This window comes from Alligator mississippiensis, chromosome 1, assembly GCF_030867095.1.
Source record: "Alligator mississippiensis isolate rAllMis1 chromosome 1, rAllMis1, whole genome shotgun sequence".
NCBI classification, from domain to species: domain Eukaryota; kingdom Metazoa; phylum Chordata; order Crocodylia; family Alligatoridae; genus Alligator; species Alligator mississippiensis.
This window is the reverse complement of record NC_081824.1, coordinates 385,956,769-386,028,857: the sequence shown is the minus strand read 5'-3', so window position 1 is coordinate 386,028,857 and position 72,089 is coordinate 385,956,769. Positions and strand designations below refer to the sequence as shown.

At 41.0% G+C, this 72,089-nt stretch overlaps 1 long non-coding RNA gene across 1 annotated transcript; it reads right to left on the bottom strand.

Moving 5' to 3' along the window:
• Positions 1-16,975: 16,975 nt before the first annotated feature.
• LOC132250213 (uncharacterized) lies at positions 16,976-66,807 on the bottom strand. Its single transcript, XR_009461856.1, has 3 exons — positions 66,718-66,807; positions 21,073-21,106; positions 16,976-18,494 (listed from the first exon to the last, which is right to left on the bottom strand). It is a non-coding gene; the product is annotated as an uncharacterized LOC132250213 (long non-coding RNA).
• Positions 66,808-72,089: the final 5,282 nt, after the last annotated feature.

Below are 72,089 nucleotides of genomic sequence, written 5' to 3'. Positions count from 1 at the left end.
TACATGGTGGGTGACCTAGCCACTTAGTTGTTAGGGGTCTTTTCCTCACTGCTTATACTTAGGTCCCTGTGCATGTGCCCAGTCAGTGTATAATCTATTTAATATGTTCAGAACATGCATGTGTGTATTCACTGTGCAAGATGTGGAACCAAAAAGTGCCAAGATATGCCCATAGAAAAATGCCGTTTAAGTACACAAAAACAAACAGAATTTCATCCATGGCATATCATACTAAGATGATACATTATGCTGAGCTGAAGTGTCAGCTAAGTAAAAATATTTTAGCATACAAGTCACACTGCTGGAAAAAATCAAGAAAATTAAATTCTCCAGACTACATGACTGCCTGATAGACATAAGTTGTGGGACAACCCAACTGTGATGTTTTGCTGTTGTAGCTATCCTTTTGGCAGCAAATTAGCTTAGTGCTTAAGTCTGCTGGAGATCATGAAGGCCCATCAAGCATTCTATGTAGCCTTTCATGGTGAGAGAATCCTTTCCCAGACTGATTAGTCCTCCTACCTGCCCATCACGGCCCCACGGCCAGAAGGAGTCTGTAGTAAACCAGATCCTGGATTCTAAAAAGGCAGGCAGCAAAATCCATTATTTGGTCAACTGGACTGGCTACAGGCCAGCTGACTGATCCTGGGAACCAGCTGACAATGTTCATACTCCTATTTTGGTATGAACTCACCACTGTACCTGCCCTGAGAAGCCTGGTGCAAGGACATCTGTAAGACAGGTTGGGTAATGGCAGGTGAAGTAATGTTATGAGTCAGTGCTTCAGCTGGGAACAGGTCCTCTTTCTGGCAGCCAATCACTGGCTGCTGTGCTGGCAGGAAGTTGCCCCAGTCCTCAGTGTAGCCTTAAAAAGGAGGATAGACAGTGATAAATTGTTTGTATATATCTGATCAGTGCAGCTGACAAGCTCATTTTAACACCTTGCTTTGACTCTGGTCCCTACTTCTGCTCCCTGTTCCCGAAATCTTTGTATTTGTGAATGGCTTCTGCCCCTAGGCTTTCTCTTGACTATGACACTGTTCCTGACCCAGCAGTAATCTATGCCTCCCTATGTCTGGCTTGACCTGCACCTGATTCTGGACCTTTGACCTTTGGTCCAGACCACCACTCCAGCTTCTTGAACCTGCCCTGTTCCTGACCATGTTTTGTCATCTGGACTCTGGCTTGACCACTGTCTCCTGGATTTGCACTCAGGTTTGTGACCCTGAGCCTCTTATGCCTGATCATTCATGCCCAGGTTGTGATACTGACAAGACCTGCCTGCGATGAAGCCATGCTGGCTGTCATTCAGAATTCTGCAAGTTTATCGCACATAGACTCCTTGATGAATTTTTCCAGGATTTTCCCTGGGATAGAAGTTAGGCTAATTGGCCTATAGTTGCCTGGGTCCTCTCTCCTCCCCTTCTTGAAGATGGGCACAACATTGACCCTCTTCCAGTCTTTAGGGACCTCCCCCAAGCACCACAAGTTTTGGAAAAGTTTCACCAGAGGTCCCATGATGAGTTTCACCAGCTCCTTCAGCACTCTTGGATGAAGTTCATCCAGTCCTCCTGACTTATAAATGTCTAACTTTTCTAACTGATCATGCACCAGCTCAACATCAACAGTAGGAAGGTGGTCATGCCCACCATGCCCATTCTGAACCTTATCTAGTATGATTTTCCCCTTAGTCTGGTGAAATACTGAAGCAAAGTAGTCATTCAGGAATTCAGTTTTCTCCTGAGTGTTGGTAACCAGCTGTCCTGAGTTGTTAAGAAATGGCCCCACGCTTCTAATATACATTTCCTTCTATTTTGGCTTTAAAGTATCCTGCTGAACTGTCTTAAAAAACTCAGCTTTGGTTTTTTTAATTAAAAAATAATACTGAAACCAACCAGACAAATATATTTATACCTTGAGACCTTTTAAGAGAACCTAACACTGACATTTCAACACTTTTCTCAAGTTTTTGTCAAATGTAGTCATGACTCAAGTAACTATTAAAAGTCCAAGGCAGTAGATAGCCAACCCATTGTATCACTAATAGGAAAACAATCTTTGGCCAGAAGAAGACAGGTAGCTTATTGCAGGATAAATAGTCAATTTCAGGATAAATATTAGCATGATCAATTTTGTCAAATTATCTTGACTATTTTAGGGAGGGTTTTTTATAGAGGATTCAACAGCAATGAACATGTGGTAAAATATCATCACAATTAATGTTCTTAGTGAACAGGAACAGTTCTATAACAAAGTTTCCCTATTCTGTTTCTGGATCCACTGCCTCACAGGCAATGCAAGAAAACTTGAATGTTGACGTAGGGAATGGAATTCAAGGCCTTTGTCTACCTCGGGTGCTCATGGCACAAAGATGTGATTCATGACATTACCCCTTGGTGCAAATTCTATATAATAACATGTTTATTTCTTGATAGAGAAGCTACATATAAAATTGAAATACAACAACTACAACATCTAATATTAAATGGAAATTGAATTTAATAAACACTGACCTGTTTTTTTCCAATTCTTCCAGTTTGGTAGGTTTTCTTTTATAGTTCAGTGCTTGACTACTTGTACATCAGCTATTGCTGAAAATCATTATGATAATATACTATGGCATAGTATAATATAGAATTTTTTAATTGCTCTCCTGATCTACTATAATTGTTATTTTTAGAAACAGGATCCTATATATTGTTTTACAGAGAAAAAAGAAAGGAGGAATACATTAAGCTACTGCATTGGTGAAATAAATCCTGTAACATAAGAATGGCAATACAATTTTCTCCTTGCAAATTGTTATAGTCAACTTACAGTTTCAGATGTCTACATCATATTTTGTATTCTTTGTATGCCAGATAGGAATAATGAACCAAATCTAAAGGAATAAATGGAGTGATGCCAATATATACTAGCTGAGAATCTGGCCTAGTTTTTGTATTTTTTTTCCTAATCAGGCAATAAAATTGCACTTGTAGGGGAAATATGCACGTATGTTTCCTTCTAACCTATGGATTAGCATAACTATATGTTTGAAAACATAATTCCAATGCTGAAAAACATATACTCATTGCATTAATTTTCCTGTTTTCATATTATTGCTTAGAAATAACAGAGCAGTGAAAAATAAGTTTACCTTTCACTGATTGACAGCAATATAGAGTAAGATAATATTTGAAAGGAATACTTATGCATTATTAAGAAATATGAACCTTTAAATGGTATGTATTTTCTTCTGTTTTCTGTTGGCCATAAGCTGGCCTGTTTTTTCCTTCAGAGCTAGAACCAGAAAATAACTCAAACCATCACCTCTGTACTCTTAAAACATATTTAACTATCTTGTGAAACATAAGAAAATAATTGAATGCCCCCAATTTGGATTTTGGTTAGGTTTATAGTGCTTCCTTTTAATAAATAACTCCTTGGCAATTTATCTTGTGTGTGGCTTTAAATCCAGTAATGCTCATTTTTAAGCAAACTTTGGATAAGGGTGAAAGAAAACAAGACAAGCTCTATAGCCTTGTGGCCTGTACATTTGGGAGAGGCTGGAAAAGGCAAGACTTGAATTCTGGCTCTGATACATTTATGTATTTTACTTTATTGATTGGATTAAAAACAAAAACAACCCCTGACAGTGGGGACATGAACCAAGGGTTCACCCTTCCTGGCTAAGTGTGCTAAATATTAGGGTACAGAGGCTTTTTGCTTGGTTGCTCTCCTTGTGGCCTTTTGTCTTTTGCATTCCTGACTGCACAGTGGCTCACCTTCAAGACGAAAGGGTCAAGTTCCACTACTAGACTATTATATTGCCTGTTAGTTAGGGTACTCTCTGGGCAGGTGGGAATCTTTTTAGGTTAAGAAGGACTTGTAACCCAGGTCTCCCACCTTGGGTAAATGTTCTAATAACTAGGTCAGCTTTTCTCGATCAAGGTATTGCAGTGCACCAGGGTGCTGCTAGATTCTTTGAAGGGCACTGTGAGGAGTAAGGATATAAGCAGATAAACATAGGTTCAGGCTTGCCCCCACTTGGTTTATCCGCCACCCCCACTGCTTGTCCCCTCTGAAAGAACGTAAACACCATAATATGTAGATTAGTTTTAGAAATTAAGTGCCACTTAATCTACAGAAGTGATGGAAGTCTGAGCCAATGAGGGGTGTCTTGAGTCCAAAAGTATTGGGAACTACTGCACTAGACTAATGGGCAAGAGGTAGATAGCACCATGGCTGGTTGTTGTGGGAGCAGAGATTGCTGTGGCTGTTGTGCTTTGTACTGAGTTCAATGCTGTAGGAATATGTTAAGCATGCTCTGAGAGTTTCTATTAGATTTGGGCCCCTGTGGAGACACAGACTTTTGTTTAGGGCCTGTGTTGTATCTGCATTGCAACAGAGCTTAGGCATGAACTGAGTTCCCGTATACTCAGGCTGAGAGTACTTCTGTGCATGTGTGAAAGCCCAGGTTTGATATTTCAGAATCTTTGCAATCTGGAATGTAGGTGCTAATGAATTTAGTTGCCTAAAACTAATTTGTGGCTGTGAAGCAGACATTTTTAGATCACTTTTTGCCACATGATTACCAAGATTCCACTTCAGTCCTGTTTAGATGCATAGTTTACCAGTCTAGAACCCAAAAAGCGTTACGACACATCCATCACAGAAACCTGGAAAATCAGGTTAGTATCACTTAGTCTTCTTTTCCACCTTCCCCATTTTGCTTCCTTCAGATTGTCCTGGTTGCATATTCTGCCTATGGAAACTGTAGAATTTCCTTCATTAGAGGTTTTCAAATAGAAGCTGGTTATGCATCCATCTGGGATAGTTTAGGAATAGCGTACCCTATGTCTATGCAGGGGTTTGAACTAGGTGGCCCTGAACGTCTCTATGAGTCTATAATTTTCAGACAGCCAGATTGTGAACCCACCCTGTCTTAGCTCCACAAATTGCTTTATATCAAATTGGAGCTCTTCTCACCTATCTAATCAGAATGAGGTCCAATTTCATCATCGAAGTGACAGGTTGCTGGTCCATAATCAGATTTCTTATTCTTATCCCTGACCTTCCTGTAGCTTATCTTGTAGTCCCTTTATCATCTCACTGCTCTCCAGGCCAGTCCATTCCATATTTTTCCTTTGGCTACCTATGCCACTTTCTACAGCTGAAGTCATGGATTTTGTTCACTGTGCCCAAAACTGCACCTAGATTCTGGCATGCTGCTTATTCTGGGTGGCTGCACAATGTGGTTAGGAGTCTGTGTTCTGCTGTTCCAAACGTTAGAGATGGGAAAAGCTAGAGAAGTATAAGCTGGGCAGAGGAACATGAAAGAGGTCAGGGGTCAGAGCACAGGTAAACAGGGATGTAACGTAACAGACTGGGTACTTAGCAGACTTATGAAGAGAGATCTATAACATCTAGTTTGCCATGATTGCCTTTGCTGGACATATTGTACTATACCTCATTATAGCAATGCATGATAAAAGTGAACTTGTGCACAGAGAGTGTTGTCAACCTTACCATGTAATCTTGATGGCAAAATTTGGATGTGGGGCTGCATGTGTTGTGAGCACATATGAAGTGGGTAGTTCTGTCTGCATGTAGGACATAATGGTGTTTCTGGTTTCATTATTACCTACTCAGTTTAAACAGTTGTAACTTCCAAAAGCTAAAAAAAAAGTTTCAGATGTTAAATATAGGGACAGGCCTATAGCCCCTATATGCATAGTTAAGAACGTTTGTATCAGGTCTGATCATTTTACCTTCATCTTGTTTTATATAGCATGCTTGCACCTGCTTAAAACCTCAAATCTTGTGGTTACAGAGAAAACTAACCACTCTTAAGCAGCTACAGTTTTAATATATAGGCTAAGTACAGACATTTGGGGATGTTAGGGGGAGGTTAGATTGGGTTATAGGTCTATCTAGGGCCATGTGCATGGAACTTCTGTACCATAATGGGTTTAGATTTGATTTCCAATCGTTGAGAGGGGTTTGAGTGTAAGATCCACAGTAGTGTTGCCCAAACGGCTAGTTTCGTGCCCCTGGAGGCTTTTCCGATTGACCTCAAGGAAAGAGTCACACATTCAGGCTGGGTCCATTTCAAATTTATTGTTTGCGCAAACAAGATCAACAAGGGGGCTAGTAGCCCACAGCCGAGTCGACCCCCGGTCTTTGTCCGAGGGTCTTTTTATAGCTTATCTAAACAAAGAATTGTAGCGTCTTACAACTATTGGCAGTTTCACAATTTTACCGTTACGTCTAAGTTTCCACAGGATGTCAGGGTCTTTCAAGTTAGACTCAACTTATTATGGGATAGATGATAGCACATGCGTGTTGGGGAAGCTGTGGTAAACTTAATGTCCTTTAGTAACCCCTTATCTTCGTGTAACTCTAGGTCATTGAACAGGTGCGATTGTGAAATTCTACGTGCAAAGCTGCCCTTAACCTATATGCAGAAGCTATTTGCAAGTTATGTTGAATACAGAAGCATTTTGCAAAAAGGCATTATGTCTAAATTCAATCATTATGTCTAACTTTTAATCGTATTTGTACCACAGTAGGGTGAGCTAAGTTAGACTGGGTGACCATTTTGAACCTGATCTAACCTTCCCCTAGCCCCTGCAAATGTCTGTATGTGAAGAAATCCCCCTCTCTCTGCCACTCATTTGGGACAAACCAGGTGCCCCCTGTCTCCTGGGTTTTGTCTTGTAACTGGCTGGTCAGTCAGATGACCTGGCCAGATAAAATTCCTAAGGGAAGGGGGGAACTCTCTCTTCCTCTGGCGGGCATTTTGAAAGCAGAAAGCATAGTACCCCTAGAGGCTCTGGCTTGGATGTTTCATTGTGAGTAAAGACCTGTAAACTAGCTAGTGGGTTAGAACTAAGTATAGATAGTCGCGTCTTAAAAGGGTTTCCGTACCCAATAGCTGAGCAAACCAAAATAAGTTGAACCTTTACAAAGTGTATTCTGACTCCTTTGCTCAACCCCGCTCTCTCTCCCTGATCAATAAAGGTATTGGGTTACAACGTGCCCAGGTGTTTCACTGTAGGGGTGAGAAGCAAGCCTTTTATTTCTGGCTTGGCAGCAGAGCTGGCCTGTGTATGTTCCCTCAGTCATACCTGAGGTTATCTGGGGATGCTTTGGGCTGAAAGAGGCACCCAGAAATATTACTAGTGGGCAAAGCACCCCCAAGCCTTGTGGAGTCTTTGTGTCCCCGGCTGCACAGAGCCCTAACAGAGACCAGGGCCTGGGTGGTGGCAGGGTTACACCAGGCTTGCAGTAGTTCTCCAAGATGGGGGATAGCCAACCACAGGTTCCCCATGGGAGACTCTCAAAGAGTGGTTTTAGGCCTGGCATAGTGAGGTGGCGCTGCATAGTAGCACCCCCTACTGGGTCACCACAGCCTATATCTCTGTTTCAGTTTAATTTTTTTTTTAAAGCTGTTCTTTTGTATTATATATAGTCCATCTAAAAGGAATGTTCTATATACATATCTTTTAGTTGGTTAAATTTACCTCTGACAGCCTGTGGCTAGTATCTAATTATTGAACTGCCCAAAATAGACACTTATTAATGATTCCTTTGTGAAGAAATAGCTACATTCCTTGTGCCACATTTTCTTCCCCAAATGACTTGTGTAGTATAGGCATTCAGAAAGAGAAATTGTGATTAAAATTTTAGAAATAATCACTTTGGACCCTTCTTTTTTATCAAATCCTTGCTGTATCGATAACTAAGGCTAAGAAAACAACAAAGAGAACTTTTCATGAACAGATATATTTTTAAATATGTGTTATTAAAATAGCAGCTTTTAATGTTAGGATATATTTTTGGTGTTGGAATGCACTGAAATGACATAATGTTTTGCACACTGCTATGGGCCTTGAATAGTCCATAGAAAATTTCAGATTAACAATGTTTGAGTATGCCACCAGTTTTACAGATATAGGAGGGAGGAGATAAAAAGAATGGTTAAGACTAACACTTACACAGGGAATAATAAATTATGTGTTTCTTCTTTGCCCATATTTTGCTTAGATTCTAAGCTCTTTGGGGCAGAGGTCAACTTTTTTGTGTGTAATGCTTAGCCCAGTGGGGATCCTGATCTGTAACTGGAACTTCAAGGCACTGCTGCAATAAATCTTCACCACCAATGAGACCTGATGTCTTTAAATATTTTGAAAATCATCTTACACTCTGAATACTGGTTATTCCTTTGTATCTTCTCTTCTGTCTCACTATGGACCATTGCAAGCAAAAAAAAATAAAAGGATAATTTTTAAGAAACACTTCTAAATTCATGCTACTTATCCTACAGCAAACACAATCATCTCCTGATGCTGTCACTATCCCCTAATGAGCCTAAGACAACTGCCAAGAAAGAAATCCTGTCTTCTTGTTCTTATTCTGTATTTTCCCAATCACAGCAGTTAGAACAAATAGGGTAGAAAGATCCTAGCCACATGCCCCTGTCCCACTCAGGCTCTCCAGTGGCTGTTCTATTTTATGCTGGCTGGTTTGAGTCCCAAGGAACAGTATATTAGCACTTTAGTTTATCTCCTCCCTTCTCTGACATGGTCTTTCTCAACCCTGGTACTCTACTCCAGGGGTATCAAACTCACTCCAGACCTTGGGCTGTATCTAGACCATAAGGGTTCCTCCTGGACTGGATCTGTGGAGCCAGCAGGGTCCAGGTCTGGGGCCAGCAATGGAGGTCTGCATTCAGGTGGCAGTGCAGGTCTGGAGTTGGGTAGCAGTATAGGTCAGAAATCAGGTATCAGCATGGTTTGGAAATTGGGCAGCAGCGGTGTAGTCAGGAAGCAGGTGGCAGCATGGGTCTGGGGGGTGGACAGTGGCATGGTTGAGGTATAGGTGGCAGCGCGCATCAGTGAGCAGGTGACAGCAGGGTCAGCAAGGGTTGTATCTGCACAGCCCTTGCTTGCCCCCGCTGCTGCCAATGGCCATGTCTAGGGTGCAAGGACCCCAAATTCTGCGGCAGGCCATGCTCCACTGGACACCCCTCCCAAATTCCAGTAGCCTGTTGGACTACTGTTGAGCCAGCTAGAACAGGGCCGCATGTTTTATACCCCTGATATACTCTATACCAGCATGGTGATCACAGAACTCATGCCAAGATATGCAGGTTACAGCTAGGCAGCTAAGGTTAGAATCTGACAGCTTTGATCTGAATGGCGCAAAGAGACAAAGAAAATAAAGTTTGAATTTTGAAGTGCGGCGGAAAAAAATCCAGGAAAGGACAGTGTCACAAAAGGATGAAATGCTCAGTCAGAAATGAAGGAATTTTCAAGCTTGTGAAGAGAGAAGTAGATTCTATGTTTACAGTAATGTGCTGTGTGCAATAGGGTAAAGTGCCCATGAATACATTTCATCCTTACTCCTTATCATCTTCTTCCCAACTTGTTGGGGACATTAATGACTAAGTTCTTGAGAAATGAGCTTGGACCTTTCAATTAACATAGTTAATTATGCATCTAAATGATGATTTGCATCTGTAAATGCTGAGCTTGGTGTCAATTGTAAGCCTAAAGTTATTATATATATAATATATAATAGGCTTACTACAGGCTTACAATATATATATAATGTTATATATATATAAAGTTATATAAATGTATTATGCATAGAACAAAGACAATTTAATCTAGAGTATTATATATGGGGGGGGTGTATACCGATATATAATACTCTAGATTAAATTGTCATTGTTCTGTGCATAATACATTTACTGCAACTACTTGTTCATTTTTATGAACACCAGGACTTCCTTGTTGCTAAGGAAATTCAATAGTCATTTACCATAGACTTCTCTATATTGGAGATGTTCTGATCAGTTTAGAGCAGTAGTTTTCAACCACTTTGTGGACTCCTAAAATTTTTTGAATGGAGGTAAAAAATGCCTTTGGAAATTTTGAATGGGGGTGCAGACCCCTTTGAATTGTAAGTGCGGGTAGTCACATACTTTTGATTGGTCATAATCATCTTTTTTGGACCCTTAGACATAGTCTGCGGAACCCCATGGGTCTGCAAACCACAGGTTGAAAACCACTGATTTAGAGTCAACAGCCACTTATGCTAGTGCTGGCCACCATTACCAGCTTCCTTGCCAATATATTAGTGTTTTGGCTTTTGAAGACAAAGTACAGCTGTTTTGCAGATAAACTTCCATTGTCTAGGCAGTTCTACCTTTTGTATATTGTACTTCTAGTGGTGCTGAAAAACTGAAAAGAAGCTAATGTCTTCTAAAATACTTCATGGAAAGCATAGTAGTGTCAGGTCCAAAAGAACACAAATAGTAAAATTAAACATGTGACTCTGCTTAGCCCTCTAAAATGGTTCATGAGTTAGCCTGGGTGGATACAGATTAATTTAACAGGAATACTGAATTGACACTGGTGCCTTAGAAGGGAGAGTTAACTGGATTTAAAATCAGGAGGTATGGATTCCACTTGTTGCTCTGTCACTGATTTGCTGTGTGATCTGTGTGCATACGGTGCATTATTCCAAAGATAGCCCTGGAAAGCATTCTGCTGCAGGGACACACCTTTGAGTGTGTGTGTGTGTATAGTGTCACGCAGGGGTTCTTTAAACTGGTTTGGAACAAGCTAGTAGCTTGGTAGTGTGTCTGTTTGCCTTTGGATGAGCTAGTTCAGGCATCTCTGAGGGGCATAGCATTCTTCTGTGTAGACATTCCTTAGAACAAGTTCTCTCTTATTTTCCCCTGTAGAAAAATCAAGGGTATATTTGGCATATGTGATTTGTGGTATAACATTTCAGGGACACAGACAGTGGCTCAGGGTATCACAAGACACCTATAACAACGCCAGGATATTCAGTACTAATAATGGGAATAAACTGCAAGTCATTTAAATGGTGATACATTTCTTGAGAACTAATCCTGATCTATGGAGTGCAAGTTAAGTCAGTGTTTGAACTGATAAGGGCCTGAAGCAGCCTGCTTTTTGGGCTATGTAAAACTCCTGTAACTGCTTGAGTGCTGATTACACTAAACAATGCCCTCCAGTTCCTTACTGTCCTTATCTCTGTTGCAGCTTCACAGGAGGGGGGGTGATTTAGACAACCATTTCCTAGAACTGAATCCCCCATTGTAAGGTAAGTGGTTTTTACACAGTTTTGTATTTTAAACCTGGTGCCATGGCATTCCTCCATGTTCTACAATCCTTTGCTGGAGTTTTCTTGGCTTGAACACCTATTGCCAACCAGGATCCAAAACGTCACCTGATTTCTTTTGGTAAAAAAAATCACATAGCAATTTGTGCCTTATAAAAACTATGGCAGTTCAGGTAACTTCTGTTGATAGAATTTTTTAATTAAAAAGTGAGAAATAAAAAATAACAAAAAATATATAGTGTAATATTTTCTCTCCTTTTTGACCAGCTCTGATAAAGACCAAAATGGTTATGGCAAAAAAAAAAAAAAAAAAATTACTGTAAAATTAGTCCACAGGTTTTTTTTCTAGCTGATGTAATTTATGCTTTGTAATCTACAGAGCACACATTTTTTCACTTTATTTTGAGATAATAGAGAAGGAAAGTAGGTTTTAAAAGCTGTTTAAAGAAAGCTCAAATGACAGCTTAAAAAGACAGACATTTTTACCCAACTTCATGTCTTTCTCGTTCTTTCTTTTCACCATTAACATTGATTTAATGTTGCCAGCAGACCACTACTTCCTTCTTAGACCCATTTCATTAGAGTTATGTAAGTAATCTGTTTTACCTGTTGGTGTATTGAATTTGGATGTAATATTGTTTGGAAGTTTTATTCCATTTTAACTGTGCCTTGAAGGTTTCTTGACACCACTTTTTATTGAAATAATTTTGACTCTCTCTCAGTCCGGATAGATTAACATTAAATATCCAAAGCCTGATTCTGCAGTAATTATTCTAGATTTATGCTGGTGCAATATCACTGATTCTGGTGGAACTGGACTAATGAAACTGGAGTAACATAATGGAGATACCTAATAATGCCTTCATTTTCTCTGGTGGTTGACCTCTTGTCCAAGATGAATTGTCTTTCCTTTTCAATGTTTGCAGAAGGCAAAATATTTTCTATAACTATTTCCTTTTTTCTTTGTTTATTCCTTGGTCTCTAGCCATAGGGATAGTACACTGTTGGAGGGTAACTGTACTGAATTCAATATAGTAGCTGGCATGGGATAATGTAAACAGATCTTTTCCTTCTTCTTGAAAACAGTGAATCAAAATTATAATTCTCTGCTTATAAAGATAACACTTTCTAGGTAAATGTGTGTGCATATTTCTATATAAGACTATCAGATTTCTGAAAGGAAATAACTGACAGTAGAAATGTTCTTTGACTCATTGATTGTTGCCTAAACTTACTTTCATAGGAAACTACCTTTTGAATATGTCAAAAGCTACTTTTAATCCAACTGATGAGAATTCTGGAAATCCTAGGTAAAAAGGCATTTCTTACACATAAGCATATTCTATGGACTTTCCTCTGAAATTCAATAAACTTTTCTTTGGCAAAATCTGTTATAAACACATTGCAAATATGCAGTGCTTAGCAATGGCAATATTTATGCCAGCATGAAACTATGGGAGCAGAGATAGGCATTCCAGTTTAGACTATGTCGTTTCTGTAAATACATAAGATAAAGTAGGGTTGGAAGCATTCCAGGACAACCAGACTATCGCATTTGCAGTTGTTGTTTGTTATAAATAATTATTTCCTCCAATATATTGTTTAGTGTTTTTCATAAGAATTTAGGCCAGAAAATAAAAGGAGTTCCTTTACTAAATAAAAATAAGGATGGTTGGCTGGCATGGATGTTACTCAGTAGAAGTACAATAAATATCACTCTACTAGCCATAAAACAAAACAGGATAACTAACCAAATTAAGAGAAAAAAAAGGATGTTTGATACAGAAAAGGTTAAAAACACCAGGCTGTTCTGTCAGAGCTTAAATTATAATTATGGATTTTTATTAGATGGCTTGTGGTACGGTAAATGTTGACACTTGTGATCTGTGAATAGGTAATGCTTTAAATTTTCCTCTTTGCATTTGATTAACACAATAATGATGCACAGGTCTGGACTGGAACTTCAGAAATGCAAGATTTGTACAGTTGTAATAAGCCATCATTTCTATTTGGATAAAATTAGTGCATCTTTGTTGAAGCAACTGGTAGTAGGTCAATTTATAGTGCTACCATACATCTGGGTTTTCCCAGACGTGTCCTCTTTTATGGTCCCCTGTCCTCCATCCGGGTAGGGTTGTAAAATGTACGCAAATGTCTGGGTTTTTGCTCTGCCTCTGCTTTTCCCCTGGCACTTCCAGCTTGGCTGCTTCGGGCTAGGGGTGGGGGGAGGTGATTGGAGGCTGGGGGATCATGTGCTCTGCGTGGGGGCCCTGGCAATTGCTGGCAGCTGGGAGAGAGAGAGAGAGAGAGAGAGAGTGTGTGTGTGTGTGTGTGAGACAGAGAGCGAGCTGCGGGCACATCAGAGCTGGGGTGGGGGGGCAGGGATAGGGCATGGGCATAGCACTGCCCTCCCCACACAATCATATACTCCTTCCCCCTCCCTGCCTCCTTCCCTTTCCCCCCTTCTCCCATAGGTGTCCTCTTTTTTGATACTGGAAATATGGTAACCCTACAATTTATAATAGCTCTATGTGCTATTAAGGCAGAGGTATATATGCTGTATCACAGAGGGGTGAAAGATCTGGCTCACATTGCTGTATCATTTAACCCACAGTGCTGCCTGCCACATGCAGCACACGCTGGCTAGTCTGGTATGGGCGATGCATGCAGTGCCTATGCCAGATTGGCCATATGCCCTGGATCTGGGGCTGGTCCAGATTGGACCTATAGACTAGTCCTGCATGCTGGATCTGGTGTGCAGGGCTGGTCCAATGTGGTTGTCATATAAAGCATGTGCCCCAGACTGGCCTGTGGGGCTGGATGTGTTGACACCCTTGTGCCAGGTACAGACATTATATTTTTACCAGTAAAAGTGATCAGAAACTGGTCTATACATGTAACAGAAAAGAAGTTTGGAACAATTAGACTGGTTTTAAAATGGCAGAACCTGGTCTAAGATTTGCTCCCACAAGGCCCTCACCAAAAGAAGAATGTGCGCTCTGTTTGCTACAGATCTAACCTACACTGCTTATAGAACACTGCATAACTTAGATCTACAATTTTGCCTCTGGCCTTTTGAATGTCTGCACCTAGCCCTAATGTATATCATTCTGGTCATCCATGTTCAAGAAAGATTATTAAACAGCTTAAGTAGAAAGATGTTCAAACAAATTAATTCAATTTTGCAGGGTGCACAGAAGGACTGGTAAGATGGTCAGGTGAATCAGGAAGCTATTATAAAAACAGACTAAATGAAAGTTTGGTTTGTTTTTGGAGAGCAAAATGAAACAGAGAGGGTATATGGTTTCTATAAATGCACCAGGAAAGTAAACACCGGTGAGAGAAACGGACTATTTGAGCTAAGGGACAAAACAGCACAATGATATAAATTGTGTATGAATAAATTAAAAAGCAGAAGAATGTTTTTATTCAGCTGAAGACAAAGCTTCTGAATAGGAGTGATGGATGGGGATGGACCAGAGTCTTCTTGGTAAATTCTGTCACATTTGGTGACTCTCCATTGCGGCTTCCAGTTTTTACATGTATTGGAAAGAAAGGAAGCATAAGAAAAGTTTCTATTGGTTTTAAGGACACACTCTTGGCTCCAAAGAAATCAATGTCAAAATTCCCAGCTGGCTTCAGTGGGGCCAATAACTTACCCAACCTCCTTAAACTTGCACTGGAGAGACAGATGAAAAATCATTTTTTAAAACTAGAACCCATAACTGATTTCAAAGTTGTTCCCTTCTGTTTTACGCTTTGCTGCTGTTATACTGGAACTCACAAACTGTCTAATTTGTAAAAATAGTTCTTGTATTTGCCTCTTATGTAAATATACAGCTTTTCTGAGAGGCTGATAAGACACAGTTCCAACACATATCTCTTGCTTAGGGTGGAGGACCTTCCTCAAGGGCTTCTACCCCTACAAAAGAACTGTTTCTTCCTTTGAAAAATTTTCATATCACCAGGGGCCGTTGGCCCCTAGAGCTCTTTATGATTGAAGGGCTGTTTGTTTTTGGAAAATTGTGCTGCCAACCTCTGCTGTTCTGGTTTTATGTAATTCAGGTTCCTGTTTTTTTAGAATGTGGTGCCCCAAAGTCACACTGTGTCTTTGTTTTCTGATGAAATATTGTGAGAAGTAGAAGTTGTATAGCATTTCTAATAGGAATAGCGTGAGAAACAGGCTTCTTGAGACATTTCCAGTACACTTAATGAAAAAATGTTACTTTTTTTGGAATTCCAAATAGAAAATGTTCACAGGTCAGCTCTGGTATGATTGTGCAGAGAATGAATTTTAACAGAAAGTGGATTTTAACACGTGTCTTAACGTTGTTGACTGGTGAGAAAGGAAGTGTTTAAGGGAGAATTGCATATACACAATGTATTTGTCAGGCATACTGTTAAAAGACATAAGAATATAGCATTATGTGCGCACACATATACATGGGTGGACATGTTTGTGCATGTATAAACACAGAAAAAAAGAAGAGACCTGGTAAAAGAGGAGAAACATACCTTTATTGTATGTTTCAGGTGCTGAACTTAATGTTGCCACTGCAGGAGGAGAGCTTGCTAATAAACTGAAGGAAGTAGAAGTGTTAGATTCCCTACTAGACTAACCTGTCAGTCTATGACTTGCTATGATTCCAAGTATATCTAGCTATGGTATTTGTATACTCTACTTATGGGAGGAATACTACCAGGAAGGAGTATTGCATGCTCATAACAGAAGCATCTTTGATGACATTTAATAATGCGAGTAACATGGCATTCTAACAGTTGAAATATCCAACCCATTCCACCCTAAGTCTCTGTCAGGGCCTTGGTTTTATAAAATGTTTTTGTGAACCAGCACTGCCTGTGTCTGCCTGATTGCTGACTTGTCAGCCAGTCCTTGTGATTACTACAGACACTCTTTGGCTAAATACAATCAAAAAGCCAGAGGCTGAATTGATTCAATCTTTGCAGGTTCATCTAAGCTGCATAGATTGAACTGACAAGCAAATGAACAAAAATTCACTTGAATTTTTGGATTTATTCCAGAAATGCAGCCACATGCCTACAGTGGCCCAAGCCAGAATCTGGGGGGCGGTAGGGCATGCCTTCCTGTTCAGCTGGGGCAGACAGCTTGGGCCAAGGCTAGTCCATCCACACTGTGAGGGGGTATTTGTTAGGGAGGTGCAAAGCATCCTGGGATGCTGGGGGACTGTGAGTTAACTTGAATCTGGAGGGAATCTGGGACAGAAGTTCAATAAACTGATTTAACCTAAACCTGTTAAGTCTTATACTACATCTATCCAGGTTTATCTTAAACTAGTTTCAGCCAGTTTGAAAACTGTTTATGTGCACTGAACTTCTGTTGTTACAGATTTGAACCAGTTTCCAATCACTTATACCAGGTTATGTGTAATTTCTGTCCCTAGCCCAAGTGACCAAATAATGGCTGAACTCAACTATCTGCAGGATATTAACTTTATATATTAAGGTACATTCACTGGGCACCTATGCAGGATGTGCTGGATCCTGCTCTGACACATGGTAATTAGCATGTTCCAGTAGCCTTGCATTACACGTATTCAGTGTTACCACATTTCAAAATGGCGGCAGGGGTGCTTTGCCACCATTTTGAAGGGTGGGATGCTGAATATACGTGACGTTGTAGGTGCTTTAATTAAACCAGCTTCCAAGAGCTGCTCTAATTAAAGCGCCCCTTCCACCCCCCCCCACACATACACATGCCAGACCACATGTAAAGACGCACACTCAGATATTTAATATGGTGGGAACATGGTATTGTATTAGTCCCCTAAAAGTCATCATCCTCATCATTACCTGGAATACAGAACAGGACCTGCTGGGGAATTCTGAGGGCTCTGTGTTATTCCTAAAATTGAGCTTCAGTGTTATAGGCACCTACATATCCATTTGATATAGAAACAATCTTTATTCCCTTAAGAAGTGCTACGTTCAAATGAAGAAATGAAGTTTAAAAGAGTTATTAAAAATAACAGGTTATGTAGAAATGTGGGGGTACATTGTCAGCAGGGATCGTGGTTTTCTCTGCTAAAAAAATCCCCAATTTTCACATATAACCCCCCCCCCCCCAAATATATTAGTGGTGTTTTATTTTAATCATGGAAAAATATGGATTTGGGGTTACCTTTTTTAATCTGAAAATTGGGATTTTTTTTTTATTAGAGAAAACCAGATCCCTGATCCCCAGTGATGAAATGAAATGCTTCTGTCTATCACTGGAAATTGTTAGTTTTTAGCAACTGGACATCTACCTTCAGTGGTTAAATACTTTATTACAAAATACTTTTATCTACTGAAATGTACTTTAGACCATGCTGGTTTGTTACCACTTATTGCCTACCAATTATAACCTGAATATGGAACTATGATAAATTCCTTTCATGCCAAACTGAACTTGTAACGGATTTTTCATGTAATGAAAAAAACTCACAATTGCACTCTATCTAAATCCTCACAGGATGAACACCATCCCATCCCATATGTTATTAATATCATCCAGCAAATGACTCTGCCCAGCAAAGTTTGGTTTTCCTTGATCTGGCAATGATAAAACATGCGGTTCAAGTTTAAAATATTTTATCACATTGGAAAAATGATGAGTGGATAGAGGAAAGCAACACCTCTGTATTCTAGCCACCCACTTCTATTTTCCTGGCTTTCAGCCTTGTTAACTCAGCTGGGTCTTTTCTGCATTTTACTATGTTTAAATGTACAACAGGTTGCTGAAAGACAAAAACAACATTCAGTGACTACCTGTGTCAATCTGCACATAACAAAGGTCTTATAGTGTGTGTCTTATAGCTGGCTTTGAAAAATGAAATGATGCAATCAGTTAGGTCACCTTAACTTAGTGAGATACAAGAATTAGTACTAACACAGGGAGTGAGAGAAATAAGTATTGTTAGGAGACAGGTCATCTCTTTTGATCAACACTGACTCAAACAGCATGGAAAGACAAGGAGAGAAAAAATCAAATTGCAGATGCCAGTGAGGTCTCTAGAACCAGTTCCATTTTCTGTAGTTATTGTAGTTTCCAGCACTGCAGTGCAGACACTGAAGACCATGGCACACTTTGCATATGAGTAGATAGCTGCACACAGGAAGGGCAACAAATTGTCATGTTTGGTGCATCCAGTATATCAATAAAACTCAAGCTGGAATTCGTGCTTCTCTTCAGATACTGGAGTGCATCTGTTTGATGCAGTTTAAGAGTTTACAGCTCCCTTTGCTGGTAGCAAGCATGAAGTGCAATTTGTGTCTGTGGTTCTTGATTTTGTCAGAAAAACAGCTTTTACACCAAATACTTGCAGTTTAACCTGAGGGATCAAATAAACAGATAAAACCAAAAGCTGACATAACTCTTAATTCTGACTATTGTTCTTAGTGTAACATCTGCTTATTATAGATTTAGGTTGTTTAGTTGTACATAGTCTTTGCTTTTCTATCCCATACAGTCATTGCTAATTTTTATTGACTTGTGGTCCACAACCAGACCAGCTATTGGTATATGGTCATGTGCTGTATGATAGCTCAGGCTTAAATGCTGGATAGGGATTTTAGGGATGTTAATGAGAGCAGAAGTTGGTCCAATATATGGAGTAGTGGTAATTTTTATGTAAATGATATGACCAGCAGCAAAACAAAACTAAGTTTTTCTTTATACGGAAGGTAGCCAGGGATGCTTGATCAATGAAGAAAAATGCTACCCCTAACATACTTTAATCCTTTCTCTGATTGTATCATGAATTTAAGTTTTGCTTTTAAGATAATATGCAGTTCCCCTCCCCCTTTTTTGTCTCTGGTGCTCATTAGGCAAAGTTTCCTTTCTTAACCATTTTTTTAACTGTTTCATGTTGTTATTAGAGGTAAAAGTTACCCAGCTTTGTCTCTCAGCTTCAGATTCTGGTTTCCACAAAGTGCTAGGCCAAATACAATTATTTCACAGGAAAGTAATTGCTCCCTAGGATGCAGAGATGGGAGTAGACTGTTAGGCACCAGTTATCCCAAACACTAATAAAATATTCAGGTAAAATGAGCTCCACAAATTTTAAGGGGAAAATTAAGCTATCATATACCATTTCTTCTACTGTATTTTGAGAAATCATGTTGATCTAAGCCACCAAGTCACAATAGGACTTGCAAACACCAGAAGGACTCAAGTTATACTTGTCTAATTATACCAAGTCCTATGGTTTCAAATAATTTTTTGTTCTTTACCAAAGAATTGGGGTTGATTTGAATTTAGAATTCGTCAGTATAGGTCCTAACTGGGCATGTCTACACAAGATATTTACTGTGCAATAGACTAATTAACTGCACAGTAAATGTCACATGTCTACACATGAATCTCTATTAGGCTGGAGTAAATGAATTTACTCCACAGCAAGATAGTACTTGTAAATACAAGTACTATCCTACTGCAAAGTAAAAAGCTCCACAGCAGCACTCATGTTGATGCTGGAGGGGCTGGCTGGGGCATGAGGGTGTTTCACTTCAGGGGCTGCCTTCTAGCTAACCCCACGCTGAAGCATTTTTATGCCCTTGCCTGCTTCTCTAGAGCACGATGAACCCAAGGGAACAGCACCAGGCTGGAAGGCTGAACTCTTGGGCCCCTGCTAGCCAGGGCTGCTCTTACCAGACTCCACATGCTGTGGTCCTGGGCACATGTGAGGATGCGCACCTGGGAGCAATAAACTCTGGAGCGATATGCCTGGAGTTCATTCAAGTGCATTAATATGCATGTGTAGATGCACTCACTGTAACCTAACCCTGTCTTCTTTTTCTGTCCAAACTGATTCTCTTTACCTTCCAAAAAAATGTCAGTAACATTTTACCTGTTTCCCCTGGGTCTGATCAGCATAAAGCCCTTACATTAACAGAATCTGATCAATTCTAACTGACTCCAGTGAGATGTACTCCATTCTGCATCAGAATCTTTTAGGACCAAGCAATAAAGCACTACTATTTGTGGATCAGTTGAAGAAATTCCAGTGCCAGACTATGGAAACACAAGTGAGTGTTTGTAATCAATGAACAATTCATAGTTATTAATGATCATTTCTATTTATATATTAGAGTTGGGAACACAACCAATATCTGAATGTTAAAATCCAGAAATATCCAAACTCATCAGCGTTTCTGTATCTCCTTAATCCTAACCGTAATAGAATTACTGCTATATTGTTCCTTTCCCTTCTTACTGTTTTTTAGCTGGGGCTCCAAGCTTGCTTTTTTTCATTTCTTTTTTTCCCCCTCCCACACCCAAAGGCTGTTTTTCTTGCTTTGTTAAAATCCCCAGGTGCCACTCCCTTTATGCAGTTTTCCCAGTAACTAGATTCATACTAGTTTATATTTCTGTGCATCCTCCAAATCTTACCATCTAACCCTCTTCTCAGTCAGAACCCATCCTGTCTCCCTCTGGGCATACAACACTAGTATTCTTCATGGAGCATACCTAACATGCTCACCGCTCTCTCAATATCAGATACTTTATGACTATACCAAAGTTGCTGTGTTGGTTATTGTGTGTCTGCCTCAAGTTTAAGCTCCCCTATGCATGTAACATATGAAAAAAGCCATATTTTTCACACTCTCCTCCAGGATAAGATCTTGGGTCTTTACACAGAGTTAATAACAAGGGCTCCTTAATTTATATACCCAAACTGTAGCTAGATAAATTGATTCACTACTTTGGCTTAGATCCTTTGGAGGCAGATTGCAATTGAAGTTGCAGAGCAACACCTGAATTCTCTCAATATAAAACATGGCTCCAGAAGGTCCATCAAACTTAGGAGAACAGGCTTTATGTAATTTTGTTAGTTTGTTATCTATTGTACTCAGAAATGCTATAATAAGGTGTCGATCACTAAACAACGTAGATGCAAAATAACTTACATGGTTCAAAGCTGAAGACCAGTGAAGCACAACACTGTGTATACAATAGAAACTAGAGTTAATCAGAATGTATGCATCAAAAGTTTTAAGCCAGAAAATAAAAAACAAAATAATTTTGTAATCAATTTTGATTCAACTGATTTTCCTGAAATGAAAAACATTTTATTTCAAGAAATTTTCTCAGTACTCCAAATGCAGCCTGACCAGTGCCGCATAGAGGGGAAGCATCACTACAATGTATCTGCTAATGCATGATAATGTGTGATTAGCCTTGTTGATCACTTCATCACATTGATTACTCATGTTCATTTTGGACTCAACTGTGACTCCCAAGATCCCTTTCTGCTGCTGTGAGGGTTTTCCCCCTGGCCTGTAAGTGTGTTGGTGGTTCTTTTTGCCCGGGTGCAGCACTTTGCACTTGTCTTTGTTGAATTGCATCTTATTTCATTCTGCCCATTTTTCCAACCTGTCCAGATCTGCCTAGATCTGTTCTCTACCCTCTGGTGTGTTAACTTTGCCCCATAATTTGGTATCACCTGCAAACTTGGACAAGGTGCTCTCCATGCCATCGTCCAAGTCACTGATTAAGACATTGAATAGCACTGGTCCAAGGACCAAGCCCTGCAGGACTCCACTACCCACATCTTTCCAGGTTGATATCAACCCGTCCACCATCACTCTCTGGGTGCGATCCCTAACCCAATTTGCCACCCACCTGACCATGTAATCATCTGCATCGCAGCCTGTCAGTTTATTTATGAGAAAAGAATGAGCTACTGTATCGAAAGCTGTCTTAAAGTCCAGGTAGATGACATCTACCTCGACTCCTGCATTTAAGCATTTTGTGACCTTGTCATAAAAGAAACAACGTTAGTCAGGAAGGATCTATCCGAAATGAATCCATGCTGATTTCCTTTCAGCATTGTTTCCCCTGCTGTGCTCTCAACAAATGTGATCCTTAATGATTTTTTCCAGAGTTTTTCCAAGGATAGAGGTGAGACTAACTGGCCTATAGTTTCCCAGTTCCTCCCTCCTCCCCTTCCTGGAAATGGGGACCACATTGGCACTTTTCCAGTTCTCTGGGACCTGACTGAAGCACCATGAGTGCTTGAACAGCTATGTAAATGGCTCTGCTATGACACTGGTCAATTCCTTCAGCACCATTGGATGAAGTTGATTTGAACACATACAGCCCCTGCAAGTGCCCCTTCAATAAGTGTGCGCTAACAGCTGGTGGGCTGGTGTCCCTCCTGTGTCTATCTGTGATCCAGTTGCGGGATTTGTCTTGGTCTGTGTCTAGGAATACAAATACAAATAACTCATTGAAGAACCCAGCTTTGTTCCCCCTCTCTGTCACCAATTGTGCTAGTTTGTCCTGTAGGGGTCTATGCTACCCTGCACCTTCCTTTTGCTTTCTATATACCCAAAGAAGGACTTTTTGCTGTCCCCAGTTCCTGTCACCAGTTCAAGTTCTAATCCTGCCCTGGCCTTCCTAACTAATTCCCCACAAGTGATAGCCAGGGAGGTATACTCCTCCTTGGTAGCTATCCCGTTTCAATAGCCTGTATACCTCTTTCTTTGCCCTTAGGCTTTCCTGGACTTCCCTGTTCAGCCAAGAGAGCTTCTTGGCCCCTTTGCCCCCTTTTATGAGCAATGGGATTGTCCCCTTCTGCGCCTGTAGGATTGCTCCCTTGAGGAATAGCCACCCTTCCTGGACCCTCATTTTGCCAATGCTATTGAGCTTTAACACCTTACTAAGTAGGCTAACTTCAGTGTGCTCAGGAGATTTTCTGAAGTCCAGCACTTCAGCTCCACTGGTTAGTTTACCCACCTGTTGCTGGATAGTGACTTCAATCAATTGATGGTCACTATCCCCTATGTTACCTTGTACCTGCAGATTCCCCACCAGGCCATTCCCTATAGCTAGCACTAAGTCCAGCAAGGCATTTTCCCTAGTGGGATCATATACCTCCTGCATTAGATGGAGGTCCTGTATGCAGGTTAAGAACCAACATGAGTGGTTAGATTTGGCTGACTGCTCCTCCCAGCAGATGTCAGGGTAGTTTAGGTCACCCATGACAACCATATCTCTCGACCATATGGCCTCTGACAGCTGTCTGGAGAATTCCAGGTCTAGCTCATCCTCCTGGTGTGGCGGTCTATAGTAGACCCCCACTACCAAGTCCCTTTCCCCCCAACACCCTTGTATCTTGACCCACAGTACCTCAGCTTGGCCCTCCTCTGATCCCATCTTGATTATAGAAGATGTATATTGTTCCTCAACATAGAGAGCAACATCCCACCCCGCCTTGTTTCCCCACTCTATCCCATCTGTACAACCTGTAACCCTCAATGTCTACTGCCCAATCATGAGTAGGGTCCCACCAGGTTTCAGTTAGTCCAACCAGGTCGAAGTTGTTGCTTGCAAGCAGAAGTGCAAGTTTCTTCTGCTTGTTCTCCCTGCTCCTAGCATTAGTGTAGAGATATTTAAGCCCCCTGATGGGTGCCCTTGGTACCCCCCTGTCCTGATGTCTATCAGGCCCCTTAATGCTTAGCTTAGTGCTTACCTGGGCTGATAGTGTGCTACATCACCACATATCATAATATAGTTAAAAACAGTCTGCAGGGCTGTGAAATAGGAACTACAGTAGCAGCTATCAGGCAACAGAATTTCAGAAGAAAGGGAAACTTGATTATTGGAATATCAAGACCATTAAAAAGGAGAGTCAATCACATGTGGAATGAAGAGTTTAGAAGAAACCAGGAACCAGCAATTGGCCACTTGAGAATAAGCCATGATAATCTACTGACTCCCTTACTACTGCCTAAATAGAAATGCTGCTGCCACTCCCAGACAATTGGTTTTAAACTTAGGGTGGGCCCGGAAGTAAAGGTGGTGGGGGTGGGGTGTGACTGTACCCCTGCACCTCCCTGGATATGTCTCTGCTAGTGCATTATATGACATGTAATATCATCCAGTCATGTCATAATAATATTATTCTGTATCTATTCTTTTTTTTTTAATTTTGATAATTTTTTTAACTAATACTGAAAGAAGATGCAGCTTTGTTTAGATTGGTGAATCTTATTTCCTAGATCTGTCTCCTTTTTTCTTGAACCATTTTGCCTGTTTCTATATTGGGCTATGGCAGTTTCTGTCATGGCCTCCTTTCCCTGGTTTCTGTTCTGTTCTGTCTGTGGTATACTTGTTGATTTATGGCAATCTGTTTCATATGACTGTCTTTACTCATTATATTTTTTTGCCAGGTTATTTCTACCAGCCACTTTCTCTGAGGCTACTTTGACAATAGTTTTATCCTTGATCCATGACTTTAGGCAGCCCTGAGATAGCCTGCTTACCTTCTCCCTTTACTGGCTGAACACCCATCTGTATGTGAACATTTTGCTGAGATACTGTCCTGCCAATGGGCTCTATTTTTGAGTGCTGGAGTGAGTGTGGCATTAACAGAGGTAAACATACCTCTTTCTACTCAGAATGCCAAGTGGAGTCCAAGATTGCAACATTTGCATTTCAATCATAGCACCATACCTTGCTTTAAAGAAAATGGCTGTCAGAGGATGTCTTTACCACTAGATGGCAATATTGGGTAAAATTCCAATCTTGCTTCTAAAATTTCCTCTAACATCCATATATATCAAGGCAAAACAACATTTTTGCAATAGTTTTCCATATAAATTGTATTGCAGTAATAAAAGTCTATAATAATAAACTTGTTAAGAAAGAGTTTATCATACATTTTGTGCAACCTAACTACGGGTGGTTAAGCCCAATCTTTTCGAGTAGGTCGGGGACAAAAGGGTTTGAGCCTTTCCTCCTTCTTCTGTCTCTCCCTCCGTCAACAGAAACACACCGGGGAGGCAGTGAGATAAGAAAAAAATCGCTTTTACTCACTATTCAGGCAACAATCTCGTACAGCTGTGTTTGGAATCTAATTCGCCGATTCCTCGGGAGCTCTTGAGCATACTTGGGTGGTATACCAAACTGTGATGGGGCCGTCCAGGTTTTCACGGATGCAGTACCTCCGGCGAGGGTGATCAGTCCTCTCCGATAGTATGCGGGTCCCCCCCATTGTTTTGGCGCGCTCCCCTTTTAACCGGGCAGTGTCTGCCCGCTCCCTGCCAATTAGCCCGAGCGGGAATGCTGCTAACCATGCCCATCACTCCTCCTCCCCATGCTATGAGCACGGCTTGCTCTCATGTTGGTATTTGGTCATATCTTTTCTTATTTCTTTACCACATGCTCCCTTGACCAAATGCCAATCTCGAGCATGCTTGGGCTCAAGAACTCCCTTCAAATACAGACAGCTGATACAGGTATCAATAAAATACTAAACAATGACTAAATCTAATCAAGTCTATCTAGATGCAGCACAACGTTTCTGCCAGAAGGTCATCGCCAATGGGTTCACTCGCAGCGACGAACCTCACATCGTGTTATGCATCGACGGCTTCATGCCGCTTCGGGATGGAAAACAAAACTTGGGGTTCATAAATAACATGTACTAAACTGTACTGCGAACTCGGGGTCCATTAATAACATGTACTAAACTGTACTGCTGAAGGCACTGGCCGACATCATTGCAGAGCCACTAGCGGGAATATTCGAATGCTCGTGGCGCACGGGCCAAGTCCCGGAGGACTGGAAAAGGGCCAATGTGGTCCCCATTTTCAAGAAGGGGAGGAAGGAGGACCCGGGCAACTATAGGCCAGTCAGTCTCACCTCCATCCTTGGCAAAGTCTTTGAAAAAATTATCAAGGCTTACATTTGTGAGAGCCCGGCAGGACAAATTATGCTGAGGGGAAACCAGCACAGGTTCGTGGCAGGCAGATCGTGCCTGACCAATCTAGTCTCTTTTTATGAACAGGTTACGAAATGCCTGGACACAGGAGGAGGGGTGGATGTTGTATACTTAGACTTCAGGAAGGCCTTCGATACGGTATCCCACCCCTTACTGGTGAACAAGTTAAGAGGCTGTGACTTGGATGACTACACAGTCCAGTGGGTGGCGAATTGGCTAGAGGGTTGCACCCAGAGATTCGTGGTGGATGGGTCGGCTTCGACCTGGAAGGGTGTGGGCAGTGGGGTCCCGCATGGCTCGGTCCTTGGACCAATACTCTTTAATGTCTTCATCAGCGACTTGGACGAGGGAGTGAAATGTACTCTGTCCAAGTTTGCAGATGACACAAAGCTATGGGGAGAAGTGGACACGCTGGAGGGCAGGGAACAGCTGCAAGCAGACCTGGACAGGTTGGACAAGTGGGCAGAAAACAACAGAATGCAGTTCAACAAGGAGAAATGCAAAGTGCTGCACCTAGGGAGGAAAAATGTCCAGCACACCTACAGCCTAGGGAATGACCTGCTGGGTGGCACGGAAGTGGAAAGGGATCTTGGAGTCCTAGTGGACTCCAAGATGAACATGAGTCGGCAGTGTGACGAAGCCATCAGAAAAGCCAATGGCACTTTATCGTGCATCAGCAGATGCATGACGAATAGATCCAAGGAGGTGATACTTCCCCTCTATCAGGTGCTGGTCAGACCGCAGTTGGAGTATTGCGTGCAGTTCTGGGCGCCACAATTCAAGAGGGATGCGGATAACCTGGAGAGGGTCCAGAGAAGGGCCACGCAATGGTTAAGGGCCTGCAGACCAAGCCCTGCGATGAGAGACTAGAGAACCTGGACCTTTTCAGCCTCCGCAAGAGAAGGTTGAGAGGTGACCTTGTGGCTGCCTAGAAGTTCATCACGGGGGCACAGAAGGGAATTGGGGAGTATTTATTCACCAAGGTGCCCCCAGGGGTTACAAGAAATAATGGCCATAAGCTAGTGGAGAGCAGATTTAGATTGGACATTAGGAAGAACTTCTTCACAGTTAGAGTGGCCAAGGTTTGGAACGGGCTCCCAAGGGAGGTGGTGCTCTCCCCTACCCTGGGGGTCTTCAAGAGGAGGTTAGATAACCATCTAGCTGGGGTCATCTAGACGCAGCACTCTTTCCTGTCTATGCAGGGGGTCGGACTCGATGATCTATTGAGGTCCCTTCCAACCCTAACAGCTATGAAACTATGAATCTATGACTTAGCCAATTATGATGAGCTAAGACGGTGCGTGTGGGTGTGACTGCTTCAAGGGAAACAAGATAGGTGTTTGGGTACTCGCCGGGCTCAAGTACAACACTGGGAACTGGAGTCGGACGTTTACTGGTAGCCATGGGGATGTTCAGCCACACTGTTTCTTGGGATGAGTAACATGACTTCCAGGCCAGACGTGGCACTGGGGTACGTTCATCCCAGAAAACTTTAGTGGCGTTCATGGCAATTAGTACATCGTTATTGTACTTGGTCCAGTTCTTAAACGATCCATTTTCCCTCAGTCTTAGCTGTTCCTTGTACAGTCGTATCTGGCGCTCCACGACACCATTTGATTGCGGATGGTAAGGTAAATGATGATGCCACTGAATATTGTGCTCCATCACAAACCGCTCTACACTTCTGGAGTTAAAAGGTGGTCCTCCATTGGAATGTATGACATGGGGTACTTGCCAATGAGCAAAGGCAAGCTGTAGACATCCCTGAATTACGGGAGTGGTGGTCTTCCTCGTGGGGAGAATGAGGATTTGACGGGTTCCCAGGTCCACAATTACTAATCCCTTATTTGGTGTTTTGGCTCCTGGGAGTGGCCCAAGCAGGTCCACTTGCCACACCTTTCCTGGAGCAAAGTGTGCTGGATCATAGATGCCTCTTTGGTGCTTATGATGCACCGGTTTTTCTCGTGCACAAGCGGAGCAGGCCTGGACTATCTTTCTCCATCGTTTTACACTCGGTCCTTCACTGCCTTCTTTCCTCCAGCGTGCTTGTGCTCTTTTTGCTCCAAGGTGTCCCCAACGCTCATGGAGCCAAACAAGAAAGGGATCAATGTCTACAACGTTGGCGACATGTAACTGAGGCACTTCCTTCTCATCCGTGGATCCTTGGTGTGCCAGCAGCTGATCTATAATGGCATGCACAGGATCTGTATCGGGTTGGTGAGACCGTGTGTGTTTAATTAAGGGGCAAACAGAGAAGTGTGACAGAATGGTCTTGACATCGTCCCAGAGAGTCATGTGTTCTGTAGCTTGCACCGTTCCGGTGACAATCCTGTATATATATTCTTTATCTACGGCTATAACAGGTACCGGAAGCGTCCCGTCATGGTGACGGTAGGCATGTTCAAGAGCTAGTTGGAACCCTCGTAGTTCAGATGCTTGAACTGACTCCTCTGGATGGGACGTTTTGAGCTCGTAGTCATGACAAGGGTCATAATAATATCCATATCCTCCGCCATTATGGGATGTACTGTCTGAAGCTATCCATGCTGGGGATGTGGTCCCATACAATCGCGGGACACTAGAATCGTCCTCTTCAGTGACCGAGATCACCTCTCCATCAGCGACTTGCCACGCTGACCAGTGATACTGGTGACGAAGGACTAGGGTGCTCCAAGTCTTCTCCGTGCCCTGATGCTCTGGATGGATCCTGCTAGGATTAAGCAGTCCTAGTGTGGTGCCGCCAGGTGTGACAAACACACCTGGGCTCGCTGTGAGGTGTTCCCCCAGTTGGGCTGTGAGCATAATCTTCCCTAGACAACCATATCGATGTTGGTGGCTTTTTAGTGTGCGATGACCCGTATATGCGAGTTCTCCCGTTTCAGTGCCATTGGCTGTAAGCCAGATATGCTCCGTGGTGTAGCCTACATGGATCGTCAGGAGGCTACTGGCGGGGGGCGCGATCAGGCACATCGCTTTGACCTCTGCTATAACCTGTTCTAGTGCAGCTTGGTCATGCTCACTCCATGGGACTCTACATCGCGTCTTCTTACGGATTTGTTGTTGTAGATGCTGGATAACCTTTAGATGTGATGGTGCCATGAAGTTACGGAACCAATTTAGCAAGCCTTGAAAATCTGCCTGCTTAGTCGGCCAAGGTGAGGACAGTTCCGGGGTAGCATTGTGTGCTGTCCCCGATCGCCATGGTCCAGTGAATCATGTCCCTAAAAACTTGATGTCCGAGGACGGCTCACTCATGGAATTTGTCGGATTCACTGTCCATCCTTGATCGCTCAAGTGGTCTTTTAGGTCTGCAGTAGTGATGCGGACCGCGGCACGGTCATGCCCCATAATAACATCGTCGACATAGGTCCAGATGTAGACGTCTGCAGTCTTTGGGCGGGCACGGACAAAACTGTCAATTGTCCCATTCATCGCTGCAACTGCTAGGGCTGGTGCGTTGCGGTAACCTTGGGGACAAACCTTCCAGGAAAACATCTGTCCGCCTACACACATATTAAGAATCTCATACGGATCATGTATAGGAATCGAGTAGAACATGTCCTTTAAATCTAGCGTGGTGGCAAACCACTCTCCGCCTCTCTGTGTCTCGGCCATGCCATCGAGGATGTCTGAGACAGTCTGCATGGCGGGCATCTGGAGCGGCTTACAGCGACGATTCACTTGTCAGTAGTCCACCACTAGACGAGCCTCCATCGGCTTTCCCGGTTTGGGGATTCCCCACCCAGCTGAGAGTAGGTGGAGGACTTCACGGGCTGGATGCACTCTCGCTTGCACAAATCAGCCAGAAGATCTTGGATTTGGAGCTGCAAATCAGTGCGCGTCGGGATTGGCTGATACCGCCAGGGTATAGAGCTTGCTAATGCTGGCTGGTGTTGTTCCCCTGATGTCACAGTCAATGGGAGTGCTAGATATATGACGTTTTTTAAGGCCAACGTCTTTATCGCAGGGATACCCAAGATATTTATGCCCCCTAAGACTCCATGCAATACCCTTTTGTTGATCCAAAACTTGACCACGGGTGCAGATGTCATGGCATTCAGCCCTTGTATGAAATGACCTTGGATGTCTTAACATGGGGTGTCTCAGATCTCAACACATTTACTTGAGCTTCTGTATCTAGCAAAAAGCGCACAGGGGTAGGGGTAGAATCTGCGGTCGCGCTCACATCATAAGTTGCATGCGGGCATTCATCATCGGTAGGTCGGCTGTTGTTGCCCGTCTCAACGGCCGCTACTCGTTTTTTTCCCTGTCTAGCTCCTGCTCCCTAAGCTTGAAGCCTAGGTTCAGTGCCAGCATCCTTTGCCCCTCATCTCCTAACCCACGAAGCTGATTCTTCGTCAGACCGCTCTTGCTCGCAGGAAACTGAACGTAGAGCGTTCCTTAAGTGTGCGGTCTGGTGGTTGTCCACGTGGTGAACGATCAGTTCAGGGTTTTCTGGGCGTCGCTTTCCACGTTCCTATGGCCTGTACCTCCTGTACTATTGCTGGTGAGGTAGGCTTGTTTTCTGCTTTACGCGCTGTGGTGAGCTTTCCCAAACTGCTAAGAACATTCCCTATCAGCCCCCCTACCAGTGGGTGTAATAACAAGTGGAACATGGGTGTATTCGTACCTCCATAAATCTCAACACAGGCTTCCACTCCTGACGCTGATACAGGAACTTTACCAGGATCCCTGCACCAGCGATGCGGCCAGACATTGCTCGCCTGAAGTGAAGTCAGGGTTAGTGGGTCCTGTCCGGCATCCCAAGTCAAGTAACTGACCCCCGCTATTGCGTACAGTAGCTGTGCGGGTGATGGATCATCAGGCGGGTCCACATGCCAAGCATGAGTTCGGCTCAGCAGTGCTGGAACCGTGGCGGCACACAGAGGGATTGGCCAAGCCTGATTGCGCAGTACTTGAGTCATGTCGCTACACGCTCCTCTACTCCATGCGGGCTGGCGCATTAGGATAGCACACTCCTCCGGGTCTACTAGGTCTGCCCCGTGCTCTAGTATCAGTCGTCCTAACCATACTGCCAGTGTTTCACCCGGATTTAGTCAGGTATCCTTTGTTAATTCTTGGAGTTCCCCTCTAGTGCACGTGCAGAAGGTAGTGAAGGTGCGGATTCCCGCGCTATCTATGACAGTCTTCACTAGGGTTGCAGGGTTCGCATGCAGAACGGATGTGCCTGCGTCGGTGGGGAGGGCTGAGCGTGGCTCTGGCGATATGTTATATGGAGGCGGTTCCTCGGGCGGGGCCGACGGGGTCTCTCTAACGTTGGGGTTTCCCGCCTGGGGCTCTTTGGCCACGCCTTCTTCTTCGCCCGCTACACCATCTTTAAGTGGCGGCTCAGGCTGTGCGGCGTTCTGCTGCTCAGCCATTCTAGTCAGCGTATCTATTATGCTGGCTTGGTTTGCCGCATGCCGCAGCAAGGTAGTCTCTGAGCGAAACAGGATATTAATCATTTTTCCCTTGTTCCACCTCTGTCCCGTCCACCCCGCGGCATCCCGTCCATCGACCTCAAGACTCTCATGGAGTGCCGTTAAGATTTCATTCTCGGTACCCCCGAGATCGAGATCGGGGCAGCTGAATTTATCGGGAGGGGTTTTGTAGCCGCTCCCTTCCTTTAGGTACTGTATACACTTGGCATACTCTTTTGCGGGAATACGGTCATCCGTGCCTGCGAGCCTGACATGGCTAAGCAACGCCTCGGGCTTTTTTTCAGGTGGATGATAAAGAACTGCGGGGCTGGAAAGGAGACATCCTAGGGCCGCAGGACTGAGGCCCGACACAACCCATTCTTTAGGTGGCTCCTCACTATCTTCGGTCGGGCGATGGAAACATAACCTCCCATCTTCCTGTCCTGCCTATATTGATGATACACCACATGAGCCCATAAATCATCGGCGTTCGTGGTTGGGGGCCGGTGATGGTTTCCCCACGGGCAATGCCTAATTAACTCGTCGGCATCTCCTTCGTTTCCCCTTTTCCCCAAGGATCCCATCCTCGTCGCCATGTGCAACCTAACTACGGGTGGTTGAGCCCAATCTTTTCGAGTAGTTCAGGGACAAAAGGGTTTGGGCCTTTCCTCCTTCTTCTGTCTCTCCCTCCGTCGACAAAAACACACCAGGGAGGCAGTGAGATAAGAAAAAATCACTTTTACTCACTATTCAGGCAACAATCTTGTACAGCTGTGTTTGGAATCTAATTTGCCGATTCCTCGGGAGCTCTTGAGCATACTTGGGTGGTATACCAAACTGTGATGGGGCCGTCCAGGTTTTCGTGGACGCAGGACCTCCGGCGAGGGTGATCAGTCCTCTCCGATAGTATGCGGGTCCCCCCCGTTGTTTTGGCGCACTCCCCTTTTAACTGGGCAGTGTCTGCCCGCCCCCTGCCAATCAGCCCAAGCGGGAACGCTGCTAACCGCGCCCATCACTCCTCCTCCCCATGCTATGAGCACGGCTTGCTCTCACGTTGGTATTTGGTCATATCTTTTCTTATTTCTTTACCACACATTTCTTCACAGATTATGTTTGCTTTGTGACAACATTTTTAGGCAGTCATGATCCCTATGCACCCTGTACATTCAATGGTGTAATGCTGAGCTCATCTACTCTACCGCATATTCAGGTATTTAAATATGAGTTTCTCAATTTCCATTTATTACATTTTTACTGCTGTTCCTATTTATAAGTAAACTCAAGCACTTAAGAGTGAAGCCATTACTGTGTTGGAAAGTAGACCTATATGAGTCAGACTGCTGTTATCCCAGGATAGTGGTCATGATGGTGGCAGAAGAAAATGCAAGAGCCATCCTTCGTCTGCTCCACTCTGAACCCCCATATAGGAGCCAACATTAATCACATTGTCTGCACTGGCACTGGCTAATTTCATACTATCAGTCTTTCCAAGTAAGAACTATTTGAACTAAGGAAATATTAGTTCCGTATTAGAACTAATTGATTATTTTTTCCAGAATCATTTTTCAGTGGAAAATGGTTTCTCAACCAAAACAAAACCTTTTATGGAAAAAATAAGTTGAACAGAAAGCCAAAAAATATTGTTGGTGTAAGTTCCTAGATTGCAAACAAAACAAAACAAAAAAAGAAAAAAAGAAAGAAAACCGCAGGTTTCCAGAATTTTTTTTCCTACTGCAAACAAGATTTTTTTTCTGAAGATATTTTAGAAAACTGATTTTTTTCTATCTATTGGTTTATAGTTTTTTGGTAAAAAAATGAAAGGTTTGTGAGAGATTTAAACAAACATTTAACTAAAAAATAATAGACATTTTCAGCCACCATAATAGACATATCTCCTGTCCAGGGCTGTCTCTTGGAGGGGGGGGGGGGTGAAAATTGGGGTGACTGCCCTGGGCCTCGCACTTGGGGAGCCCTGCAGTCAGTGCAGTATAGGCCCCACCACAGCCACCATGCATGGCTGCCACTGAGCGCTGCTGGCTTCAGCCGCTTGCCAATCCCCCTCCCGCCACTCCACTGGCTCTGGCTGAGCACCCCCCCTCCTTCCCCCCAAGCCCCACACAAGCTGATATGTCTCGGGCCCTGCATACCACTAGGGACATCTCTGCTCATGCCGCTCTGCATGTTCACCCCCAAATATCTCAGTAAGGATTTATGTGAACTTGAAGAATTCCTCTAGGAATTTCAGGTTCCTTAATCTATTATGCACCCATCTGGCTGTAGGTAAACGCTTGGAAATCTTCTTCAAACTGTGCCATAGCAAGGCGGGGGGGGAGGGGGCAGAGAGCAGGGCAACTGCCCCAGGAGCTAAGGGATGCCAACAGGCACTGCCCAGCTGGGGTGGGGCAGAGGATGGAGATGTGAAAAACTCTTCTGGGGGGGAGTGGGCACTGGGGGAGAGTGTCTCCCACTCCTATTTGCACTCTTGGGCAAGCATGGGGGGGGCATGTGGCCCCTGGATCTGTGCGCGGGGCCCGGGTGGGCTGCTGCTGCGGGCTTTGTTCTGGATGCCAAACTTCATTGCTATGGTACTGCCTTCAAATATACTACTTTGGGATCCAGTTTTAAATTTGTTTGGAAGGATAAGGCAGAGAGGAAAGTGTGATAAGACAAAGGCGAGAGACCAAGAGAGTATATACATTAGTTGGCAATAATTAGGAAGCATTAAAGCTGGTCAAAAGTCCATTAAAATATAATGATAAAGTTCAAATATGAATTACAGAATAACAGCAAGCCTCTAGGAGATATTAGAGAGGCCAAAAGAGACTGAGGGACCATCAAATAGGATCATAATGTCATGAAAAGAAACAGAAATATAGTGGAACAACAGAGGCACCCCACATTAGCTACATAAGCAGTGGCAAAGATTACCAACATCCCTAGACATCTAATGGGGAACAGCAAAAAGTTCATCCTGTATCTTAAGCAGCTCTACAGAGGACTTAAAAAAAGTAGTAGGACTGGTGTGAATTGCTGCCTGTGTTATGTATGCCGTGGTTGGCAGGGAGCAACAGAAAGAGATCAGCAGTTGGCCACTTGAGAATAGGAAAGAACTGGCTGAGAATTCAGCCTGTGTCCAAGCCAACTGATACCTGAAATAAAAGCTTGACTTGTATACAGGCTTATTGGAGTAAGGCTTAGAATAAAGATTTGAATCCTATTTCTGACTTTTTTATTTGACCTTGAATAAATTACTTTTCTGTGCCTCTGTTTCTGTTCCTGCCCTTTGTCTGTCTTGCCAGTGTGTTTTAGAATATGAAATGTAGATCTCATTATGATCATGTATGTGGTATAGCACTACGGGATCCCTACATACTTTGCGTCCTTTATGGACTCTCTATATGAAAAATAACAAGTACCAATAACAACAACAGTTTGGGCAAGGAGAAGGTACTTCAGGATTTATCTAGCTGAGAAATTCTGACAAAACTTGCTTTCTGTTGGAAAATGAAGCTTCATTTTAATCAGAACTTCTTACAGGAGCATGGGTGGATCCAGGATTTGAGAAAGGGGTGCAGTATGTGCCATTGGTGCTGCTACATGAACCATAGAGGGTAAGGATGAGGCATGCCTGCAGCCCCCAGGCTGACAGAGGACACTGGAGGGAGGAGTGGGAAGGGAGCAGATGCAGGAAGAGGTGCTAGGGCTCCACCAAGTCAGCAGGGTATAGTGGAGGGTGCTTCCCTCCTTCCTGCACCTGGCCCCTGCCCAAATTCATGATGCTCCCTGTCAGCCCCAGGAGCTCCAGCTACAGGGAGCAGCTGTGCAGGGTCCTGGGCTCAGCTGGAGGCCGCAGGTATTCCCTACTCATCTGGGAGCTCAAGCTGCTGGAAGCAGCTGCATAGCATGCTGGGCTTGGCAGGGAGCAGCAGCAGTGGGAGGCAGATTCTCTCTTTCTCCCTCTGCTTCCTACTGCCATCCCCATTCCCATGTCCCTTGCCAGCAGGAAGCAGGGGCAGGAAGAGAGAACCTGACTGCCTGCCCCTGCCATTGCCCTAGCCATTGCACTGGCCCAGCTGCTCCCCACAAACCCCAGATAGAGCAGGTTCTGGAACCCATCCTCCCCAAGCCTGGGTCAGTTTGGGACACTGGCAGCAACAGGTGGGTTCACCCTTCCTACACCTGCTCTCTGCCAGGCCCTCCTGGGTGTCCCATGTCAGCCCAGGGGCTCCAGAAGTACCTTAGTGGTTTGACTGTAGCTCCCTGCACTCCAATTGCTGCTGTGGAGTGGTTTGCATTCCCTGTATCTAGCTTACATTACTGTTCCCTAACCACCAAGCTCAGTGCAGGCTCTTCTGCTCAGAAAGCAAAATTTTAGCTCTCCAGAAAGAGCCTGGAGGAGTCATGCTGGCTCCCTCACAGCCCTCCCCCTTTGCCTTTCCAACTAGGACCTGGGACCCCGCTTCCTCCACTGGCAGCAGGAACCAAAGAGGTGCAGCCATGCCACTGCATCCATTCTGAATCCATCCCTACAAGTATATTGAACTATGTGACAAAGCAGGAAAAATTGCAGGAAATTATTTCAACCTTCTTGGTTTGTTTTAATCAAGTTGAAATGTTTAATTTTAATAATGTTTAAATGTTTAATGTTGATAAGTTAAATGTGTGTTTTAATTTTGTAGTTTGCATTTTGCCTTCTACAATATCAATTTTAATATTATGTTTAATATTTGGCTGTGGGGTAATGCTTCTTTAATTTGTTTTTGTTCTCTGTGCAACCCTATGGCTTGCCTTCTTGTCTGCTCAGTGGCCCAATTTCAACAGGTAGGATTCCTACCCAGCCTAGCCTATAGCTTAGTACTTAAGGTACTCCTCTGAAAGTTTGAACACTCTTTGTTTTAGAATCCAGGTCTCCCATTTTCTGGGCTAATGTTCTAACCACTTGGGTACTGGATAAAAAGTAGGCACATCATTCCTTGCTATGCTCAAGAGAAGCTATGGGGTACTGCGTTATAGTGTTAAGCTTGCTCTGTGAATAGCTTAGCAAATTTAGGCACCTCCCAGCACAGATCAAGATTGCACCATAGTTTAGATAGGATTTAGGTGCCAACACAGTTTGTAAACATACAAGCCTAAGCCAAGGCACAGGAAAAATTCTTCTTGTCAAAGTAGACATGCCTAAAGCAGTTTTAGGGTGGAAATGAGCTAGAGTGCTCTTTGTGACATAGTTACCTAGGGGTGCCTATACACATGCAGCAAGGCTGCTCTGACGCGCTGTAATTACCATGCATCAGAGCAGACTCAACGAGTTTGCTAGATCATGGCAATTACTGTGCTTCAGCAGACTCCAGTATCACTGTATCAGTGTCCCCACACTAAAAAATGGTAGTGGGGGTGCTTTAACTAAAGCTCATCAAACGAGCTTTAGTTAAAGCACCCCCACTACCATTTTTTAGCATGGGGTTGCTGATACACATGATACTCTGGGTGCTTTAATTACAGCAGTTCTTAAAGCTCTCTCCCCCACTCTTGAAGCATGTGTATAAATGCCCCTAAGGTACATACAATATTACATTTAAACTGGTGGAATCACAGTTCCATCAGTTGAAATGCTCTGTGAAAAAGCATTTCAGCCAGTTTAAAGAATGGTTAACCCAATGAAAATCTCCACTGGGTCACACAAGGTTGAAGTGCCAATTGATTGGGGTGCTTGTATACAACCATATACTCCACCTAAGCCTTGTTTAGGTGCTATGAGAACAATTTGGACTGGGGTCCAAAAGCAAGCTAAGCAACTGGCAGGTTTTTTGGCCAATGAATCTGCAAACTAGGAATCCACAAGCACTGGAGCACATCATCATCTGGGCACTAAAAGTGAGAGGGTGATCCACCTGCATGGAAGCTTGATGACCTGCTTCTAGGTTGGTGGGTAGGTGTTCCTCTTCCACAACCACTCTAGATGTTTCAGTTACTTAGGATTTTAAGTATGGAGGTTTGTTTCTAGAATAATTGGCTAAATCCTTAACTGGTGTAAACTAATGTAAATCAATGGAACTATGCCAGATTACACTAGTTTAGAAACTGAATTTATACCTGTGTACCTTTGGGTTGTCTTTTTTTACACTCTGATATCACATTAGGAGAGTTCTCTCTCTCAGATTCAATATTTCAATATGTGGTCATAACATCCTGGAACTAGTATTGCAAGTATATAAAGATTTGTCAACTGCTTTTAACATGTTGAATGGTGTGCATTATAGAGTTAATGAAAATTACATAAACCTAATGCAATGCACATATAAATAATGCATCTGGCAGGTGTTCTAAGGTGTGAAATAATTCAGAATATTTTTTCTTTTTTTTTTACTTGAAGCCCCTATTTTTGCATTTGTATGGCTGCTCCATAGTCCTTACTTCACAAATACAGGTAATGACTTTTTTTCTTCCCCATGGGGCATGTCTACACATGTCCTCCCATGGTGCAGTTGTTACTGTGCCATCATTTAGTACTTGCTTTAGGAAGTACTAAATTATGGTGCAGTAACAGCTGTTACTAGACCATCCCGGTAGCACATGGTTATTTTTAGCAGCTATGACACTGTAGTGACATGCTATAGCGAGTCTGTGCCTGCCATCACAGTCTGTGCCTGCCAATGCTACTATGTCACCATAGTGACAAGCTACAATGCCATAGCTTGTCGCTATGGTGACATAGTGTCTTGTGTAGATGCGCCCCATGAAGAATATTCACTTTATAGCTCGACTGTCTGAGTTTCTTGTAGTGGGGGAATACAAGTAGAAAAGACAGCAAAAGCTTTATGTCCCAGAAATACCTGGGAAACCTAGGTTTCCAACTGCCAAAGGCATAAGAACAGGGTTTGCATTCTGGACAAAACCTATGGGACAGCTGGTGGGGAAGTGCTAGAGAGGCTGAGCCAGGGGTTCAGGAATAAATATTGGAAGGATCCTTCCGCAGAACTTCACTGTGGGTGGGTACATGAGCATCTTGGCATTCCAGTCTCCACAAATGTAAGTAGAATCTAAAAACTGTCTAAGAGCTGAAAAATGCCACTTTGTGTAAAGATGACAAAAGATTTGGCCCTAAATGACTACAGCTTAAATGATGACACTGGATACATGCAGACATTTGCTATACCTGATCTCTGATAATGTGGCTTTAAAATGCAGATCAGGAGTGACTTGTACACACATTCACCATTGACAGGAGCTGCTCTGGGAAACTGATGTAAATAACTCAGGATTGGGGGATGAGGAGGCAAGATCAGGGGTTGAGGGGCTGGCAGGATCAGGGTGATGGGCTGGTGGGCCTGCAGGTAGGATTGGTGGGTCCACTGGGGGAATTGTCTGTGTGGGGCAGGGATTCAAATTCTGGTGACACTGGAGCTTACTGGAAGTGCTTTAAGGTTACTGTGGGTACAGTAGCTTTTGCTTTGAATGCTCTGGGCTTCATATCAAGACTAGATTGATAAGAATGATGAGGCTATGAAGAGCTGCCTTGATGAGAAATATCACACACATTTATCTTGGATGACTGATAAAACATCAACATCCTAGGAAACCTCTTTTTACCACATGCGTAGCTTCCTTCAATCTAAATTAAAGTCTTTGATACTTAGTAGTTCCATCCCTGTTTGTGTTCAGATGGATACAGCAATCCAGCTGAGAGGGTAAAAGCCTGGAAAGATGGGCTGGAGCCTGAGACAGGCTGAAACCAATGCAGGATTAGGTGTGGTCAAGTGAAGAATGACTAAGTAAAACCTGCAATGCATGGGCATGGCTATGGGGGCAGCTGGAGGCCATGATTAATGCCTCTAAGCTGATTTAGTGCCTTAAGGCTCAGATAGGGTCAGTAGGGCCACAAGTGGGATAGTTAGAGCAGGATAAGTTGCAGAAGGGCCCATAAGAATTATAGTAGAAAACAAAAGGTTTTGAGAAAAACTAATAGGACTGTAAGTCTGGCTAGGTCAGTCAGGTGCAAACAGGATTACTCCAGGACTCAGAGACAGTCTCCCAATGCATATGTTTCTTTAACATGTGGCAGGTGAAACAGCAAGGAGATACACTGAGGAGCTGGAGTAAGGTAGATTTAATATGGCCCCCGAGGGGCATCACAGAGTCCAGTCCTGCTACAGTATTACTCTCAAGTAGCAAAGTACCTGGCTTGGATGCTATCCCAGCTGTGATCTTCAGAGCTCTTTCAGTTGATGTGGCTTAAAAGAATGACCACCCAGGGATACACAAATGCTTCTATTTTTCCACGTAGAGAAGAAGGCAACTAATCATTTTATTTGTGATGATCCTCAGAAAATCTCCCTAACTGTCAGTGGTTGTTGGCAAGATTCTTGCATGAGTCATCCTTGACCACTTTTCTTGCTGTGTGATCTTTGTAGCATGGTAAAAACAAGATGCATGTAAATAGCAGAACATTGACCTTTACAGTGTCTTCATTGATTTTATAACACCATCAACATAGAATGTATGGGAGCTTCTAATGAAGATGGCTGTCCTAACAAATTCAGTATAATGGTTAGATATCTCCATGATAGGAGGTTGGAAAGAGTAATGGAGTATGATACTATACTATTTCCATTCCACTTCCAGTAATAAAAAGTGTCAAAGCTGTGTCCTTGCACCTATACTCAACTATACTAAAATCACAGTGATGCTGAGATAGTTTGGCTAGATCAGGCCGGGGGCAGGGAATCCATTGTGACCTAACGCGGGGGATGGGGAATCAGCTGGGCTTACTCCCTGTTCCCTGCCAAATCTTGCACTGGGGATGGGAAGTCAGCTCATCTAGACTGACTTCTCATCCCCAGCGCTATGGTTGAAATGTTTCAACTTTTGAAACGTTTTGACTAGCTTCCTTTTGTTTTGAGGCTATTTCAACACCCTTTGTTTCACTTTGATTTTGCTGTTTTGACCTCAAAATGAGTAGAAACAGAGTCGAAATAAAATGGCTGGTGAAATTTTGCACAGCCCTAATATCTACCTGCCTTCTGTCTTCTGACTAATGTGGCTAACTACCTCTCTCAATCTACAGCCATCACATCAATATTATGGGCCATATCCCATAAAGGTTGTTTAATAAACAGGGATCCTGGTTTTCGCTGATAAAAACAATCCCCAATTTTTGGATTTAAAAAAGTAACCCCAAATGACATTTTTCTCTGATTAAAATGAAACACCACTAATATATAGATATTAGTTATAGATATAGTTATAGATATAGATATTATTTGTGTTGTTCTACTGCCACATAATGTTATGACCACAGCTAACTCACTGGCAACAAAGATTGATGCAAATGAAATCTAAAATCTATAGATATATATCTATATAGTTGTGTTTCATTTTAATCATGGGAAAATGTGAATTTTGGGTTAGTATTTTTAAACAGAAAAAATGGGGATTTTTTTTATCAGAGAAAACCAGGATCCCTGATGATAAAGTATAAGATGACAACATAGAATCCCAAATACTGAGATTCTCTGAGGAAATATGCCAAGTATAGGTGTTATGATTATGAAGATGCAATTATTATCAGTCTGGCCATGTAGCTGGGATAACTGATAATTGGTTCCCTGATGAAGAATTGTGCTCTGCGTACAATCGAGTGGTTCTATTTAAAGACAACTTTGAATCAATACAATATTAAAGTTCAGAGATGGGAACAAAAAAACCTCATGGATACAACACACTATTCAAATTGGTTCATTATGGTATAACTATCTCTGGGAGAATGCAGAATGCAAGCATTTACAATGAAACTCTTGACATCAGTATTAATCCTCTGAATCTACAACATGCATTTAGTCCAGTTTATAATCATATAGTTCAGGCAAAAAATGGAATTAACCACCTAAGAACCAATCATTAAATGCCTTTACCTTGAGTTGAAAAGCAGCCCTCTTAGGGTGCATACAGACATTCAGGAGGTCAGGGGGAGGTTACTTCATATTAAAAATGGCTACCCAATTTAACTTAGTTCTTCCAGATATGGACCTTACACTAGATAGGTTGATCTAAGTGTGAACTGTACACTGTAGATCAGTCTAAAAACGGCCTAAGTTAACTCTTCCTCGAAGGTGCACCTAAACTTAGATCAGGTTGGCCATTTTTAGACTGATCTGTCCTAAACTTTTGTACAGTTCCCAGTGCAGCCCCAGGATTAGGAAAACCATCCAATGGCCTCAGCCTCAGAAATGCGCTTTTCTCCCACCCCCAGACAAACAACCCTCCCTGTGGACCAGCACCCTCTCCTGCCCCATTGCCCACCAAACCCCGATCCTGCAAGCTGCTCTTGGTGTTAGTTTTACTGGTGTTTGCCAGTGCTGGGAGCTGAGTGAGTAATTCAGGATGGGAGGAGGGGCAGGTGAGTTGGGGGGGTTGTTTCATGGGTGGGTTGTTCATCTGGGGGTGGGGGAGTTGGGAGGATACAAATAGCCCCTAGTCCAAGGGGGTAGGGAAGAGTCTCCTCTCCCCCTCTTCCCCTGCAGAACCTGTGAGACTCCTGGACCCTGCCAATCCCCCGTGGACCCCATCCTGACCCCCCCCCAATCTCTCCTGCAGACCCTGCTTGCCACCAATCCTCCTGCAGATGACCCTGCCTGTCCCCCCCCCAACTCCCTCAATCCCCCCCCACTAGCCTTACCTTAGATCAGGTGGCCTTAGATTGATCTAACCTCTCCAAATTTCTGCACACACCCTTAAGGAGGATGGCATCTTACAAAGGATGACAACACTGAGATCAGAAGGAACCCATAGGTGGCTTCTCTTTAGCCTAACATACTTTCTTTGGAACAGAACAAAGAAGAAAAAGCAAATCTTTCATACATGTGGTGCCATAGGCCCTTTAATATCCAGTGATAGCAGATGTCTCATTACTTAACTAGTATCTCTCTCAACATGTTATTTTAGCAGGTTTAGCTAAGTTGGGCCAAGACTGAGAAGGCTGAGGCAAAAGTAGTGGGGGCTGAAGCCTGGGAGAGACTGAAGCCACAACTTTACTGGTATCTATCTGGGCAGTTCAATACATTCCCTATATTCAGTAGCATGCTATTGTGAGTAAAGGCTTACTGAATAGAAATAAAGGTGCAGATTTAGCTCCTTAATTGATAACCTGCTCCTCCACAATGCTTATATCCTTGTTTTCAACTAGAGATAACTTTTCAGTCAGTATGTTCAAAACAAGATGGTAAATAATGCTGCACATTAATACCCACTTCACTTCAGCTAATAAAAAAAAATTGAAAATTTCCAGGAAAATATTTGCTTTTTCTTTTTTGGAAGCATCAAAATAGAATGATATTTTCCCTTGAAACTTCATTTTATTTCCATATTAGCATAAATGTGCTATACTAGCATAACCACTATCTAGTTTCATTATCAGGAAATGTCAGAAATGAAATCTAAAGGATCCCTCACCATCATCATTGTATGGCTTCTTATGTAAGGGGTCTCAGCAGTGATACTGTGTTTTGTTTCTGTTGTTCTACTGACACATAATGTTATAACCACAAGTAACTCATTGGCAGCAAAGATTAATGCAATTGAAATCAATGCACATTTTGACATGAAACAAATGTACATTTGAAATATGGAGTGTGGAGTCATTAGATGTATTACCTCTATGATTTCCATGGAGGTACAAATATGGTCATCTTTATATATTTGTGTGTGTGTGTACAAGCTGGAGACATAGTGGGATGCTGTTTCAGCTTTCTGGTGGTGAAGGGGGCAACATTAGCAAGGGTCTGCTTTCAAAGGTGTGTTACATCCAGAGGGAATCTCTTCACCGGGTTTTGGCATTGGAGGATCTTTGAAGATTTTTGGATTTTTACTTAACAGGTGGTCTTAACTCACACTATAGTCTCTATTGAGCTGAAGCTGCACAGCACTGCATGAAACTTCCCAGCTTAGCTTTCTGGAGGAGAGAAACCACAGGAACCTTCTTTTATAGGATGGTTATATCTCTTACGGGAGGTCTGTAATTCCCTACCTCAAACTGGTATAGAGTACAAATACCTGCCAGATAACAAAGACTGTATTAGTGTATAACTCAGAAAGGAAAGCTTATACCTTCTTTGAATGAGTTAGTCTTTAAGATTTCTCCATTCCCTTCCTCCTTCTTGCCTATTAATTAACTTCTCTAATTTAACCACTTTAACCTGGACCTCAAGTGCTAGAGGCTGCAAATGAGAGAGAAACAGTAGAAAAAACCCTGGTCATACTTTGTTCATTCTCTCTTTGAACATCCACTCTCTGCCCCTGTGTGACAGGATATTGGACAATATGGGCCTATAGTCTGACCCAGTAAATGGCAGTTCTTATGTTCTTAACCTCCCTGGATATTCCATTGCTGACCTCAGAGTAGCTGTTTTCAGACAATGAAACTAAAAAACAACTTGAACAAGAAACTGAGGAACAAAATATCATCCACAGACTGGATTGTGTTTAAGTATGGTATAAACTAAGACTCCAGATACTTATCCCATTACCTGAATTAGCTTGTATAACTTTTATGTCCCTCAGTGGGTCAACTACATTATTTTTCTGTCTTTTATCTGCCTGGTCTGTCCTAGCAATACCCCCCTGTTTTCCTCTCTCTTCCCTACCCTATGGACAAATCTCCATTTGCGCTTTATCACACAGTAGCTTATTTTACTGCACATTAAAGAGGTCCATAAAAAGCTATGCAATTATGCTAAAGCACAATAAAATAGGCTACTGTGCATTAAACGTCACTTTAAAAAATGCGCTTTTGGTGCTGCGCATTAGGACAGCCTAATGCGCATTTAGTACCTCACATTGGAGGTACTAAATTTTAGAGCTGTGCAAAGCTTTGGTCCCTGATTTGATTCAGTAGAGATTTGGCCTAATTCAGTGGCTAAATCTCTGAATCCAAATTGAATCAGAGGACCCTTAAATCTCTCTGAATCAAATTGGAACCCTCCGAATAGATTTGGTGAGATTCGGCGATTTGGACACAGACACAGCTTTAAATGTTTTTTCTACATACCTTGTGGTACCAGGTGGCTCATGAATCCTGAGATGGTGGGGCTGATGGAGCATCCCAAAGGAGCAAGGGGGGGGGGGGTCGGGGGGTCCCCGCACACTTGGCAGCTGACCTGGAAGTGGACCAGAAGCACTTCTAGTCCACTTCCAGGTTTGCTGGGGAGTGCACTGGGCCCCCCCACCTCATGCTCCCTGGCTCAGTGACTGGTGCCTCCTGGGTCTGGGGGGGAACCCAGGGTCCCCCCACAGCCAATTGCTGAGCGGGGGAGACATGTCCCCCCCTCCCCCCTCCCCGTGCACTGCCCAGCAGACTCGGAAATGGACTGGAAGTATTTCTGGTTCACTTCTGGGTTCACCACCGAGCATGCGGGGACCTCCCCCCCCCGTGCTCCTGTCAGATGCTCCCTCCACCCCAGCATCACAGTGTTCACAAAGCATACCTTGAGGTATGTAGAAAAAACATTTAAAGTTCTGTCTGTGGCTGAATCGCTGATTCTTCAAATCAGCATTAACTGTTCAGATTCAGATTTGGCTGAATCGAACTGGGGACAGTGATCTGAATCAACGAATGCAATCACTGCCCCTGATTTGGGCCAAATCTGAATAGATTATGGCCCACTTTGCACACCCCTACTAAATTTAATATGCATTAGGAGAAGTGCATTAATGCACATATACACAAGTCCTTTGTATTCTAATTATTGCTTCCTATTTAAAAGTTGTTTTTTGAAGTTCCTTCACAGCATCTGATGAAGTAAGCTGCTGCTTACAAAAACTTATGCACCTCTGATTTATTAGTCTATAATAGTGGTTCTCAACCTTTTTAGATTCAAGTCATCTCCTATTCAGCTTGAGGCACTCCTCAAAAATGCCAGCTCTTAATTTTCACTTGTTTTTTTACTATATAAAAATAATGGAGCAATTTGTCTATTGCAGAGAATTTGGAAAGACCACAAAAAGTCAGGATGTTTTTAACAATATGAATTCTGATTTGAAATCTCTGGGTTTATCTTGTGAATCATGTCTGCATACCTAACAGTGTTAAAATTGTATGGCAACCCATGGCTCTCTTGAAAGGATCTCAAGGTATCCCAGGGTACCATGGCACCCTGGTTGAGAATCACTGGCTTTTAAGGGTGTGTGTCTTCATGTAAGCCTTAATGCCTATTTTAATGTGCATTAAAATGTCAGAAAACATACTTTTTAGTTAATGCGCATTAAGAGGCTAATGTGCGTTTTCCTAATACCTCACAATGGAGGTACTAGATTTAATTCACATTAACTAAAATGTGTTAATGCGCCTGTAGATGTGCCTTAAGGTGTAAAATCTATGTCACCTTATGCCTGTAATTTAAAAGCAAGATAAGGTTCTATATAGATATAGCCACTAGATGGCAGAATTGATCAAGTTATTTTAGTACTGGATAGGACATGCACAAAAACAGATGGTTTAAAGAATAGATACCAAGGAGCAGCTGGTGCTTTCAGATATTCCTCAAATAATGTACCTGGGTTACTTGTAAGCACTCTAAACTGATAGAGACTATTATATTTGCATATCACTTAGAAAAGCAGCACTTTGGGGACTGGAAGCAGGGCATCAGTTAATGCCCATTGTGAGATTTTTTTCTAGGAGCGTGCCTTTGAAGGGCTTTACTTCTGGAATTATTGGCTTACATTTGATACTCAGATATAAGTTTTGGTGATAGATCAGGTATGTTCCACTTATATTCCCAAACCCTTTTGTTCTGAGAAGTATCTGTTCTGAACTTAACCCATCTTTATTTTGCAGATAAAGGTGACATACTGTTACAGCAAGAATTGGTTTTTACAATCTCTTACCAGCAACATCTCTCAAGGAACCTATTCCATACCATGTATTCCAGTGATACTTCCTGTAACAGCAACAGCCATGCAAATGCAACATACTACCCAATAGGGCTGTGCGAAGCATCGGTAGCTGATTCAATTTGGTGGAGAGTTGGCCCAATTCAGTGGCCAAATCTCCAAATCCAAATCAGGAGACCCTTTAAACTCTCTGAATTTAATTGGGACCCTCTGAATCGATTCAGAAAGATTTGACAATTCAGACATAGGCATAGCTTTAAAAGCTTTTTCTACATACCACAAGATACCAGGCAGCTTGTGAACACTGAGATAGTAGGGCAGATGGAGCTTCCCACAGGAGCGAGGTGGGGACCCCCCTACCACACTTGGCAGCAGACCCAGAAGTGGATCAGAAGCACTTCTGGTCCACTTCCAGGTCTGCTGGGGAGCACACTGGGAGACCCCCCCATATCCCCTGGCTTAGTGACTGGTGTCTTCTGGGTCGGGGGGCACCTGGGGTCCCCCTGCAGACAATCACCAAGCCAGGGGACATGGGGGGGGGGGGCATGCAGTCAGCAGTAGACCTGGAAGTGGAGTGGAACTATTTCTGGTCCACTTCCGGGTCCACTGCTGAGCACATGGGGGGACCCACCATGCTCTTGTGGGACGCTCCATCTTCCCCACCACTGCAGCATTCATGAGCTGTGCCTGGTACCTTGAGGTATGTCGAAAAAACATTTAAAGCTGTGTCTATGGCCGAATCACTGATTCTCTGAATCAGCATCGAATCTTCAGATTCAGATTTGGCTGAATCAAATCAGGATAGTTATCCGAACCAACAAATCAAATCACTGTCCCCGATTCTGGCTGAATCCAAACCTGAATTGAATAAGTCCCATTTTGCACATACCTACTACTCAAGCATCCACATATTATTACTAATAAATGCCAATTGTACTCTATTTCAAGAACTGTTTCCTAGGACATTAGACTATATCAAATTATCAACCACTTAAAGTAAGTGGCAGGTCACTGGCAGTTTAACATTTAATAGGTACATGATATCTCTCTTAAATTTTAGCTATCATCTCATCTAACCTTCAAATCCTGATACATGCCCCTTGAGACAGCAAATCTCAAACCATTTGGAAGTGAAATCTCAAAGTAGCAGGGTTTATTGATGATTTGGTTTCCTTTGAGAGAAAAAAAAATATAACATAGCTCATTACCCTAATCATAGGTTAATGTTCACCTTTCTGTTCTCTCGCTTCCTTACTAGACTTCTGTTAGTTTATTTTGTATACAGCCTGCATACAATTTTACTGCTTGTGCATGCATGTATTACATTAAGTTGCTGCACACATGCATTACATATGTAGTGAATTCATACACACAATACATTTTCAAAGCAGCTGAAGGGATTTGGATATCCCATTACTATTATTTGGTTGAGAAAGGTAGTTAACCATACTGGTGTGAAGTTAGGCAGAAGGCAGAGCAAGGTGGCACCTCAGGGTGCTAGTACATGTACAGTAAGTCTGCTCTGATTTGCTTTAATTACAGTGCTTCAGAACAGACTCAATTAACTGAGTCTGCTGGAGCATAGTAATTACTGTGCTCCAGCTGATGAGCTTTAGTTAAAGCACCCCCGCCGCCATTTTTCAGTCGGAGGACACTGATACATGAGATGATTCAGGCACTTTATTTAGAGTGGCTCTCAGAGCCTTTCTAATTAAAGCACCCCCTCTCCCACTCTTGGAGCATGTGTATAACCACCCTTAAAGACTAAGTCATTCAAAAAAGCAAAATCTTTCTTTTCTGAAGGAGTGCCGCCCTGCCTTGCGTTCTGCCCTGCCTTGCGTTCTGCTATTATTCAGTTTGGTATCAAAATCCCTTAGTAGGGCATGGCCAACCAATGGAATACATGCCACAAGTGGCCAGACATCTTCTATGTGTGGCACATGGTAGACTGGGGAAGGAACAGGCAGAATAGTGGTATATAAGCAGAAAGCAGAGGAGGATATCACGCAGGAAGCAAAAGGGAGGAAGCAGGAAGCAACACAGCAGATCATGTAGAGACAACAGCAGATTGGGCAGATGAGGGGTTTGGGGCTAATTTGTGGTACAGCTGCCAAAAAGATTGGTCCGCACTGCCCTGTGTAACCTTCAAAACCTCAGCCCAACACGTATCCATTCTTCCATGAACAAGGGCACACAGACTATTGAATAACTGACTGTTGTTCAAATGAACAAGGATAGGGTCCAAATGTACTGTCACCAGTGTCACTGTTTAAGTGATTCAGCATCTATCTGGAGTAAAGCAAGATGCCATTCATGTTAATTGTAATATATAAACATAGCTGAACTCAAGACAATCAGGAGGTGATTTATTTTTTAAGCTGAAGAAAAGGTCTGTGTAGATATACTGATCAAAATGCGAATATACATTTATGTAAATGTTTAGTGCCTGGAATTCCTAGCAACTAATCAAAAGAAACAAGTGAGTATATAGATTTTTAACAGAGGCATAGGGCATTGGTGTTTTGATTATTTTGTAATAAGCATACACATACCAGATAGTTACAATGATTGCTTTCAATTTATACACACACACACACACACACACAGACATATATATATATATATATATATATATATATAAAAGCTAACTTTTCCAAACAAAATTCCAGAAGAAGGGGTGGTTAAATGAACAACTAGATACACTGCTTTACGCTCAATTAATCCTTATTTTTTTAGCCACTGCTCCTCTTTCTACCTCTAGCTTCCTGTTTGCTTTCACATGGACTACATTAATGCCTGTGCTTTTAATGATAATCTCACAGGTGACAAGGCACCAGGACTTTAGTAGCACTGAACCAAGGATACTTCAAATTGTATTAGCTCCTTCATCTCTTTCTTTGCATTTCCTCTCTTTCACAGTGTTGTATAACTCAGGAAGACACCTATTAATCCTTTCTGTTTTTAAAAAAAATCTCCAAACAGCACTTTGCTATAGAAAAGATACAAATTGATTTTTAGTTTGACACTGTTCCATCCTCTTATTATTTAGTATACACAGTAAGTCAGCACCTCATTCACTGGGATAACTTCTAAAGATGTACGCTAAACTGTCAAGACTTTTTGTCTATAAAACTCAGCTCTTCTCTTCTTAATTACATTTCTTGCTAGTCCTCTGTATTTATCAATCACCTACTGTCAGCAATATGCACTCATGAGAAGCCTTACTTGTCATATGAAATAATTGTTGGCTTGCCTAGTACGACAGAAAAACTACAGTATGCACTTGTCTTACAGGCAATTTCCAAAGGATTATCTCAAGGAACTCTATCTGTTTTCATTCTAAGGCTGTAATAGTGAACCATAGCCTCCATTCTGAGAGTCAGGTCTGTGTATAACAAGTCACTAACAGTGTATAAGGAGGCCTATAAGATTTACCCTGCCTACATTTATAATGAAAGTTTGTATAAATGATTGGCTATAAACAAAATCTTTTAAAAATTTTTTGACAACTTTCTTGATAAATTTAGAACAGGTCTATGAGGTGGCTATAGGCTAAATCATCTTATAGCATTTTATTTTAATGAAAAAACACATCTTAAAAATAAATCACCATCTAAATTTCAAATAATTTCAGATGTAACATAGTAAGGAAGTGAAACCTTCAGGACAAAGCTGTCTCACAGACTATTCAATCTTTTTTGTTATTATACCTTGACTAAAAATAATAGACAACACAACTTTTTTTGGTAGAGTTGCTGCAGTGATGTTTTCAGGTGTTTTCTTTAAATTTGATATCTATTTATTGTTCTTTTATTCCTAAGGAATAATAAAATGGATAGGTCTGAATAGGACCTATATTAAGTCATCTGGCTCAATAAAGACCTGAACGGATCTTCTTGATTTGGGGCTACATATAGATATTTTTATATCATTGTCAGGAGGCACTCTTAAAGACTGCAAGTAGTTTTTTATTGTGCTATTAAAAATGATCCAAACATTCTTACAAATTGAATTTATCCTTTGTATCTGTTTTCAACTTATCCATGCAAGGTTGGAAGTTCCAGCATTTTGTTGCAAAGTAATCTGAAAAAGGTTTTCTGCTACACATATATTTCTATTTGAGTCTTGCATGGGCATTGTTTCAGTACATACTCCAAATAGTCAATAAATGAAATTTAAAATTTAAGCTGTATTAATTAGACCCACATAGAAATTCCTTTTTCCTTTCCTAGATGAATTGGCTAAACTCCTAGAATCATCTTTGTTTTGCATATTCATGCATAAAAATTCAAAATGATCTTTCCGAGAATATTTTTTACAATTATAATTATATTTTGTTTATATGAACATGCTTGACAAACAACAATAACCAATTCTTAAAGTAAATGAGGCAAATTTCTTAGAATGATTAACTGACATTTATAATGTGTGTACCACCCCTCTTCACAGGTGCTGTATTTATTTTCTGGCTTATTTTATCATGACAAGTTTTTATTTATTATTTGAACTGTTTCTTTTTGTCTTATAAGTACAAAGAAAGTCATTTTGGCATTCTTTTAAATCTAAATCTATTTATTAAAAAAAATAAAGAACTGCATGGGGAGGGGAAAGAGGCACAGAAAGAGAAAGAGCACTGTCTTGACCTTCAACAAGAAATGCATCCAGATAAGCACAGACAGTGTAAGAAAAAACCTTTAGCTAATCTTGGGTAGCTTAGTACTCCCATGTGTACTATAGTACATCTCAGTCTAAAGGGATTAAAACTATTCAGCCATACAGGTAGAAATTCATACTGGAGAGCTGCAGTAATTTCTTGCCCCCCACTCTTCCCAGATATCACACAATTATGGGTGTTTATCTGGTTAACAACATAAAGTCAAATGTTGCTGTGGTGCAAATTTACAATGACTCCACTAATACTAGTGGAATTACTCTGAATTATAATAACATGAAAGAGTGACATATTTATGCCTTTACTGTGTGTCTATTGTGAATAATTACAGATTCTGAATTGACACACCCAACTACGTGGGATTATTGGCCACAAATTGTGTAAATTATATTCAACCCAGACAATAAAATATAAGATTTTTTTTCAAAGATTCCTGTCACTGGGAATAAGGTGATGTGGAATTGTTTGCTCAGACTTCCGGCTCTAGGTAGGAAATGAGGAAGGATGCGGCCTTCCACAAAGATGGCATGGTCAAGGGCTACTCCCTTATGTTGTATGCTCCACTCCAAATACATTAAAAAGGGAGGGCAAATACGGAGCTTTGCCTAGTTTGAATCTTCACTAAGCATCTCTGACTACAGAAATCTGCATGGATTAGTGCTCTGATGGAGGTGATCACTCCCTAGAGCAGTAGTAGGCAACCCCTGGCACGGGTGCCAGAGCATGACATGTGAAGGCATTTTGCTTACCATACACATCTCATGGTGGATAGTGAGGAAAAGGCTGGGGTTGCACTGCCACAACAAGGATCAGTCCCCTCATTGCTCCTCTGCCCCTGCCACACCAACATCTTACAAGTCAAGGTTGTGAATGTTTTTGGAACTCTGCCTAAAAACACTGCCAACCCTTGCCCTAGAGGATGATCCATACCTATGAGGATGACTGGTGACAAATGTAGTGCATCTGACCCATTTGTGATATGGATGTCATTTTGTTATCACACTGACAAAATGTATATATTGGATCATATGGCTTGCTTTGGTATTCAGGTTAAGCACTTTGTCCAGAATGATTTGTTTCCAAAGGGATCAGATATCTATTATTGTAGTTTTATTGTGCTGCTTATTTTTGTAACTGCATTTTGAGCCAGTTCATACTAATATCATCAGCTGTCCCCATCATGGTACATTTTGTAATATAGCTCTTTTACATTTGAGCCAATTGTTACAGTTGCATGCAATCTGTTGTGTAATGGATCACTCTGCGGCCTAAATGGGGAGGGCAGGGGGTTATACAGCAGCTCTATAAACATTGCAACCTCCTTAAATTGAACATTCAACATCACTGACCACTGATGGCTGTTCACATGGCAAATTTGTCTGGAATTTATAGTTTGATCTAGATTTATTTTCTACTTTTATATTTAGAATATATCTTCAACAGCTTTTTTCTCTCTGACTTCTTAATTAAAAAAAATGTCACTTAAGGCATGGGCATCTTTTGAATGCCTGGAATGTGCTTAAACATTGGATTCATAAAAAAAATTATAATAATAAAGAGAAGACTAGGCCCACAGCATCCAGTAGCTCATTTGTGAAATAACAATGAAGGGACATAAAGGCTCTGAGGAACAGGGGAATGAACAGTAGTAGAAAGGCCTTCCTATAATAGAAAGTAGAGTTGTGTGAGGGTTTTCTGTTTTATCAGTATAACTGCTTAAGCACATATAGTTTAATTTTGATTATAACAAAAGATATTTCCTTCCGAGTTGCTGAGGTAAGATTTGGTACCTGTAGAATGATATCCAGGGACCCTGGTTTTCTCCGATAAAAAAAAATCCTCAATTTTTGGATTTAAAAAAAGTAACCCCAAATCCACATTTTTCTGTGATTAAAATGAAACACCACTAACATAGGTATATATATCTATAGATAGTGGCATTTGATTTTAATCATGGAAAAATGTCATTTTAGGTTACTTTTTTTAAACCGAAAATTGTGGATTTTTTTTTATCAGCGAAAACCAAGATCCCTGCTGATTTCAATAGGAGAAAAAGAAAGATTGCTGAAAGAATTCCAAATCATGAACATGTTGAGGTTTTGTCATTTGTTTTTGTCCCATGAAATGAAACTATTCAGAAGTTTTCATAAATATGAACATGCGCCAGATACATGTGACCCTCCTTATAACAGCTAATAGCCCTGTAGTTATGGCATTTTTAGGTGTGTGGAAGACCAAGTTCAAATTCCCTCTCTGCTTTGTTGAAAGCAGCAACTAGAGCAGGGTTGGGCAATTATTTTTGGTTAAAGGCCACTTACTGAGTTTTGGGAAGCCATCAAGGGCCGCAAGGCAGGCAGCCAGGGGCAGATAAATATTAATTTTCTAAATTTTTTAGGGGCCCTGTGGGCCAGATAGAATAGCCTGGCAGGTCACATCTGGCCCGTGGGCTGCATTTTGCCTGCCCCTAAACTAGAGTATGGGTCTTCTACATGCCAAAATAATTTCCTGCCCTTTGGGTTATGACATCTGTCTCTCTCCCTTTGGATTAATGAATTTTTAATTATTTATGCAAAATGAAACAGCTCCTGCAGGAGAGCTTGACTATAGCCAGGTGACTGCAAAATTAATGTGAGAGACAACGGTTCACCCTTTGATTATTAAGGAGGTACAGCAGACAGCTGATCATGGATCTTCCGCATCCTAAGAAGATGACCTAACCACCAAGCTAATGGTTAATCTAGCCAACATTTTTAACCTAGACCTGAAAAACCTTCCTGACAAAAGTTCCTTCAGAGTGATGTGTTCCCAAAGTGGAATAAAGTTTCACTTTCCACAAATCAACATTTCCTAACAACAAATTTGTTCCACTGAAAGACTCCCAGTCAGCCCTACTTTTTAATTCACACCATGTCCACAGATTCTATCTGCCTTGGAAAACTACAACAAAAGCAGCAACATATCCAAGCCCAGGTAATGAATTCCACCTGCAGGACTACAGCTTAACCATGCTTGGCTCCCTGCACCTTTAGCCAGCAGCAACTTCTCTGGCTCTTTTCTAGGCCTGCTGTTCCACTTCCAATTCAGAAATCTCACAGCCCAAAGCTACACCCCTCTGTAATTCTATGCTGATTGTGGTTTAGCCTTTTGGAAGAGCCTTAACCTGCCTAGGGAATTTAAGAAAAAAAGTCCCTTCATGCTAATATCGGTTCTGCGGTAGTTGTAGTAACATCAATGAGGGTTTTATTTTATTTTTTAATCTAAAATTCCCTAGTGTAGACACAGCCTGTGTTTGTTGATCATCACACCCTCAGCTTCATTCAGCTGTTCATCAACACAAAAGAAAATGTTTGAAATCTTGGAACCTCCTCCTCCTTTCACAAGAGCTGTGGGGCTTCTTTCAGTCTGAACAGCTCTCATCTATTCCTTGCTTAATTACCTTTAGGCTCTGGGCCATTAACCCCTTGGGAAAATTCTTGTAATGTTTGTCATGATTAACCTTTCTAGCGTGCACTGCTTGCCTGGGATACCAGAATAATTTATTAAAATGCATTTGTTCAATACCTTTGGTATAAGTAGAAATGAACCAAAAGTTTTGTTGTTTTTTTTGTTACAGAAAATACAGTAGTGATAGAAATTAAGTTTGTCACTACCAGGACAAAACAGGTTATCTCCAGGACCAGTCAATTTAACAAGCCACACATCAGGCCTGTGCTTACTTAATTAGAAACATACCAGTTGTTGAGGAAACACCACTAAAGCTTTCTCAGTGATGCAGGTATGATTCAACATCTGTTCTTCGCTGCACATTCAGTGCATACAACATTTAGTACTAGAGTTACCATCCTTTGCCTGTCATTAGGACTGTCAAACAGAAAACAGCTGCACAGTGTCAAAATGGTTGAAAGACAAAGTGGATGACAATCCCTTCCACCATAATGTGACTATTGATCTTGGTCCTGGATATTTTTCTGTATGAGTATTATAGCCAATTTGCCAAGAAATATATGCTTTCTTCTTTAAAAATAGGTAGGTTTTGAGCAGCATGAGAACTAATGAGAAAACCCAAGTTTTCCTTTTATAAATTAAAATAGCAATAATAAATAAATACAAGGGAGAGCAAACTTTAAAGCATTAGTGAAGGAAATGAATAAAGGAATTGTCATCTAAGAGACTTAAAAAAGAATTCAGTATTTTAATAGTCTCTTTCAGTGTTGTGGTCCAATTTCAAAATAAGAACCTCAGTGAAACTGGAAAAAATACATTATTAATTGTAAATGACTGCACCCACAAAGAGGCACTTACATTTGCAACCATGATTTGTACACATAAATATTGTGCTTGAAGTGACTGTACATTAACTGCTACAGCAGTTTAGATACATCTATGAATGCTCAGAATATGAGGAGCTGGTATCAGAAAGCCATTTGCAGAGTAACTGAAGCCAATTTTAACAAATGCATGGAAAACAACAATGCATATCCTATATCATAGCAAATATGATTTCAACATTTTCACACCTCTCAATACTGAGACACAGGAAAAGGATTCACATTTCAGAGCTTCTGAGCTGTTTTGAATTGAAGCTGCAAAGCTATTCTGAAAGTCAGGTCAGTTTGTAAGGTGTCTCAGTATGGATGTAGGTACTTAATGTAATGCACCCATGTTTGAAATGGGGCGTTTAATTGTGTAAGAAGACTCAGCTGCATCCCAAGACAGTTTAAACACTTTTGGTTTTCAATTGTAAGATTCTTAGATAGAATAACAGAATTTTCTCTTATTGCTTTTAAAACAGCCAGTCTTTAACCTGAATCTGAGGAGATTTTGCTGTATTATCTAACCCAAAGAATACATGCAACAATGAAGAGATAATTGAATATCAGATAAGATCCATGCAATACGAGAAATGAGGCTGAGGTGATAGAATTGGTCTTTTAAGTGTATTGGATACAGTTACTTAGTGTTAAATTCCCTTTTCGTAAAGGAAGGATAGTTTTATCCTACAACTGGATGTTGGAGCTGCTAGACAAAGTGAGACTCTACAGAAGGAGACCATAAAAAGAGGAAAAAAACATAACAAATGCAAAGAATTTTGCTGCACTCTATAAAGTCCTCACTCCTCCAGGAGAACTGCAAGATGAGAATACAAATCAAGAGTGTGGCCTGACTGTACCATGGTCTTCTGGGAGATGACAGGTTATCCTTATGTGTTGCTTCTTCATCAATAACAGATGAGCTACTATTTCTTTCTACATTTGATTTCTCCTTCCCCAAAACAAAAGAAGAGGGTGGGGTCCAGGAGAGGGCAACATAATTCAGACTCTACTGCATCTACAATGTGTACTGAATTTGTCTAGTTTGGTTTCTTATCTTTGTAGACTAGTGTTCTGAATATTTTTGTGCACTTTACTTGAACATGGCAAGAATTACTAAAATAGAAATGTTTACTATGAAGTAAGCCTGGCAACATCTCAGGGATAAAAATGAATCAGACAGCTCTTTAGGTGAATAAATTGATGATTCTCTTTCTACTTAAAGCGGGGCTGTCCAAATGCTGAGTGACGGGGTACAGGCCACACACTGTACTGTGAAGCCTAACCCCCTTCCAACTGAACCACACTGGTGCCCTAGGGCTGCCCTGTGTTATATCGTATTGGTATCCCCCTATATCATGTTGTGCCATGTTGGCCTCCCTGCCACACCATGTGGGGTTCCTATGGTTCCCCCTAAGTCTGCTGGCTGTCCCTCAGTCCTATGGGCCCTACTGCCCTGAGTTGAAACAGAGACAGAAGGAGGTACAGGGATGTTTGGACACTCTGGTAGCAGCAGCAGGAGCAATGGAGGGTGCAGTAGTTAGACTGGGAGCTGGCGGGGGGGGATGGACACCACAGTTTAACCCCATGGAGGCCAGATCTGATGTGCAGACCACCAACTGGACAGCCCTGATTTAAAGGGGTAATAGGAAATAAGACCACCAGTTCTATGTTACTGAATATTTCTGAGCCTCATTAAGTGTTATTTTTCTTTCCAAAAGCCCATCCAAGAGTTGGGGGGGGGGGGGAAGTGGAGGGGGAGGAGTGACAGGGAAAGGGAAGAGAGACAGGCAGAATAAATTTTGGCTAGGTGTTTAAGTCATTTGAAGTTTCAATAGCAATTACTATACTGGTAATAAAAATTATGTTTTCTGGGAAAAACAGACATTCTCTTTTAGTTTTGACAGTAGGATGAATATGCATGAAGCACTTGACCTGACAACTAAGAAAAGTTAATTTTGTGGACTGATTTTCCAGCAGACCTAATGCAAATCCCTTTAATGCTGTCTCTGCAAACGCTCTCTCATCTAATTAACTTTAAATTTATGGAGTAGAACAGATATTTAATTAGGATTCTTTAACTTCCACTTATTATGGCATTCAGATGGCAGAAGGATTTATATTTAAAGATAGAACTGGAGGGCCTACTAAAGTAGGAGCTGAGGACGTTGGGCCAAATTCTTTCCAACCTATTACACATCTAAGTGGACTTAGAATTGCATTTAGGCATCTATTTCATCATGTTCAAGTCCTGAAAATCCATTAACACATCTATACCTGTATTTACTAATTTTTTCCACGATTAAATCTGTCTGTCTATCTGTCTATCAATAGATATAGATATATCTATATTTAGTGGTGTTTCATTTTAATCTCAGAAAAAAGTGGATTTTGGATTACTTTTTTAAATCTGAAAATTGGGGATTTTTTTTATCAGAGAAAACCAGGATCCCTGATGATGAATTTCCTGCATTTGAAAACTTGTCTGACTATCCCAACTATACAATCAGTCTAATAAAAAGTATCACCCTAAGAAATCCTTGATTCTCACATAATTCCTGGACCATCTGGGCTACAACATCACTGTAACACTATCATAATCCATAAAGGCATATAGGCACATAATGACTGGGAGGTTAGATGGGATGACTGGATTGGAATGAATAGGACATTAGACAGGGATTCTGGATTGAATGCTAGAGGGAATTAGAGAGATAAATACTTTTGATTATCTGGGCTTTTGGTCTCTAACTCTTCTATGGAGACTAACAGTCATACAACAGAATTAGTCTTTGTCTTTATTTATTTATTTTTTTCATTTCTACTGCTTCCTTTAATCTGGGAAGTCACATTGACTGAAAAAGTGCCATATTTTCAAAATACCTAGAACTAAAGTGGCTCTTTATTGAGTACCAAAATTCTACACCTCTGCCAAAATAGGTGATACTGATAAAAGTAAAACAATGTCTAAAATGGATCATTATATTGATGTGAATATATTGGTTTTTGAATAATTCCATTGGAACACATTTTTACTCAGCACTGTGTCACGGGATGGGGTCCCCAGGGAAGACCATGACACCCCTAGGGCTCTGTGACCATGCCAATCTTGCCCAATATGCACCCTTTTTCTTTCCTGCCATGTCTTGATGTAATTATAATAAATAGGGAGGCTGCCCTCGAGTTTACACTGGACATGGTCCTGATGGACCCTGGTGAACCCTGTGGGTTCTTGGACTCCTTTTGGGAAAAAGGTTGCCTCTCGGGACACCCTCAGCCTTATGGGCTAGATTCATGGCTCTAAACCACCCCTTTACCACACCCCAAGCCTCACAGGTGGCATTCACACCTTGTCTCTCTCTGTGCCCCCTGGTGCTGGGCTCTCTGCAGCCCTTTTGTCACTGCGCCCCCTGGCACTGGGGTCTGCTCATCCCCTGTCACAGCACCCTTTCTGGCGCTGGGGTCTGCTCACCCCCTTTTCACTGTGCCCTCTCTGGTGCTGGGGTCCCCACCCTATAGTGGGCCCCCAATGAGGCCCCCTCCTTCCCCAATAGCCTCAGCTCAATCCACTGGTTTTACAGCAACTAAAATATGAGCCACCAGGCTATAACATATTATAAACAGTTCAGGGTGTGCTCTGTCCCTTTCAAAAGTCAAGCTACCCTCCAGGACTAAGTGCCTTGTAGGCCAGGGTACCTGTTGAGGTCCTGGATCCCCATTAGCCCTACATGCCACATATCAGGTAGCCAATGCATCCCTGGGCAATTCTTCCCTGGAGGTTCCTTCCCTTGGATGCTGCCAGAGAACTAACCCCTGCTGATCTCAGCCCTGGGGTTTATATGTGCTCAGGGCCCTGCGTTCTTCCAGTCAGCTGACCAGGTGCAGCTGCAGGCCAATTTACTCATTATCCTGTTGCCATAGTAACCTGCACCTGTGGGGCTTCTGTCTGGCTCTTAGGGCCCTCTTCCTAGGCAGTTTCTGCTCTTAAAGGAGCAGGCACTTTAGTGCCCTGTGACACACTGTACCTGAGTGTGTCTGTTTTTAGTGGAGGCTCCTGGGTTCTCAGCATTTTTCAAGTGACAAATAATTAAAGCTACTATGCTTTCCCCACAGTAATGACTAAACTACATGACAAACAGGTGAAATTCTTCTGGAGAAAAAGATTTTGCTACTGTACAAGAGATGAGATTACAAAAGATGAACCATTTTTTATTCAAAATTGAAAATTTATGAAAATTGTAAGTGTGAGTTTGTGTGTTTCAAGAGAGCAGGAGAGAGAGGAGAGAGAATAAGAATGGGGCCCTCTGGTGATATAAAAGAGGATTTCAGTTATAACAGAGCAGAAATAGAGTTTATAAATATGTTTTGATATGGAGCATATCTTTTCTTTTCAGAGAAGATGACTGATTTGCCATGAAAGTTCCTTGGACATTTTAAGTCCTATGGTGCTCCCACAGTACTCACTTGTCACTGTTCCTTTAGTTAAAAGGACAGGACCTGGTTGAAAGTCCACTGGATTCATTGGCAAAGCTTCTTTTGACTTCCATGTGTTCTGAATCAGACTTTTAATCAACATAATCATAACTGAGAACATTTCAGGTTCATCCATGTAGAAAATTCTTGCCATGCCTTTGGATGTACTATGTGTATTTTAATATAACACTGAATTCTGCAGATCTGATGGATGTTGATATATGGATATATTAATATTTTACATGCTGAAATATATATCAAATACCATATTTTTATTTATTGGGGAACATAGAATACTTTTTTTTACTCAGAAATGGTCTGAGAAAATTATTACTAAAAACCTCTTACAGTTCTGTGAATGGTAATCTTTGAGAAAAAGAATAGAATGGGGAAAATTTTAGTCTGCTTTACAAAGCTTTTATTTTTGAAGAACCATATTTGACAACTTATTTCTTGACAATCTCCTTATCAACACAGTATAGCAGTACAAATATTTGAAATGTGACTGTACATCTTTTCATGTGTGGTGTAGCAGTGACTGCATCAGCAGAAATACTTCAACAAAACCCTTGTGTGATAGCTTATTGAGCTGAAGTACTTTTCTTTATATTACTGAACTGAGACCTGGGTTCAGTTGTCATGATCTCCAGGTTGAATCACATAAATTGAAATTGGATAATACTGTAGCAAGTTATGAAATTGTTGCAATGTTATTAAAAGTATTCTCTGTTTGCTACAGGTGGTGATTTTATTCAAGGATGAGTAGAAGAAAAAAAGAAACAGGTGACTTCAAGAGGAAATTAGACATGGTGATTGGATGGAATGTGCTGAAGAAAAGTGAGAAAATTTGTACCTGGCAAAACTAATATCTAGCCATCTGCATATCTTTTAACTGTGCAATAGTAGCATCTAGAAAGTGAGGAGAAGAAACATGAAGTAGATTTAATTCCATAGAGAATTAAATCTGAGAAAGCTTTTGAGATAACTGTTTTTATTTGCTTCTAACTCACCATGATGTTTACTCTTTTCATGGGCTAAGCTATAGTTTCTGAATGATATTGTGTAAAACGTATTTATTTGTACCACATCAAGAGCTATTGCACTTCAAAGGCACTCAGAAACTATAGGCAGGGGAGGAAGTAGTCAGATAAATGAAAAAACCCAGTAACGATAGTAAACAAGGGGCTAGGCATCAAGTGATTGACTCACCAGTCTTCCCTATCTCTCAGACCTTGCCTTGACGCTTCTGTTCAAAGAACAGAATCAAGAGCTCTTGGTCTGTCAGTTCCTTCTCTTGGTGGACAGGCCAATGAAGAAGGCTCCTCAAGTATTGAACCAGAGTATAAGGAAAGAGGGCCCTTTCTGCATAAGGAGGAAAGGTAAAACAACCTATTTTCATGGGAGAGGGAGGGTTATCTGCCTTCTTCCTACAGAAAGTCATCACTGGGGATGTCTACACATCTATATTAGTGTGTATGAATAAACTTTGGACCTTATTGCTCTGGAGTTTATTGCTCCCAGGTGTGCATCTTCATGTGCATTCAGGACTGCAGCACATGGAGCCAAGGTGGAGCAGCCCCATCTGGCAGGGGGCTCAGGGGATCAGCTCACCCAGGCTCAATGTGCTATTGAAGGGCTGGGGAACAAGGTGCTTCAGCATGGGGCTAGCCAGCAGGCAATCCCTGCACTGAGGCACCCTCATGCCTCAATCAACTGGGGCAGCATCACCACATGCACTGCTAGTTTTTTACTCCACAGCAGGATAGTACTTTTATTTACAAGTACTATCCTGCTGCAGAGTAAATTAATTTACTCCAGCCTAAAAGGGGTGCATGTGTAGATGTGAGATGTTTACTGCACAGCTAATTAGTCTACTTCTCAGTAAATGTCTGGTGTAAATGCACCCACTGAAAACCAACGGAGAGATTTAATCCACCAGTGTTCTGTCCTTACCCTATGAAGGCAAGGTGAAAACTAGGGAATTTCTCTCTGTTTTTCCTGTATATTCCTAGTTGGAGAATGAATATTTTAAGCCAGATCCTATACTACCTATTTGGTGGTTAGGTACAGACATTCAAAAAAATCCAAGCCAATTGATTTAAGTTACATGGTTTTCTGTAAGTGACATGATCAGTAGTGAACAGAACACACATTCGCTCTTTCTTGTGGGGAGCAAATCTTAGACCAGGTTCCAGCATTTTTAAACCAGTCTATGTGTGCTGAACTTCTGTTCTATTATGGGTATAGACCAGTTTCCAATGACTTATACCAGCAGAAGTGTAATATCTGTACCTGGCCAGCATCTAAGCAGACTTCTGTAACTAAGGGGGATTCTATTCCATCCTGTTCAAGTCCTGAAAACCTATGTACCACCATTTTACCCTTAAGATTGTGTTAAAAAACTGCTGTAAGGAGGATTAAGAGCCACCTAATTGTTGTAATAGTTTTTCAGGGACTTGAGCAGGGTGGAATAGGCTTGCATTTAGTTCTAAGCATCTAAGTTCACTTATCTACTTAATAGTGGAATAGAATCTGGCCCTTTATCTCTGTAAAGACCTGAAGTGTCAAGGTAGCTGGGAATATGGGTGATCTGCAGGGATCCTGCTTTTCTCTGATAAAAAACTCCTCAATTTTCAGATTTAAAAATGTAACCCAAAATCCACATTTTTTCATGATTAAAATAAAACACCTCTCTCTCTCTCTACACACACACACACACACACACACACACACACACACACACATATATACATACATGAGAAAACACTCTATAGAGTGATTCATTTTCATCATGGAAAAATGTGGATTTGGGGTTACTTTTTTAATCTGAAAATTGGAGATTTTTTTTATCAGAGAAATCCAGGATCCCTGGTGATCTGTATGCAAGTAATTTAGGCAAAAATAATGAAGAGCAGATCATATATTCATTTTAGCTAGAGGTGAGTAAATATTCACCTGAAGGTCAGCCTGTGTTGGCCCCAGTTTACAGCTGTAACTGGCTATAGTCACAGATATATCCATTCTAGACACAAAAGTGATGATACCACAAGTGTTGTGATTAATGCGGGTGTTAAACCTCAGAGCTTCCTGATTTAAAAGAAAAAAAGCTGATGGTATGGCATTTTTCAAGTTAGATTTATATGTCCAAAAATCATTACAATCCCAGTTATGTTGATGTTCAGGGTATGTCGCTGGGCTGATCAGTTCTTATGGATTGTTGGGGTGGGTTCCATGATGCCATGGTCAGATATATTCATCTTCATCAATTTTCAGGTTGAGAGGGTATGATTTGGCAAGTCCAGATGGCTCTGGTTTTTATCTTTTGGTTGTGTGGTTTACAGTTTTGTAAGATAAACTGTATTTCTTTTAAAATAGAAATGTAAATTAAGAAATAAGTAAACATTATATTTAGGGAGCTAAATATACATTTAGATACCTAACCTTAAATTTAAAAAACTGGGCATATTTTGGGCTATATTTGGATGACCTGCTTATGATCAAAATTTGGTATATTCAGCAAATGTATCCTTTGATTTGTCCATCCCTAGATGAGTCCACCTGTCACTCTGTCAACTTATTAGTAATCAGCTACTTAATAATGTAGGAATAATTGGCTTCCATGAAAGTGATTTCCTACTGACAGTTTACTCTACATTTTTGTAATTTAATTTACCATCAATTATCATGCTTTCCTATCCAAGAATATGGGCATACTGACAAGTCAATGCATGGTAAAAGGGAAAGGGTTTTACCATGCATCACCCATTCTGCTATAACTGTTTATGAATACATTCTTAAAGCCATGGTCGGTAGATGCCACAATAGTGTCATTTAACCTTCTTTCTTTGAGGAATAAACCACTATGGAATACCTTTAACTTACTCCTTGATAACAGCATACATATAAGCAGTTATCACAGAGCAGGTGATAAGCCAGGATCCTGGTTTTCTCCAATTAAAAAAAAATCTCCGATCTTCAAACTAAAAAAAGTAACCCCAAATCCACATTTTTCCATACTTAAAATGAAGTATGAACTAATATTTTATATACACACACACGTGTGTGTGTGTGTGTATGTATAGATATATAGATATATATATCTATACATACACACACATACACACACACACACAAACACCCCCCCACACACACACACTGGTGTTTTATTTTAATTGTGGAAAAATGTGGATTTGCGGTTACATTTTTTAATCTGAAATTGGGGATTTTTGTAAATCAGAGAAAACCAGGATCCCTGAATTGATCAGTCCTTTCTGAAAATAAGCCTCTTCACAATGTCTCAGGTTGTGCATCTAAACATGAGGCATCCAAAATTATTAATCAGTTGTAAATAATTAGGTTGAGAGCTCACTGAGGGATAAGAAAGAAACCGCTCGTGGAACACTTATTATACCTGATCTTTTATGATGGATTGAAATTACAACAAAAATGGAAGTACCATTACTTCGACTCTCTTAGAGTGTAAGTCAGAGATTCTCTCAGTATGAATGAAGTTCTAAGAATATTATGGAAAATGAAGCCCACAGGATGGCATTAAACCTGGATACAAAACAGCAATAATGCTTTAGCCAGCTTTCTTTAGCATTTTCTCTAACCCAATTTCTATTTAAAACTAACTTCAAAGAGCCTTTTTTTTGTAAACTACATCATTGCAAAGTTCTCTCTAAATCATCCCAATGCTTTTTGGATGCCATTCACAGGTTTGAACAAGTAGAGCATGTATCTGCTTTATCTTAATCCTTAACCTTACACATGACAGTGAAGAGCAAGTGTCTTATGTTCTGCATCATATATTTAATTTCTAAGAACTTTAAATCTAATGGAAATGACAAAAGCAACCGACATATCTATAAAATAGGACATCAATCAGATTCTCCCTGTGTTTGAATCATAGTAATAAAGGGAACATTTTCAATAGGAAACTGTCTTTTTTTATTTATAGATATTCAACTCCCTCCATATCTTTTTCACTATATGAAAACAGGGTTACAGATCAATTGATTTACCATCACAATTGATTAGATGACTCTGCTACTATCTCTATTGTGACAGTAGACAGGCAGTCATATAGATCTTTCATTAGAGAAGTCATTGAAAAGCTAAGGTTCATTGCATGCCTAAATGGCTTGTAGCTGACTCATTAGGCCATTAACTAACCATTAATATTGTTTAACCTCAAACCTTACAGATAAAATAAATTATTGTCATGTTATCCAAACAAAATAACCTTCACCACCTTAACAAGTATATAATTATGTGAATTTATTACCATCTGATTCCATTAAACTGAGGGGTTCATTGTCAGAAGGGAGCTGAGTATACAACACCTTCAGGATTAACTCTAATGGGATTTAGGTGCTTCAATCACTGATACACTCTGCAGTACAGGAATCCCATAGGGTCTGAACTTATTCATTTAATGTCTAGACACAACTATATTTTGAAAATGTTATTTCTTCTTATAGTGTACTGAGTCACCTTTTATTTATATTTAAATGTCTCTATATTTTAAGCATTGGTTCTATTTAGGAAATGGCTCTCTCCTTCTCTTTATGCCACCTGAGCTCAGCACATGCCAATCAAATACAATAACAATAATCAGTAACTAACTAGGAAGCAATTTGAATTTTTACTTTTAAGATTATTTTTCTGGTTCGTGACTCATATGTAATATCAGTACCATACATGATTATTAGTATCTACATAAATATATTAAACTGATTTTAAATGGTAGTAAACCCTACAGTTTAAAAAACCCCAAGGCATATGTTTTTACAAATAAAATAAACTTATGTCAATGTGCTTCTCTTGGGACAAAGCCATTAAAATCCTTTTTATTATCAATAATATAAACAAAATATGCTGCAAGTTTTATAAGGACCATAATATAAGCAAAACAAAACCAAAACAAGAAAACCTCTTGAATTACTGCATTGCTGATATCCCAGCAGGTCAGCTATAATGAATGCACCAGTTCTCTCACACAATTTTTTATAAGATAACTTGCTTTAAAGTGAAGCAGTCAGTAGACCCATTTGCAGGCACATTTCTCCACAGGAAAAACAACCATAATACAACATCAACTGTTTCTTTTGGGTGTAGAAGAAAAAAACAAGTTCTAGGAAAAGAATAAACACATACATTTACTAGCAGATGTGCAAAAAGGAATAAAAATGGGATGGAATTTGCAATAAGAGCAAGATATAAATATGGTCTACAGTTCCTATAAAAGAGTGGTCACAAAATCACAACGTGTACCATACACTGAATGCACTAGTAAATGTAAATTAGCTTTGCTAATCAATCTAGCAAGGAAGCAAACCTTATGTACATAGTTATTGGACTGAAATATTGTAATAAAATGTCACTGGCCAAGCCAGGTTGAAGCATAATTTTATGTTCTTGTAATGCAGTACTTAGAGCTCATGCTACTCATGCCATGGTAAAGATTTACAGATTTAGTGCCTAGACTGAATACTTATCTGCAATCCATTTTAGAGAACAATATGATTTGAAAATATATCTTTCAAGTCACTTATTTTGTGAAATACATGGATACACTTTTCAAGTTAAAGTAAAAGCTGGTGGCCTTTAGAAAGGGCTCAGATTTTATTTCGTTTGGAATAACAATATCCAACTCACCTCCCAATAAGACTGCTTTGGATACTTAAGAGATTTTGATTTGATAGTAAGGTACATGTTATAGAAAAAGAGGTAATTCCCAGGGCCATACCTTTCAAATACATTTTAATTATTTTCAATGCACTGTAGGAACAATGAATGATACATGACCATGGAATCATGCAAATACTTCTTAGATGAATATATGTCCTATAGCCTAAGGCATGAAAGAGGTTGGAATTAGGGGTGTACGAATTGGGCTGTATTTGATTCAGATTCGGCCTGAACTGAGGACAGTGATTTGATTGGTTGATTCAGATCACTGTCCCCGATTTCATTTGGCTGAATCCAAATCTGAAGATTTGATGTTGATTTGGAGAATGAGCAATTCAGACATAGACACAGCTTTAAATGTTTTTTCTACATACCTTGAGATACCAGGTAAGGCTCATGAACACTGTGATGCTGGGGCAGATGGAGCATCCTACAGAAGTTCAGGGAGGGGCCCCCTGCATGCTTAGCCGTGAACCCGGAAGTTCACCAGAAATACTTCCGGTCCACTTCCGGGACCACCAGGGAGCGCACGGGGGGGGGGGCGGCATCCCCACAGCTTGGCATTTGGCCATGGGGGAACCCTGGGTGCCCTCCCAGAGCCAGCAGGCACCAGTTGCCGAGTCGGGGGGGGTTGCCCCCCCCACGGCACACTCCCTGGTGGACCCGGAAGTGGACTGGAAGTGCTTCTGGTCCACTTCCGGGTCTGCTGACAAACATGCTAGGGAGCCTTTCATGCTCCTGTGGGATGCTCCATCCACGCAAGTATCTCAGCATTCACGAGCCTTCTGATACCTAGAGATATGTAGAAAAAACATTTAAAACTGTGTCTATGTCTGAATCGCCAAATCTCTCTGAATTGATTCAGAGGGTTCCAATTTGATTCAGAGATATTAAAGGATCTTCTGACTCAAATTGGATTCAGAGATTCAGCCACCGAATTGGGCCGAATCTCCGCTAATTTGAATTGGGACCAAAGCTTCTCACAGGCATATATACTTCTGTTGAGTTAGGTGTCATAATATACTAGGGTAAGAGCATGGTGCCATATTATACAATTAGAAAATTACTTTAAAAACTCCTAGTTAGCTTTTTGTTATATATATGAAATTTGTTGTCCAGCATCCAGTTTTATTCCTAAAATGATGAAGAATGTGGCTTAAGTGAAAAGTATGAAAAATGACTCCGTTCCAAGTTTACCATGTTTCATTAACTTCCAGCTTGCAAAAAAAAAAAAAAAAGTTTGCAAAACTGATAAAAAGCTTACACAATACCACATTCATCTTCTGAGATAAGAACATATGAATCTATGTTGATAGATACAAAAAAAAGGAATTGTGACTTATAAGTTTAGGATGTTAGTTATGAAGCTCAGTGCTTTTTTAGGTACTATACAGCTCCAGGTCACAGTTCAGCAAGGGTCTTATGCATATGCTTAACTTTAATCAAGAGAGTAGCCTCAGTAAATTCAATAGTAATGGATTTAATGATACTGGTTCTACTGGTTCATTCAGTAAAAACCAACAGTAGCTAGTAATTACAGACTGGTTGAAGAATTTTAGTAGAGTCTTTTTGAATTTCCAGAAGTAGAGATGAAGTGGAAATGGTAAATGAATGCCAAAAGTTGAACACTGGTAGGACTCAATTTTATTCCTTGGGCTCCTAAAATACTTCTAAAGAACAAATATTTTGCCTTTGACTTTCACTGTCATGGATTTTCAAAACAATTTCCTGGAGGAGGATACATTCAGATTTGCCTAGAAGCCCTTCGCCTTACTCTGCCCTCCTTCGGCAGTGTAAAATGAGCATGTTCTGTGAAGCCACAGTTTAGCAAGGAACTTAATAGATTTATCTGTTTCATAACATGCATGTGCATAAGCACCTTATGGAATCAAGATCTAAATTTGCAAATAATAAGTATGCACATTTCCAGAATGTTTGTTTGCAGCCTGTTATTGCTCTTCCTTCATGCAAATATGAAAAAGTAGTTTTATTTGCATAGGAATACCCCTCAGCAGTGGAAAGGAGGGGAAAGGTTTTCTGGGAGGCCATTGATAAAATGTTGATGGCATAATTTAACATGCATAAGCAAAAATAAAAAAAAGAAAGATCACTAAACTTCTTTGATCACGTATAAGCAGACATTCCAGGAAAAAAAATGAACATAAATTTCAATTAAAAATTGAAAAAAATAGTATGACACATTTTAATAGAATTTTGGTTTTATTTCCTTAACAGTCTGGTTTTAAAACTGTTGTTATTTTGCTTTTCCAAAGAAAAATGTCTTCAGGCATTTTACCGTACACTTAGTTGTGCATTTAATGTGCCAAATACAGCTACAATTAATCCAGAGACATTTAGTTAATGGATCTGCAAATAGAATACGTAGGTCAAAAACTGAATCCAAAGGGAAGTTAGAAATTAATATCAGCTTCATCTGTTTTCTCATTAAAGGCAGTGCACTACCAGAAATTATAATTAAATAAGGCTCCTGTAGACTTTGACAGAAAACTTTTTGAATTCCAAGAGACACCTTTCAAGTGAACTGCTGTTTGTCTTGTCCAACTGCTGATAGCTTTGACAGAAATCCCTTTCATTTGATTTTTTTATACTGAAACAGTTCCTTTCATTTGATGTTTTTATTTTACAAAAATTAGTTCCAAATAATTTGAATCAATATTATTTAAACATTAGTTTAAATAAACAATGACAACAGTCTCATATGTACAACCTGTAAACACAAATCTTGTTGAACTAAGTTTAAACCAATTCTACTGACTCTGGGAAGATGTTTATGCTAAATTTGGGTGCTAGATTTTTATGTTGAACTTTGCTTAAGCAAAGGCTCCATTTACACTGCAGCTCTTTTTAAAAATTCATTTACTATACTTCTGGTCTGCTCATTTCAAATTGTGCTTGCCTGATATGAGCAGACAAAGCCAAACAGTATTTTTAAACTGAGATAGCTTGACCCGTGTCTTTACATGAAGTTTTCAAACAGTTCCACTGGTAAAGGCTTAGTTTAGACAGGGTGTAAAAGACATGAAAAATGGATCTAGCTACAAAGCTCACTACTGGCTACATGTCTGAGGAGGCTCAAGAGTGTATGTTATGCCTTCTAAAGCATTATGTATTTGCAATAAACAGTTGAAGCTTACTGTGACATCTGCAGCAATTTCTTGTTGAAGTGTTAGTTTCTCCGTTACCTGCTTTATTGCACTCTCAAGAAGTACTTCTGCTTGTTGTACAAGGCAACAAAAACTTCAGTTAAGCATTTTCAGTAACTCCTCCCTGTTGTTTTTCCTGGTTAGTAAGAATATGAGTGGAAATCATAAAGCTAAGAATAAAAAAGTAGATAAATATGATGTTTTGTAATTTATGTTTTTTAAATTAAAGGATTACATAGGTTAATGGAATATTAAATTCTGTCCCCCACATAATACATTACTATTATGAATAACATACTGAATGTGACCTGTCAAAAATGAGGACAAATACTGTTTTGAGGTAGTTTCTTCTTCATCTGACACTATAAAGGAACATTTTAGTTCTTGTCTTTGCTTTCAATACCTTGCATAGGTTCTGTTCCTGTCCTTACTTATGAAAGAATATGAGGAAATATGAGAGAAGCTAGGTCTTTTGATGGTATCTTTTATTGGACTAACTGATGTAATACTTAAGTTGTACTTGTTTCTTTCCCAGACCTGAAGAAGGGTATTTTGTGCCCAAAATCTTGTTTAATATCTCTCTGAGGTATACGGTTGATCCAATAAAATGTATCACCAAAAATTCTTACTTATTTTCCCTTGTGTCTTATGCTGTGAGACCCTCTCCAGATTTTCTTCTCCAGTTCTCTTTGCAAGATCAGGGATAAATTCACTCAGCTTATTGCAGTAAAGGAAAGTCCATTTTACTTACTGACTCTAATACTTCATTTTACTGAGTTACTTGACTGCATGGAAGCTACTATGCCATCCTCTCTCTACCAGGCCTATGATCACAGTACTCTTCCATCTCATCTGGTTTAATATAAAATTATTACTTTTGGGGTATATATGTGTCTGCTTTGAAGGGTGCTTTTTGGGCTGTATATAATAACGACTTAAGGTTCCTCAAATGATTAAACTGCAAAAGAGGTTAGGGCGGAAGTGGGGGAAGAAATTCCACTTTTCTATTTTTTTCCCCTAAGGACTTGGGGACAAACTAAAGAGCACAACTGGATAGACATGGAAGCAAGGTTATTTCCAGTTTTCAAGGGAAATCTGTAATCTCACACTGAAACTATTCCTTTTGGTAAATAGTTTATTTGCCAAAAAAATACACTTTTGGATCTACCAAAACTAACTGTGACTTTGGGGCAATTTCAGCAAATAGTTTCACCTGAAAAGAATCTGAAGAAAAACACAACAATCATCAAAACCATTCAACACTTTGAAAACATTTTGGTTGGGGAATAGATTCGCAAAGGATATTGGGCACCATTCACCTAGTGAGAAGTTCTTTCATTATAACATTTCTTAACTCCTGTTGAGAGATCATTCATTAACACATGTTCATTGACCATTGCCTAAATCATATCCAGGATTTGAACTAAGCTCACCCATGTCCTATAGGAATGTACTAAACTCTGGGCTAAGGGGGTTTTTTTGGTTCTTGTTTCAATGTCCAGTACCAAAAGTTGTTCTGGAGTTCTGGAATCAGAACCTGGTTGCCCATGTTACCCTACCAAGGTAAATGCCCTAACCAACAAACTAGTTTTGTTCCCATTCTCTCTGGCTCAGTTTCCTGTTTTTCTATTAAAATGTCCAGAAATAATTTGTTTTGAGTTCAACCCAACAAAAATATTTTCAGTTCATTGAAAATTCCAAATGATTTTTTTTTTTTGCATTTAAACCTACCCCAATTTTGGTTGATATTTCAGTTCAAACACCAAATCCACAAGTTACACACACAGCTCTATGTATACTGGTTCTTTCCTGTTACAATGACAACAAGGGAATATATGTGATTCCATGAGATTCCTTCTGCACTGGATATGAGCTACTACTGTTAATGTATGCAAACCAAGAAATCAAGAATTAATTTTCTCAATGTAAAACTAAGTCAGATAGTATCATTTTCAATGGCTATTGAATATGAGTAACCTGGATATATGTGAATCATTATATGTGGCTAACAACTATATATAGTCCTTAACATACATGAATATATATAAACCCTAAGAAATCTTTGCCTCTTGCATAGTTTATGCCCTTGAAATGCTGGTACAGACTAGCTACAGAATGATTCCCCTGTCAAAAGTGTACGTGACTTTCTAGAGGCATTATCAGAAAGAAGACATTATCAAATATGTTATTATATAATCCAGTACTTAAAAATCTTAATTTGATTCTTAGACTATCCTTTTTCTACCCCCTAATTCAGCAGTACGCCTTTATTTAGCATAGTACATAGGACCGGCTTCAGATCAACCTCAGTGGGTGCATCTACATGAGCTGTTTACTATAGAGCTGCCTAATTAGCTCTGCAGTAAAGTCTTTGCATCTATACGTGCGGCCGTATTAGGCCACAGTAAACTAATAAATGCTGCTGTAAGATAGTACTTATAAGGCCTGGCTGCTAGGCCCTGCTGCAGCCGCTAAGCCTGCCAGCTGTCAAGGAGATAGGTGCAGGAGGCTTCTGGGGCTCTAAACCCCTAGCTGCTCACAGGCAAAACTCATGACATGGGTGCTTGTGCAACTGCTGCCTC